General features: G+C 40.8%; 1 protein-coding gene across 1 annotated transcript; it reads left to right on the top strand.

Annotated features, from left to right (window-relative positions):
• The first annotated feature begins 67287 nt into the window (after positions 1-67287).
• LOC128115413 (melanoma antigen preferentially expressed in tumors-like) lies at positions 67288-69971 on the top strand. The gene is made up of 3 exons (XM_052746060.1): positions 67288-67577; positions 68005-68586; positions 69458-69971. Exons 1-3 carry the CDS (start codon positions 67288-67290, stop codon positions 69969-69971), a joined length of 1386 nt encoding a protein of 461 aa, XP_052602020.1.
• Positions 69972-72089: the final 2118 nt, after the last annotated feature.

The following is a 72089-nucleotide window of genomic DNA, read 5'->3' as shown; positions in this document are numbered from 1 at the left end:
AATTAATGTCAAATGGCTTTAAAGATTCAAGCCTTAGTAAGTCAGGAAAGCTGAGTGCATTATTCAGGGTTCTCTACAGAGACAGAACTTACAGAATGGATATCTATATATCTATATATAGAGATATATACAGATATTCATATATATACATACATACACACATATGGGATTTATTAGAATGACTTACAGGTTGTGGTCCAGCTACTCCAACAATGGCTGCCTATGTATGGAAGGTACAGGAATCCAGTAACTGTTTGGTTTACAAGGCTGAATGTCTCAGCTGGTCGTCTGTATATGCTGGAATCTGGTCTTAAATATATGCCAGAACCTGAAGAAGTAGACTCTAATGCCAGTGAAGGAATGAACTTGCTAATGAGTGAAAGAGAAAACAGGCAAAGAGAGAAAGCTTCCTTCTTCCATGTCTTTATATAGCAGTGGTTCTCAATCTGTAGGTCATGAACTCTTTGGGGGTCAAACCACCCTTTCACAGGGGTCATCTAAGACCATCAGAAAACATAGACATTTGCATTACAATTCATAACAGTAACAAAACTACAATTATGAAGTAACATTGAAAATAATTTTATGGTTGGTGTCACCACAGCATGAGGAACTATATTTAAAGATCACAGCATCAGGAATGTGGAGAACCACTGTTATATAGGCTTCCAGCAGAAGGTGTGGCCAAGATTACAGGGGTTTTCCCATCTCAAAATAGTTGGATTAAAGGTTTGTCTTCCCCCTCAAAGATTCAGATTAGAAGTGGACATTCCCACTTCAAATGATTTAATTAAGCAAAAAAAAAAAACCTCACAGGTCTGCCCAGCCATTTTTGGATTTTAGTTAACTCCAGGGGTAGTTAAGTTGATGACCAAGATTAGCCAGCACACACAGGTTTATTATGAAAAATGCAGTTTAATTAAACTCCTTTGATGTACATTCCTGCTATTTCATGGTCTGTTCCTCAGCTTACATGCCTTAGTTTGAATTTAGAATGTCCCCCTAAGTCTCATGTGGTAAAGGCTTAGTCCTCAGAATAACACTATTGGTGAGGGAGTGGAGCCTTCTTAGAAAGGATTCTTATAAGAGTGTAAGTCTGGTCCCATCAAGTTGTCCCTAGCTTCCTGTTTGATATATGTTCATTTGTTCCTCAACACATTCCTACCACTATCATCCACACAACAGAGAGGGCTGTGCCAATGAAGGCATCATGCTTTTGGAAGTAAACAATGAGATACTTTATTTTTTAAATTACTTTATCTTGGGTTAGCACTGTAGTGATAAAATCTGTCTAATAAATATGTAGAGTATCTCTGATATCTATTAGTGTAGCCAAGAAGTGCATAGCAAGAAGTAGGAACTGTAACAACAATCCTCCAAATCCTAGCCAAAGAGGTTCTGTCTTTTAGTAAGCAGTCATTTAGCTGCTCTACTAGCTAGAATGAGACCAGCAGAGTCCCTGATAAGGCCAAGGACAAAATATGCATAAACACACCTTTCCCTGAGTTTATCTCTGTCTTACAATGTTTAAAGCTATAGCCACCTCTATTCAACCCAGATTTACACAAATTCTTTTTTTTTTTTTTTTTTGGTTTTTCGAGACAGGGTTTCTCTGTGTAGCTTTGCGCCTTTCCTGGAACTCGCTTTGGAGACCAGGCTGGCCTCGAACTCACAAAGATCCGCCTGCCTCTGCCTCCCGAGTGCTGGGATTAAAGGCGTGCGCCACCACCGCCCGGCGCGTGCGCCACCACCGCCCGGCTACAAATTCTATTGGAGAGCTAAAACCACACAAACTGGAAGCTTTGTAGGTTTAGGGTATATTGGTTGTATAACCCCTCCTACGAGAGATAGCTGATAGCTGTCTGTCCAGGGAAACTTTCCCACATAAGGAAGGATTTATAATGAGAAAAAGAATAAGTCACAAGATGGTATATGCATAATGATTGTGGGTTATGGCATGCCAAATAAGAAAGTGTTCTGTATTCATGCTGTTATCCCCAACATTGCTTTTCTGATTGAAAGAGTGGTATAAGGTAATGGGACCTTACCATGCTGTTTTGTGTTTTTCTAATGCTTTCTTTAGCATTCCTTTACCTCCTAAAGCCCCAGAGCCAGGCCACATTCAGATGGAATAGGTATCAATAAACCTTTAGAGTACATCTCCAAGGTTACCCATACAATCCTACTATTTTCCATGGGGTAACACCACAGAAGCTTGTTTTGTTATCCTGCCCACCCACTGTAAAAATTGGTTTAAAATACAGATGATATCATGCCCACCTGCAGGTGTCTACCAGGTTTAGAAAAATATCTGGAAGATACGTAAGTACACCTAAAGATTTAAGAGTCAGACACGGGCAAAACTATTTTCATTGAATAAAACCTAAAAATATCATTGAATTCCCCAGTAACCTCTAACAATTAATGAAAGAATCTATAGCTATTTAGGACTTGCAGGGTATTTATGAATTTTATACCCCAATCTTCTCAAATTGCCCATCCCTTATATAGCTTTGTGGAGGTGGGGCATGGAGCCTTCTGAGGCAACTAAGATCCTTGTGAGGTAGGCCAAGGACTGTGTGCTCCAGTCTAGCAGTACCTGTTCATTTTAGAAGTTAGTAAGATCTCTGAGGGCCACAGCTGGGGGCTGCAGCAAAAACAACCTGAACAGACACTAAGGGAGGAGAAGCTTAGAGCAAGAATTGCTAGCCATATATAAGTCCCTGAACTTGGAGCAGGTAAAACCCATCACTGTTCAGTAAGAGTAACGACAGAATATTCAATAAAGGGATGAGCTGAAGGCCTTCTAACTAAGTCCCTTTCTGGAATGGCACAAACTCAGACCCTACAAAGGCAGCACAAGTTCTTAAAACAACAGATAATCAGATTGAAGTGACGGCACTTTGGGGGGGTTGAAGAAATGCTTGTCAAAGCCTTAAGCTGTTAAATAAAAAATATCTTGATGACAGGACAGGCTACATCCCAGTGATTTGTTGGCTACAGAGGCAACTGAGGTGACTCCCCCAGCACTGTGTAAGGCAGTGGTTCTCAACCTTCCTAATGCTTCCACCCTTTAATACAGTTCCTCATGTTGTGGGGTCCCCCCAACTATAAAATTAATTTTGTTGTTACTTCATAACTGTAATTTTGCTACTGTTAAGAATTGTAACTATCAGATATACAGGATATCTGATATGTGACCTCTGTGAAAGGGTCACTTGACCCCCCTCCCCCCTCAAGTGGGTCATGACCCACAGGTTCGAAATCACTGGTATAAGTTGTTGACACTTTAGTTAGTTTTACAGCTGAACTGTGTTATAAGTCTCTGTTACTGAAGAAATCATATGCTTTGATTGCTGAACATGAGGAAATTAATGAGAGACTGAACTGGAAATTCTCACCATAGTGGCCAGGATTTATAGTGTCAAAGGTCACTGGATACCTGACATCTTGGGGTGAATTGTTATCAATGGCTCTGTTCATCTATGGGATGATGTTTGTTACATTTGGAGTACATCCTTTGAATGTGCCACCAAGTGCAACAGTTACACAATTAGTATGCAGTTGTAAACGACACTGTGATTGGATCTTATATCTGCTACACAGAAGGGAACCCAGGTTTGATACTGTAATAAAGGGCAAAACACTTGTGGCTGGGGAAGACATTCATAGGTCCTGAAGGCCTTATCTATGCTTCTTCAGTGTCGCAATCTGTATGTGATATGGTTGGGCTGGGGAGTAGACCCCAACTTTGCCTATTTCCCTGCCCATGCTGACACTGCCCACTGACCTTCAGGAATTCTGTGTAGATCACTCCTTTTCATGTATCACTGCACTTTGGGAACAACAGAGGCAGAGAACTGCAGACAGGGCACAAGAGCAGGAGCTGAGCTCTGTGAAACTTTGTATCCGCCCTTAATTCAGGCTCTGGCTACCCAACTGTTTCCTTTGCTTCCAACCTCAGTCCCATGGACCCCAGCCTCCATTTCTTTTTCTTTTTTACTTAAAATTTGGTGAGGTTTTTTTTTTGAGAATTTCATGCATGAATACTGTATTTACATCATTTCTACCCCTTGTATCCCTCTTCCATCTCCTACTGTAACCCCTTTCCTCTCAATTTCTTGAGCTCTTCTTTATTTCCTTTTTACACACATCCGTTCCAATTTGTGCTGACCAAGTATTCTTGGATGTGTTGCCTTCCAGTGGAGTATGATAGATTTACTATGGGTCAAACCCTTAAAGAAAACGGACTCTCCCTCTCCCAGCAGCTATCAATTGCCAATAGCCTCTTGGCTAGGGGTGGGGCTTCACACCCACCCTCCTACTCCATGCTGGGATTTGGTCTGGCTTGAGCTTGCAAATCTTATGTGTGCTGTAACAACCACTTTGAGTTCGCATGTGCAGCTGCCCTGCCCTGTCTAGATGACACTGTTTCCTTGTACTCTCCATCCTTTCTGAATCTTACACTCCTCCTTCTCTTCCACAATGATCCCTGAGCGTTGAGGGGAAGGCATATAGATGTACCAGCTAGGCCTGAGCATTTTGAAGTTACTTATTTTCTGCACCTTGATCAGGTGAACCTACAGCAGTAGATAGTCATTGACTTTTTTGACAAGGTTTTTAGTGTTATTTTTACCTCCCCAAATTCTCTCCTCCACTTTGCTCCCTATCTCCAACCCCAATTTAAGCCTCCTGTTCTACTATTTCCCTTCAGGCCATTATACAACTAAATTCTGTCTCCACTCCCTGAAAGTGCTCTAACACCTTGTCCCTTTACTAATTTCTTGACCTCTACAGGTAATCCAAACAAAACATACATATCTGAAGATTCAAATATAACTCCACAAATGAGAACAAGCATGCAACGTTTGTCTTTCTGTGTCTTAGTTACCCTACTCAGAATGATTGCTTTCAGAGCCATTCATTTATTTGCAAACTTCAGAATTTCAGTTTTCTTAATAGCTGAACAGTATTCCATTGTGCAAATTTACCACATTTTTATTATCAGTTCATCAGTTGATGGGCATCTAGGTTGTTTCCAATTTCTGGCTATTGTGATTGGAGCAACAATGAACAAGGATGAGCAGGTCTCCCTATAGTAGGATATGGAGTCCTTTGAATATATGTCTAAGAGTCAAACTGCTGGATCATAAAGTAGATCTCAGCTTCCTGCAGAACAACCACACGGATTTCTATAGTGGCTGCGCCAGTTTGTACTCCCACTGGCAATGAATAAATGTTCCCCTTTCCTACATCCATGCCAACATTTGTTGTCTTTTTTTGTTTAATCTTAGCCATTCTGACTGTGGTAAGATAAAATCTCAAAGCAGTTTTAATTGGAATTTTCAGCCCCATCCACCTTCATTGCTGGCCTGGGTTCCCAGGCAGATACATGCATTGATGACTGAACTGAAGAGAACTAGGACAGGCTCACCCCTCTTTGGTCTCACAGAAGCCTATTTGTCATTTGTGACTTTCTGGTGGATGAGTGGAGCTTGTTTTGTTCCTGTGGTGAGAATCTGTCTGAAGGGTGTTCTAGCTTCATCTCTGCCTCCATAATAAAATATCTTGATCAAAAGCAACGTAGAGGAGGAAAGGGTATTTTTCAACTTACAATTCAAGGTTACCGTCCAATATTGTGGTTAAGGTAAGGCAGTAACTCAAAGCATCACATCCACAGTGAAGGGAACCTTTGCTAGTTTGCTTTCTCAATACTCAGCTTGCTTTCTCCACTTTTCTACAGTCCAGGTCCCACCCCATGAATCGGTGCCACACACAAAGGACTGGATCTTCCTACACCATTTCACAAACAAAACAATCCCCATGGGACAATCTGATCTCAACAATTTCTCTATTGAAACTCTCCTCCCAAGTGATTCTTGGGAAGAATGGTGCCTACTTTGGTTTTGAGTAGTCCATGTGAGCACTCTGTCATCAACCCCTGCCCATCCACCTCAAATCCATCTACTCTAGAGAGACCAAGAAGTTGTAGTTATGATGGGTTAGGGAGTGGAGCTCCCCAAAATGAGGAAGAGAAGGCATGCTACCCACGGATGCTTTATGGGTTGCACCTTATAGTAATACCTCAGAGAATCCTTCTTAGATACCCATTATCACCAGGTATGAAATTCTAATTAGAGTGTACCAAGCAATCACTTTTCAAAACCAGTGCTGCCTTGCTACAAAGTATGACAATCATGCCTGACAGGAATCTGAGCTGCCATTTCAATTGATGGTACTCCAAGATACTTGATCTTAGCTCCTTGATTCACATGTCTTTGTTCCTGGGTGATGTCATTAATTTTCCACTAAATGCCATTGACTGACTCATTAATTCATCCCCATACTTTTCTGCACCACCCCAGACCTTCCTTGACCCTCATCTATTGAGCATCACTACATGAGTGAGCCTTTCATACCTCAAAGAGTTAACCTGTAATTTTGAAGAAATGTAAATGACCACACTCAAGTCTTCAGCAATATGTATTATATGAAGAATGAAACGTACTAAAGTAGGCTGGTAGAGGAATATTCACTACACTATTGCATGAAGTAGGGGACAAAATTATCCAAATGACATTAATGCAAAATATATGAGCAAAGATAACAAAAAAACGCATTTCTGCTCTTCTGGGAAAACCTTGTATTGCTATTTTGCATGGTAACTAGATACAGTTAAAATATGAGCTGTGATGGAAAATGTTTCTTTGCTATTTGTTTTTGCGGAACTGGAATTGAAAAGTAGAGCCTTCTACATGCTAGGCACAGATAACATTTTTAAATCATTTATTTTTTGAGAGTATAATATAGTTACATCATTTCCTCATTTCCTTTCCTCACTTCAGACCCTCCAATATATACTTTCCTACTCTCTTTCAAACTCATGGCCTCCCCTTTTGGGTCATCCCTGAAAATATGTACACAGAAGTAATATACAAACTGAGAGAAGGGAGGGGAGGAGTGTAACAGATAACATTTCCTGTGGAAAAGTGAAGACTTCTATTATTGGACATATTCCTTACTGCTAAAACTCCTTTAAGTTACAGTAACTTGTTCATAAAATATAGTGGCTCTTTGTAGGCATAGGGCTTGTAAGTAGTTGGTTCCCATACTCTCTAAGATCTCTCTGCCTTAAAAATGAAGATTTACTTGGTGAGATAAGGGATACAAAGAAGAAATTCTGGACGACTCTTTAATAACTGATCCTTTTGAACATACAGGCATGATTAATAAAGTACTCCATTTTATCCTTTCACGTCTTTTCTTTAGTGCAGTATACAATGTTAACTTTGGCTTAAACAAAGTCAAGCAAACCCACAGCTAGGGTTTCATTATATTTTGGAGAAGGTCGCTCAGGAGAAGGGTCAGAATATCAGGACTGAAGAAAGATTGATAAACGGGATGTGGAACAGAAGAGGGGGCTTTGTAGCTCAGAAGGAATGACAAAATGGGGGAATTTTAGTAGGAGACTTTCCTTATCCCCAAATAGCAAGACCTTGAGCCAAAATGGTACTAGGTTAGTCATAGTGTCATATCAGAACAACTAACTGGGCGCTTCCTCCAATCCTTTGGGAACAATTCTAGATTCCTATTAGTGATCTGCATGGGGCAGTGGATCAAGCAGGGGAAGGTAGCCCCGGGAGTCCCTTCTCACAGATCCAGCCTGCCTCAGCTTGTAGAGACAAGCTGAAAGGAAGAGAACTCTTCAGGGAGACCTCAGCCTTAGTCTCATGATTTCATGCCAAAGCATAGCTCTTAATCCAAAAGTAAGAGAGACACTTTGTGGATAGGACCCGGGAGGCAGGGAAATAAAAGCATGAAGTGTTTAAGCTTGTGGTGGAATGAGGTGTCTGTGAGAAAGAAGATGTAGAGAAGAAAGTAGGCTGGGAGAGAACAAAGAAGGCATTCAGGGCAAACGGGATCTTATGGGAAGTGGAGAAGTCATGGCTTGAAGGCTGCAATAGAAGAGGGACAGAATGCCAGCCTAAGCTATGCCAGAAACGGTGGCAGTGGCAGACTACACCCTTCACTTGCAAAAGAAAAACTCACGTTTGCTCTCAGAACAGCCCCAGTTCCTGGGGCTGAGGGTGTGAGGAGAGCCTATGGGCTTTTGCTTCTTGGCCCTGGGATTGAAATTCCAGAACACACTGAGGGAATAGCTTAGAGAGAGGGCATCAAAGGGTGGCTTAGCACGGAAAGGGAGGCAGACACATGGTGCAGCAAGAGGCTGAGCAGACCCATGACTAGACGGGATGAATTTTCTGTGGAGGCATGAGAGAACAAAAGCAAAAGGCTTGGTAGTTTCTAAATTGAGCTCTAGAGTCAAGACATATCCGTGCTGATGCAGTTAGAGAAGAGAAGAAGGAAAACAAATGGCATTTACCATTTGTGACAGTCAGTTGTCAGTGGCATTTGCTTGGGTTTACAATAGGATTTTAATATCATGTTGCTTTTGGTCTTTAGCATGGGCTAAAAGGTTAAGAGGGAGACATGACAGATGTCATTAAAAATAACTTCACTAAGTTGGAAACCAAGAAAAATAAAATCAAACAACAACATATTTTCCCCCTTTTATCTTTAACTGGCAAAGACATTCTTTCCTTCTCCATGCAGTACATAATGTTGAGTCTGTGAGAGAAAAACCATTTTCATTGTTGTTAACGAAAATATTTTGTGGGTAATAGATACCAAAGGCTGTGAATCTTGCCTAAGTTGTGATACAGCAATCTGTTTCCTGAGTAAATAAAACTAGATGCCAATAAAGATAGAATTAAAAATTTATGGTGGAAATACAAATGTCTCACAAATACTGATACTGAATAAGTATAAATTTTCTATAATGTTATGCAACTATTGACAATAATGACAAGAAAGTATATTTAATTACAGGAAAGACGTTAACAAAACATTTAGAGCTTTGTACATGGATGATACTGGTTTTGTAATTATTATGTAGAAAACCAAAAATGTGTTGAAATATTAATTACAGTGAATTCATGTGATAGGCTTATACTTAATTTTCACATTTTTATTTTATATTATCTGTTGTTCTTATTTTTCCAGATTTCTAATGCAAAATTAGAATCTTACTTTGTTAATATATAAATGTTATAAAAATAACTGGTTTCATTACAATAAAAATATCTGTTACATTAAGAGAATCTCCTGTGTGATAAAAGATAATTCATGCAAAGTAAATGGTACCTTTCAAGGTTTTGATCAACTCACTTGCTCTAGGAGACCTAGACCAAGCCTCCTCCCATCCCTCCCTAGCTGCCCAGGGTAGATCCCTTCTTACCCTGAATGCTCCCCCAACACCTTTTGTACTCCTGACAGATCTTTATTTTACCTATCTGTTCTTAGAGCCACACCTCTCCCATAGCCCTGAAAACAGTGAGTGAGATATAGATAAAGTTACACATGTGTAATTTCCAGGACTAGATAGATGGATCCTCAGTAAATATTTGCTGGGGAAAATGAATTCATTATGAAACATACAGAAAACCTGCATTTGATGGTGGTTGGTCCTGAAGACAAGGCTGAGGTGTAGATTGGTTTAGAGCCACTTTGGGATCTCCATCTCACTTTGACAGAAAGAAATGGCTTCATTTCATAGGCAGTAGCTCTCGAGGTTCCAGGTACAAATGTCAATGCAATGTCATATGAAGTGATATACTATAGCTTGTGTTGCAGTCAAAATGGATGGAACCATTGGGACAGGTCCTGATCTGGTTTGAAAATGGCTGTGGAACACAGCCCTAGGCATGCTTCAGGAAGGAGCTGGAAAGCAGAAGAAGCCAGGCTCATGGGAGTTCCAGCAGGGAGACATTACCTTATATCTCTGCCACTGCCAACATCTTTGCTATTTAGGAAAGTATGAGTAGTTGATACTGAAAAAACTACCATTTAAGTAAAACCAAAGCAAAACAAGGAACAAGTGAAACAAATAAACCTATTCCATTAACTCTAGGTCCCTTCTTTTTTTTTTTTTTGGTTTTTTCGAGACAGGGTTTCTCTGTGTAGCTTTGCGCCTTTCCTGGGACTCACTTGGTAGCCCAGGCTGGCCTCGAACTCACAGAGATCCGCCGGCCTCTGCCTCCCGAGTGCTGGGATTAAAGGCGTGCGCCACCACCGCCCGGCCTAGGTCCCTTCTATAAGCAGAAGGCAGTCCAGTTTTCTTTTGAACCACTTCAAGTTAGGAATGTTAGATGAGGAGAAGCCAATGAGGTTGGATTCTAGAATACGTGATTGTAGGGCCTGAGGATTCAGACCATAACAATAAATCACTGGCTGGTGGTCCTGTGAAGCCACAAAAAAGGATGGTCCCTGGACCACACAACACTGAACCCCTTGTTTATATGAAGAATTCTCAGCTAGGTTTCTCAGGCATACAGGGATGAGTGACTGGAATCTAGGCCCTGTACTCATGCTCCACAGTGAGGCCTCTTGGTTCTTGTCTGAGGATCACAACATGTACAGGTGGAAGTGGTGTTTTCAACACTTCCTTGCCAAACTAACATGTGTTTTTCTGTTTTGTCCCCTTCGTCATATTATAGATAGATAGATAGATAGATAGATAGATAGATAGATAGATAGATAGATAGATATGTAATCTTTACATGCCTACCTCACCTGGGAAGGGCATTCTGAAATGTAAATACACTGGTCACAGTAATAGACATATGTGCAAATTACTCATCTACCCATCTATTGTATCTAAATTATTAAGTACAAATCAACTAAATTTCCAAGTAGCATATGTACTCTAACTACTGAATCATTGCCACCAAATATATTTGTCTTTGTCTATCAAGGAAATGGTAGTTTTGAAATGAATTTAAATTCCTAATTCAGCAACTAGAATAAGAAAATGTCATTTTCCCCATTTTGCATGAAGAGCTGTCAGGAACTTAGCCTCTAAATTCCTTGAGAAGTACCTTGAGGTTTCTCTTTTATTGAAGAAAATGAAGTCCAAAGCAGCTAAATGCCTTGTTTGACAATTCTATTGCTAGTTAGCAACATTGTGGAGTCAGGTGACTCCACATGCCACCAACCATAAACATCTAGAAAGGGAGAGTATGGATGAACTCTGTTAGACAATGGACCCTAAAGTAGTCAAGATGGGGATCCTCTTGGCCAGTTAGCTCTTCTATGGAAGCCCCTCCCATGGGTTCCTTGGAACCTCTCAAATGGACCCTCTATGTTTCAGCTGATCTAGCAAGTAAGTGTGCCATAGGAAGACATGGACAGACGTAAGGGGTCCCTTGAGCAGGACTTGATAATTTGTTGTCTCTCCAAAGCAATATTCTTTTAAGAAATGTTCCAATAGTTATTTGGAATGCAAAGCAAACACAGCCAGGAAGAGGACTGAAGAACCACGGGCATATATGTGATAGTACTCCCATGATGTGCAGGAATTCACTCTTGCCTCTAAGACACCATCTCATTGGACATACTGTCCTTTAAAGTGAGCATCAAGGAACTCATCAAATTCTCCAACCTGAACAATAATCTTCACTATGGAAGTTGGCATAAGTTTGATTTTCCCCCACCTTATCACATTCTTAGGGATATTTTTTTGGTCCATGTAAATTGTTATCCAGCTCAGCTGTCTGTTAAGGCCAGACTTTTAATCAGACTCTGCTCCTGAGATAAAGCTAGTCAAGCTATTGCGATGGCTCAGGAAAGGTACTTATCACCAAGTCTGATGATCTACATGGTGGAATCCCACAGGTTATTATTCATTGACCTCCACATAAGTTCCACAGCACATATATTCAAGGACACACACACACACACAATAAGTAAACTAATATGTAGTAAATGTTTTTAAAATTCAGTTTTTCATTATGAAATCCAGAGGCAAATCACAAAGAGATGAGTCCAAAGCCTCAGAGAAGGGCTTGAATGGGTTTTTTTTTTTTTTTTTTTTTTTTTTTTTTTTGGTTTTTCGAGACAGGGTTTCTCTGTGTAGCTTTGCGCCTCTCCTGGAACTCACTTGGTAGCCCAGGCTGGCCTCGAACTCACAGAGATCCGCCTGGCTCTGCCTCCCGAGTGCTGGGATTAAAGGCGTGCGCCACCACCGCCCGGCTTGAATGGGTTTTTATAAGAACAGAATACACACAGGAGAACCATATTCCTTGGGAGGAACTAGAAGTCACTCCACATACAAAAACCTGAGTGCCCTGACAAGAGCCAAACACTGGCATCATAGAAACCCTGAACAACATTTTTCTCTGTAGACTTAAGCTGTTAGAAGGACATGCTGTCATGTAATTAGGTTTCCTACCAGTAATGGGGGATGAGAAAAATTCTAGAACATGGAAGTTGAATGGAAGTACTGAACAGCTAGAAGCAACATTTTCATACTTATTTAATGTGTTGAAAGGTTGGACTGGAGCTAGAAGGGCCTGGCCTACAGGATGTAAGGAGGTGGCTCATTGACTATGGTATTCCTACGAACAAGTTAACAGGGGAAGTCTAAAAGAGCAACAGAAACACGAGCGAAGGAAATAGAAGTATTTAGCTAGAGTGGAGGAAAGCCAGCTCCAGCGAGAAGGTAAATCTTTGTCCCATTTACAACTCTAGGTCAAGTTTCCTTTCCTGTTCTAGAGTAGTTTGACTGAAGAAGAGGCCTGGTCCCTATGAAAAAATAAAGGACCCTGATTAATGAAGCCAATCATATATAATAACGATCACTGTATTCATATAAGTGAATGTTATATAGATGTGCACCCTGTGAACATACTAAACTTTGGATGCTGAATATGGATTGATATTGACATCTGGGGATCCAAAGTACAACAGGGCTGCTCCATTAGGAAAGGGACATATGATAAGAGAAATTATAGGAGATGCTCAACCAAGTTACAATCTAGTTTTAGGAGTGGTGCTAGATTAGATTAACATACTCTTTGTTACATGGATTACAGCCATATCTGGCAATGCATTCTTTCCCATAGCCATCAGAAAGGAGACCAGAAACAGTTTACAATCACATGAAGTAGACAACACTATACATTCATGTTTTTCTCCAGAGTTTTACTAATTTCCCTACTTTTTAACAAACTGTGCAAAAGGGGATCATCTGGATATCCTTCTAAATTTTGGATATTGTTTCACTACATGGAAAACATAATATTAATTGGATTGATGAGCTGTAAGGGACAATTTAGTGAAGACACCTCTGTAAAAATTGGATTCAAGTGGGTTAGGGGTAAATCCTACAAAGTTTTCAGTGAAATTATTAGGGTACAGTAGTTTAGGGCATGTTGAGACATTATCTCCAAAACAAACAGCAAGTTATCACACCTTCTGTCTTCTATAACTAAAGAGGAATTGTAATTTAGATGGTAGACTTCTTGGGGTTTTGAGGCTAGCCTGTTCTTCACTCTGGAATACTTCAGTGATCTACTTATCAGTTGACAATCGAGGGTGTTAGCTTTGAGTAAGAACTTGTGGCTGTTATACAAGCAGTAACAAAAAAGCCTATCAGATCCCATGGCCCTGGGGCTCTTCCTAATTCCTCCTTTTCTTTCTTTTATTTTTGAGACATCATCTCACTGTGTATACTCAGCTGGCCTGGAACTTGGTATGGGCCAGACTGGTCTCAAACTTAAAACTAAGACTCTTGCCTCTACATTCTAAGACAGTGTGTAGGCATGTGTCACTACATCCAGTTGATACTGGAGGTCTATGGATGAGAAAGATATGGAGTCCTGGCAAACCCTACTGTGAAAACTACAGGATAGATTCCCAGTAGTCTGGTGTAAGTCTGTCCCATCTGTAGAAGAGAACCACATAATCTTTGACTGACTCACTATCAAAGTATTCAAACCCATTATATTGCCTCCTGCTGAGAAAATACTCCAGTGTAGTGGAGATGTAGCACTCTGAGTCCACTCTCATCAACTAAGATCAGTCTCATACATGAGGAGTCTGTCAGAAGTTCATTTAATGAGTAACACACTGAGAGAAAGGAAGAGGCACAAGACGCCTAGAAATGGAATGAGAGCCAGCACACTGGCTTTCTCACGGTTCAGAAGACAATCAGTATATGGGCATATTTAAACAACAGCCTGATCTACCATTATGCTGTTCCTTAGTATGTATGACTGCAGATCCTAGAGAAACACTACAGTATCACTGGAACTGATGCCTGGTAGGGTAACTGGAATCACTTTGTGCTCAGAAATGAGCACAGCTACCTAGCTTTGAGGAAGGTGATGATGACACTTATATCCAGACAATAAAGTTTCTGAAATCCAAAAGAGCTAATCTATAAAACTGGTGTAGTTTCAACAAAGATAGCATAGGGTAGAGTTAAGCATTTGGGTTAAAGTCCACTGTTATCTTATTGTGTGATATCTAACAAATTATTCAATGTGATGCCTTCTCTATTACCAAATACAGAAAGGTAATACCTACCTCAGGAGACTATGGCATGTTATATTATACATCTATAAAAACTATGTAAATAAATGTAGAATATATAATGTTAAATAATATATGTAAAACGTGAAATATAGTGCCCTAGTAAGTCATATAAATGATAATACCCCTCTGCATAAGCGAGACAGTTGTGTAGCTTGATCTGCTTAAGGGGCCCCCTGGCAGTGGTACCAGGATCCATCCCTGGTGCCTGAGCTGGCTTTTTGGAGCCTATTACCTATAGTGGGACACCTTGCACAGCCTTGAGGCAGGGGGAGCAGGTTGGATCTGCCTCTACTAAATGTACCTCTTGGACTCTGGGAAAATGTTGAAAATTTGTTGTTGAGTGACAGAAGGAGCTGACAAAAGAATACATATTAACAGTAACTATCAATACAGTATCAGGATACCAATACTAAATGTACCTTATCTTCTTGTAGGAGGGAATGGGGATGGGCTGAAAGGGGTGGGCTAAAGAGGAGGCAGGAGGAGGGAAGAGGGGGGTCTTTGATTGGTATGTAAAATGAATAAAAAATTCTTAATAAAAAGTGATAATGAGGTGATGAGGATAATTGCTTTGGGAGCACAGTCATCAGAACTTGGCAGTGGCCAGCCTCAAACTGTTAACAAGCATATTTAAAAGAAACAGAGGAAAATGATGTGAATCTTTAGCAAAAGGAGGAGGGGGCTTGGTTTTTTGACACAACAATGAAAGTAGAAGAGTGGAAGGAAGATGTTGGTTCATAGGAGTCTTGTGTACACCAGGCACTGGGGACTTGCTCTGTGCTGTGTCACAGGGAAGTGTCACAACAGCCTTCCAAAAACATCTCAGTGCAAGCCACCTCCATTTGTAAAGTTCTAAGGACTGGCTCAGTTTTTGAGTGCCTCTGACAATGGTGTAAGTATTCCAAGCCCACAGATGTAGCAGCAGATTGGCTTTCTGGGAGTGCTAGATCCTGGGGTGAAGATGGATAACTGTTTGTGGGACTGCAGAGGGAGAAGATTTGAAGTTCAAGGCCATCCTGGAAAGCATTGTAGGAGACTGTCTCCAATCAAAACAAAGAAAGCAAAAAAGTAATTAAATCTAGGATGAGATGAGTGATGACTCCTTCACATTAACTTGGAAACTTGTTCCAATTTCAAAGAACTGAGATTAAAAAAAAATCCTCTCGATTCTTCATCCCCAATCAATCATATAGTCACATTTCTGCTTCTCTCTCTCTCTCTCTCTCTCTCTCTCTCTCTCTCTCTCTCTCTCTCTCTCTCTCTCGGTATGCATCTCTGTCTCTCTGTCTCTGTCTCTGTCTCTGGATTCCTTTTGAAGACCAAAAATAGATTTCTCCATTCTCTGTTAAGATTTCGAACTTCCTAGGGACTCTTCACTCCACTCCACTAGGACTTCTGTACCCAAATTGCAATGGGTGTTCTCTCGCCAAGGTCACAATCATTTTATTTTCTCTAACCTTGTACAAATTCACCAATGTATTGATAGTTACTGTTAATATGTATTCTTTTGTCAGCTCCTTCTGTCACTCAACAACAAATTTTCAACATTTTCCCAGAGTCCAGAACAGTGTACTGGATACAAATTCAAGGTCTTTCCTTTGCTGACTGTGTAGTCATGAATACAATCTTTATTGTCTCCATCTCTCAAGTTGTCATCTATAACATGGAAATTAGCCTCACACTGGTGCTGTGAGCACAGGGAGTGTGTGAAAAACACTAGCACACATTTCATTACAGTCACTTTTATCTGTTCTTCTGTATCTTGGTTAGGAATTAATAGACCTGCCACTCCCAATGTGTAGACTGATGATGATGACTATTCAATCACTTTTTTACTTGTCAGTTTTATATATATATATATATATATGTGTGTGTGTGTGTGTGTGTGTGTGTGTGTGTGTGTGTGTGATATAAATGATAAGCAGAAATGTATAGATTTAAATAATACAGAGAATTGATTTGTGTGTGTATATACAGTGAAATGATTACTTTAACAGAGCTAATGACCACATCCATCAAATCATAGAGTGACCTTTTTTTGACAGGAATACAGATCTAGTTTCTCAGCAAATTTCAAGTATAATATGCTTTACTGTTAAGTACTGACACAATCCCTGTACTATACATTAGGCTTAGAGAACCCATTGACATTATAATTGAATACATCTATCATTTAAGGAACAGCACCCCGTTTCCTTCATTCTCGGCACTGGTAACCCACACCTGCACTCTGATTTGCCCAAGCTCAACTTTGCAAGTTCTATATGCATGTTGGTGGTTCTTGATTTTTATTTATTTTTTGTGGTAGTAGAATTGTGATATGAGGCAGTTTGGACATTCACTTCTCTAATGAGGAGTGCCACTGTGTGTCTTTTCACATGTATATTGGCCATTTGTGTGTCTTAGAGGAATGTGTAACAGAGTCCTTCATCCATTTTCAAAACCCGGGTTGCTGGTCTGAGCCAACTAGGATCACAGCAGAGAGATGGCAGGTTCACCTGGTGTCACACACCATCCCATCCTCCACCACTCTTCTCTTACATCTTTTCCCAACAAGGGTGTCTGATTGCAGCATGAACCCCTGATTCCCCTCTCCACACTCAAGCCTGTGAAAACAATGGCTTTCACATTCTGGAGATTAACACTGTTAGATGTGTGATTTACAAATGTTTTCTCCCATCTTGTTTTATGTTTTTCTCTCTAGGCATTGTTATATGAAGCACTAAGTGTACTAACACATATGGACTGCAACATATGATTTGGTATACCCAAGAAGTCATATCCAAACCCAATGTGTAACTTACATTTGTGAAATGAAATTTATGTGGATGAGGTATGAGATTCTTTTAATATACAGCTATTTTTTTCTATTATTTTGAGGAGATTTTTATTAGTATATATAAGGTATAATCACTCTCTATTCTTTCAATGTTTGTCTGGTTCTTTATCATAGTGACCTTGTCTTTATAAAATAAGTTAGAACTTTGCACCGGGTGGTGGTGGTGCATGCCTTTAATCCCAGCACATGGGAGGCAGAGGCAGGTGGGTCTGTGATTTTGAGGCCAGCCTCGTCTACAGAGTGAGTTCTGGAACAGCCAGTGCTCCACAGAGAAATCCTGTCTCAAAAACAAAACAAAACAAACAAAACAAAAAAGGAGCTTTGCTCCTCTTCAGTATCTTAGAGGATCTTAAGGAGTATCTTTAAGTAGACTTTAGTTTTTTAATAGCATCAGACTCACAATAAACTAACAAATGCAACTTCCATTTACCTCCTGCTTCTTTCTGAGACTCAGAGCCTCACTAGGTGTCAAAATTCTGCACCAATGTGGGTCATCTGGGCTAACAGGTGAGACTGAAGACACACCTGTCTTCCAGATGGGGAAAAGGGCATTTTAATTTTCTCTGACCAATGAGATCAAACCATACCTGTAAGATAATGACCCATCCAAGAGTGCAGAGAACGTGGTATCCCCAAAGCTGGAAACCTGGGGCATCAGTGAGATTTAGCAGCAGTACCTACATCAGTCTTAATAGCCTGGGAAAACATTGACAAATTGTTGAGTGAAAGCAGCAGTTCCCACATCATGCATGATTGAGACAGGCATGAAGCTGTGAGGATCAAGCCAAAAATCTGCAAAGGAAAGCCTGTTACAGATAACATAGAACCCTCTGTTACGAACGTGAAAGTGGGAGAGTGGAGGGAGGACAGACAGTGGAAGAAAGGAAAGGGAAATGGAGTAAGGGATGAATCTCATTACTGCAGAGATGATGGTGCCCGAGGAGAGGTTGTGGAAAGTGTTCCATTTGTGAAACTCGAGTAAGTTTGAAAACATAATGTGGAAGAGTCAGGAAACATGTGAATCTGGAATGAGAGTAGAGGTTGGGAACTTCAGTTTAATTTAGTGGAAAATACAAGGAAATCTGTGAAGTTAAGGTTAGTATAACTTTCATGATTGAGGTAGGCAGAAGGTGGCAGAGATCCTGATATGGTGTTGGCTGGATACTGATAGATCAGAGAAGCCCTGTGCTTGTGAATGTGGGATGGGTTGAATGGTCCAGGAAAGTTACTACCAGCACCCTATGCAGTCTGGGAATAGCCATTAGGCAAAATTTGTGTTTTTCATCTCCATTGTGATCTGTTGCAGAATATACCAAACAGACTCATAGACTCATCAACTCATCTGGGGACCTCCTTGAGTTACCTCATGAGGACCTCTACTTGGATTTCTTCAAAGACATGATGACAAAGAGCCCATATCATGGACCCAAGAATGAATCCTTATTTCCAAAATCATGAGTTCAGGACATCCAAAGACATTACTTCATTGGTGTGCATGTCTGTTTCTCATTAGAAGAGGCAATAAGAGCCAGGCGGTGGTGGCACACGCCTTTAATCCCAGCACTCAGGAGGCAGAGCCAGGCGGATCTCTGTGAGTTCAAGGCCAGCATGGTCTACAGAGCGAGATCCAGGACAGGCACCAAAACTACACATAGAAACCCTGTCGCAAAAACCAAAACAATAGAAGAAGAAGAAGAAGAAGAAGAAGAAGAAGAAGAAGAAGAAGAAGAAGAAGAAGAAGAAGAAGAAGAAGAGAAGAAGAGGCAATATCTCAGTTAACCCAAGGCTCACCAAGCTAATGCTTTATCTAATGCTCTGTCTTCACATTTTAAAAAGATTTATTTTCATTTGTGTCCATGTGTGAGTGCAGGAAGTATGTATGTGCACCAAGTGCATGCAGGTGACCACAGCATCCACAAGAGGACATCAGATCCCCTGGAACTGGAGTCACAGGAAGTTGTGAGCTCCCTGACATAGCTGGTGAGAACCTAACCTTTGTCTTCTGCACAAGCAGCAAATGGTTTAAACCACTGAGCCATCTCTCCAGCCCCCATGTCCGTTAAAGATCCATCAACCTCACACCCTGTACATGGACAATAGGAAGTTTTTATTAGATGGCCTCAAGTGAGCTCTGTGAGGATGGTATCCTGAGATCACAGTTAATAAATTTCCTCACAAAGCTTATGTCACACTGGCAGAGCTGAGTGGAACTTCTTCCCCAGCCTTTCCCAGAGAGCAGCCTCTCCTTTAGAAGATGGACTTTCAAGGCTTGAGGCAGGACCATTTTGCACTCTCTTGGTGTTGTAGTCTGGTGAGTCCCCATCAGCAGCCCTCTGGGTGATGAGAAAAGAGGAAATCCCACCCAGGAGAACTGCACACAGAAGCACCATGAGATAGCGGGTCCCTAAAGGGATGAGAGAGGTTAGGGGAAGAAGAGGAAGGGGAAATCACATGTTCAGCAAGATGTCAGCCAGTATTAGTTACAACCATCATTATTCAGATATTCAGAACGAGGTGCTAATTTGGGAGTTTAAGTACATTTGAAAAACAAGATTTTGTCATCTGATTAACAACTGATTCTGGAAATATCATCTTTTGCTCTTTTAAATAGTATTTTTATTAATTTTTCAGAATTTCATGCTGTGTATTTTGAACTTACTCACACCCCCACCTCTTGTAAATCTTTTCTAGATTTCCCTTCGCTCTTTGGGGTTCAGAATGGAATTATAGCTCTAGGAACTACTATTAAATCTTTCATGAGGTACTAAGCACATTTTCAAAAATAACTGAAATATTTTATCCCGTGATATTATTGGAATCTAAAGTCACATTCTAGAGGAGAAAGCAGGTCCCTGCCCAATGCCATTAAGACTGAGAGGGTCAAAGAAACCCACTTGCCAGCCCCGGACTACCTGCCCTATGGACCTGCCCAGTGCCACAAGTTGATGTCCTGGCCTGGGCTGCTGCCAAGACCCATACCTGGGTTCCAGGCCCTACTCCAGCAGCAGTCTGTGTTGATGTCCTTGGCTCCTGTACAAACGAAAGCCAAGAGGATAGGGCTGCACAGAGTTGGTCCTGCCCCTCACTGACTGCAACACTAGGGAGAGTTGACTCTCTCTTTAACAGCTACAACACTCAGGACACTGGCCATGCACCTGGCCTGGGCAGCACAGTAGAGCTGCCCCTGCTGACAGGGGCATTGGTGAGACACCCCAAGAACATGAGCATGGGAGATCTAGCCCCACCCCTCATCTGCCATAAGATGGTATGTGAGAGGGAGAGATGCCTTCCCTCCACACTGCCCCACACCACCTATGGCAGGGGGGAGAGCTGGCCCTGGGGTCATAAGAGCAGGAGAGCTGTCCCTGTCCCTCACCAGCTGTAACACTAGGGAGGGTGCCCCTGCTCCTGCCTGGGTAATGCAGTAGAGCTGACCCTGGTGGTGTTGGTGTGGGAGAGCTGACCCTGGGGGCATGAAAGCGGGAGAACTGGTCCTGCCCCTCACTCCTTCCTGCATAGGGTGAACTAGCTGGGGCAATGCCAGAGAGCTCACCCTGGTGGTGAGGACAAGGGAGAGCTGGCAGGCTGATCAACCCGGCAACCACCAAAGTCCAGAACCAGGGCTATGAGTTGGCCCACGCCAACATCCACCTCATTTATGATCTGCTGGAGCACATGAAGGAGTCAGACCTGCAGATCCAAAGCTGCAGTGTCTCCATGCACAGGGTGAGGATGTCCAAGAGGAGTCCCATGAGAGCCCAGCATCGATAGTGTAGCAGAAGTCAGAGTCCTCGAACCAGACCAATGACTCTTTGCAATGAACTCTTGCAAGTAAAGATATATGGACACAAGTATATACTGTGTGACTCACTGGGCCACATTACAGGTTCCACCACAAGATTTTTTTTCTGCCTTTTCTCTCTCTTTTTCTTTTCTCTTAAATTTTATTTTATTTTAGTAGGGGAGGTTGCAAGGGCAGAGGGCAGATACAAAGGCATGGAGATGAATGGGATGGAGATACATGTTGTGAAATCCACAAAGAATTAAAAAAAAACTTTCTTTAAAACTACATTCTAACTGTATAAAAACACTGAGTTGTGTCAACACCAGGGAGAAACATTTGCAAGCGAATCCTAAATACTGTGTTATTATCTATTATCTGTGAGATCACTTACTAATGGGGAGGATAGGTAGTGATTTCATTTAGCAGTTCATACAGCATATTTTTAATATGTCAAAACACAAGCACTCATGAGTTACTGAGGAATTATGAGAATATTAAATGGAAAAGAATAGCTTCTTTGCTGTAGTTCTACTGGTGGAAAATCGTGTATATATGTGGGAAGGTACAACGATTGTGGAATACAGTAATATATCAGAAGATTGTACACCATTCTATGAGCAAGAGACACCTTTGATGCACGAGAAAAGAACTGGACCACCGAAAAGATGATTTCCCTCTACAACATCATTTTCTCTAGTTTTTAAATTTCTACAGTCAAGACAACTCTAATTTCATAATTAAAAAATCACAGAATATAATTGTGAGCAGATTAACACAAGTATTTTGGATATACAGATCTTTGGAAAAGCATGCATTGTATTCACTGTTATGGAGGAACAAAATGGATAAAGCGATGTTTTGTTAGTTTGAGTGTACGTGTCCAATGTGGGTGAGGATGTGATTGTGTCTCCTCTAGCATTATATATTCCCAGATGCAGTTTTTCCCTCACTGCAGAAGTGCTCGGGATTATCGGTTTAAATTAGATATCCCAGGAATGGATAAACATAAAGTGATCACATCCAGTGATTAAAATATTCATAACTCAGACTGATACCATCCCTTCAAGTTCCTAGTCTTGGTCTCACTTTCCAGACTACAGAGTGTTCAGACTCTCAGAGGGAAAATCCTGACTCTGGCCACTAGCAGGCACCACAGCTGTTTCCTTTTGAGTTGTTTCCAGTTAAATATCTTTTTTTTTTTTTTTTTTTTTTTTTTTTTTTTTTTTTTTTTTTTTTGGTTTTTCGAGACAGGGTTTCTCTGTGTAGCTTTTTGCCTTTCCTGGAACTCGCTTTGTAGCCCAGGCTGGCCTCGAACTCACAGAGATCCACCTGGCTCTGCCTCCTGAGTGCTGGGATTAAAGGTATGCGCCAAATATCTTAAATGTTCACTGTAACAGTGTTTCTGTGTGGAAATCCCCATGCACGCACATTAAGACAGTTCTGTTTGCTGTTGACCCCAAATCTGCATTCCATTCAATGGTTCATCTTTTCCTGCCACGGTGCAGATTGAGCTCTGCACACTGTAGAAATTTCTCTCCTGGAGTAGAGTGTGGGTTCTCCAACATGCCATCCCTTCACAGGCCTCTCCAAATTTGTCCAGTTCCTGGAGTCCCTTCCTCTACTGTCTGCTCTGCACACCGCTGCCAAGTCCTGAACCAGCATCTCCAACTGCTTCCACTCACCCCTGCCTTCCCTGGCACATGCTGGTGATTCCCACTGAACTCCAGAACTACCTGACATTTTGTAATATGGACACTTGGAGTATACTAGTGTGTCTGTCTCTAGCATGTGCTCTGGACTGAAGCTTGGGTATTCTCCAATGATCTATTTGTTGAATCTTTGTTGTCAAGGCAACACTATTGGGAGAAGGTAAGACTTTTAATGAGCAAGACTTTGTGGGAGACCCTATGCCATTGGGGTCGTACCTCTGAAGGGATGGATAAAGGGAATCCAGGCCTGTCTCTTTGGGCCTGTGCTTCCTAACCATGAGAGGGCTGGTTTTGCTCTACCACGCACTCAACCAAATGGTGCTGCCTTACGACAGGTCAAAAGCAACAGAGTCAAACTGTCCATGACTGGAGGTTTTAACACTACAAGCAAAACTGCTTTTTTACTTTAAGACAATAGTCTAAGATATTTGTTACTCTTAGAAACGTAAATTACATGGTCCTCCATTACACCTATCAGGATTTTCAGAATAATTAAAGTTTTTACTTAGGTGCATAAACTGAAATTTTTTAGACAGTCTCATTGTGCCCTCAATGGCCTGGAACATCTATAGACATCAAGCTGGCCTTGAAGTCACAGATATCTGTTTACTCATGTATCATGTTGCAATCAAAAGTGTGCAGGACAATGCCTGGCTAAACTGGATTTTTAAGGAATTATTATATGTTCATTATTGTTTTGTGGAAAATCTAAACCCTGTCTTTGTAAATGATAGCTGAGCAAAGTCTCTGCTAATGACTTACACTGCCATCCTAGAGTATTTCTATTGTTGTTTGCTGTATCCATGCCACATAAGAATTCTACCAGGGAGTACATTCCAGCTCCAAGATTTTTCTTTAGATCTTTGTGGACACTTAAGTTATTTTATCATAGTGCCACCTTGTGGCATAATCGTGAAGTACAACCAGAAGACAGTAGAAATACTGGAAGGCATTCAAAGGTTTAAATCTTTAAGAGAGGAACACTGGTGGCCTCTAGGGGGAAATTAGATCATTTTCCGAATCAAACAGAAAGTTCTGTGCTACCAGAAGTGGAAGGTTTTCTGTCATTTCCCTGTTCTGAGACCTCTGGATAGAGATCTGCAGAAACAAAAGTGAATTTGTGTCTTGTTTGACTTGTAAAAATCTCAGCTCCATATTAAAGGGAATAAGGGGTAGTTTATTCTGGAGCCATTATGAGTGACCATGACACAGGGACACAGATGTAGGTTACCCCAAATTCCATGTTCCAATGAAGAAGTGGATTCATGCCTTTTTTAATATGTTTACAGCACATTAAAAAAATGTTGTAAATCAAGGCAAGTTTCAACTACATTAATGGGTACTCCAGAGAAGGGGATACATTGAGAGTGGAGAAGCTCTTCTATAGGCCTGAAACATTGTCTGATGTCATTTTTAGCTCTCGGATTGGTGGAAGATAGTGCTCTACTAAGTTGATAGCTTCTAAGTGACTTTTATTTATGATCACAAGATGGAGTTCTAAGTTAACATCTCCTGAGAGGGTTTTCTTCTAAGAGGTGTAAGTTCAGATACAGAGTGGGGCAGGGAACGGTTGTTCCTAACACTAGCCCAAGATAAAGTAAATAGTCTCTGAAGCTAGGAAATTCCTGTGTCTCCAGACTACTGAAATTCCCATCGTCCCTCAGTGTCTACGGTCAAGGAGGATTCTTCCAGGAGCCATGTGTTCATGGCCAGACACAGCTTCTTAGCACGGAGTTCATTTCTCAGATGTGATGATAAGCTATGTACAGTCTTTCCATGGCCGTATTTACACGAGACTTTGTTTCTCTGACACCATTTTAAATTTTACTGAAATATCAGGTCTGAGTTTTATATCCACAGTGATCCATAACTGGGATGTGTTAAAATCTATCTCACCAGCCCTCAAGTGACGGGAATTTTCCATTCCCATACTTTCTATTGCCTACAAAGGTACATCTTGTAAACACTTGTCTATAATGGAATCTTGAAAGTGTTCTTTCAGAATCATAGATCTATATTTTATAATAATACTTTACATTGGAGGACCTGTTGAAAAATTATATTCCTGATAACACAATGTAGAAGTGCCTGCTTTCCCACATACTGGAAATCACATGAAGCAATACTACTCTGACCAGCTACAAATCATCTTCCATTGTTCTTTTTTTATAATGTACTTTCTACCCTTGCAAATAATTCTGTCCTATGGCTATAACAATAAGTTTTCATAATACCAAGTTGTTTAAAATATTCTAACAGTCCCAACTACCTAGAGCTTGAGGCTAGCACACTTTCCACGTCTGTGCACTCCTGAAGAGCTGAGTTCACCCTGTTACTGGAACCTGTGGGGACTCTTGTGATACTGGGGAAGCTGGAATGGCCTACTGTGAGTTCCTAGTCTTCTTAATAAATGGAGAAATGGAGTCAGAAGGAAGCTCAAGGACAATTTTTACTCAGTTTTGAGAGAAAAACTCCAGGGTAGGCAAGCTGTGAGTCTTTGCAGCCGCCCAGAGGAGGAAGCTAGAGAAGGAGAGATAGAACCATGTTGTTGTAAGCAGACATGTGGTAAAGGGGATGGGACAGCTACAAAGAAACAGTGAGAAAGCCCAGAGCACCAGGGAAAGCATGCAGAGGCTTAGGGAGGGACAGAAAGCAGAAAACTGAAAAGCTTCACTCGTCTGATCAGGTTCACAGTGCTGTGGGAGGAAAGCTCAGCAAGCTTCTGCCCTGCCAAAGGTGGCATTCTGAAAGGGACAAGTACATCATCATCTCGTTGTGCAGATAACTGTTCTTCTGTCTCCTTAGCATGGCTCCAGGAAAATCAGCTTGCCTGAGGGGTTGTTGCTTCACCTGATGACTGACAGACCCAGCTTAACTAACTCTTAAGGGACGATATGATAGTATGTAACATTCATTCTTCAGAGTCATTTACACTCTCATGTCTCCAGCCAGTCACAGGCAGAGATGTCCTCCATTCTTTCCATCAGAAGGAAGGAGCTTTTCCTTAAAGAGTCTCATCAGAGTTCTGGTATCCATCCTCAATGGCCTCCAAGACTACTGTCACACATACCCTGAAGAGTCCCTAAAGTCATGTAAGAAATGGGTTAACATTTGGGAATAGACATATGGCAAGTTCACCATGAAAACCCAGCTCCAATGACAAAGGTGTTTCCCAGCAGGGACTAGTGTCCAGACTGGAGTCTCACTCACAACTTCCAAAGTCTATCAAGCTGAGGCTCTAATTCAGGAGGAGGTAAGAAGCCAGAGTTCCCTTCTGGTATCCCAGTCAGAAAGCCATGGTCATTTCTACTTCAGGCTGTGAAAGAGTGGAAATTGTCCTTTTGGAGTTTCCTGCCCATCAACTGCCTGATCAATTTATGTATTGTCTACAGCAGCAGATTTCACATGCCTGTTTGCACTGGTGAACTCTGTCTTCTTTGAATCTATCACTCTTTGGGAGAATTTCCTGGTCATGATAATAGAACCTGGCTTGTGTACGAGTGTGGTAAAAGTGATTGTGTGCTGCACAGAGAAGCCTATTTCTGTCTACTTCTTTTTGACAGGTGGACACTAGGACAGGTCAAAGGTTTAGTTGGCTGGACAGTGGTGGGTCTGATGCTACAATTGATCACGTCCATATTCCTGGTGTTCTCTTCCTGTGTTATAGCTTGTAAATCATTGGTACTCAGGAACAGAATGAGGACAAGTAAGTAAAAAAGGGAGAGAAAATTAAAGACTAAACTATGATAAGTTAGAAGATGCTCACAACTAATACATAGTATAAACCCTTAATGTTTCAGAACTGTGTTTGCCTATTCTGTGCCTTGTACATTTCCCTGTTGCCTGATCCATTTGAACAAAAATAGTTGTAATATTAGTACTGATGGATAACATCTTAAAAACCTTAGAAAATCAAGCAATGCAGTGCTGTGTCTTTAACGTACTCTTGTCAAGGCTTCTGGTACTTAGCTAACGGCCTCTTCTCTCACATTTCTTGATGGCCAATAGAACTTTCGAATTAGAGCTGAGCTGCCGTGTCTCGTTTGCATCCGTTCCTAAGATTTCTTTTTTCCAGTCAAGGTTTGCTTTTACCCAACACTGTATCTCATGATTCCAGAGACAACCTTATTTTTCTTTCTCAGACAATCTCAGGGCTTGTTTAGCATCCAGCGAGTTTCCTGAAGTATGAGCCCACACTGAAATGAAGATTGTTACCAAGGAAACAGGATGCAGCATAGGGAGCTGTGATAGATGCTTCTGCAGCTTAAAGAGCAGGTCTGTCTCAACAGAGAGAACTTTCCTGAGTCATTGACTTATACAGCTACTGCAGGCATTTGGTCGCCTGCGACCCCCTATAGCAGAGGATGCATGATCCTCTTTGAAACACTCCTTACTTGTGAATCTGCTCCAATGAGGGGTGAGGCCAGTTCTCTTGCTGCAGTGTCCAGCCAGGCACAGAGTCAGCTATCCAGGGCCAGTGAAGGGCAGGGTTGGCTCAGCACACCCTCAGGTTTCAGCAGGCATGGTTCCTATGACCCCTGTGTGGTAACAGGGGCCCTAGACATCAACACCGACCCCAGCTGCAGCAGGACCACTGAACCAGACATGGCCCTCAGCAGCAGCTCACTCTGGGAGGTCACCATGGCCCTGGTGGCAGCACAGGCCACCCATATCAGTAAGGCCCCAGTGGTGGCATGTTCTACAGACACCAAAATGGACTCGGGTTGCTGAACAGACAGCAGGCATCTGCATAGCCCTCAGTGGTAACAGGAACCACAGACTTCAACTCAGACCTTGGCTCGGCAGCACCCTGGCCCCAGGTGGCAAGCAGGATACCCACATCAGCCTGTTCCTCATGCCCTTTGCTTCTTCAGTTCTGCCCCTTTCCACAGCACATGAACCTATCTGTTTCTCTTTCTCTCCCATTTCTCCACCACATATTTGCTCACCACAATGGTGCCTTCCCACCAGGCTCTGCAAAGGTGGTTCTGTGGATGTCTTCAGCAAGCCTGGACTGTGAGGACCAGGGTGACCTGTAGCTGTCTATCACCTGCCTGGGCCAAGTGGGAACTGGGCCACCAGAGGAGGGTTGGAAAAGAGATTGAGAGAGGAAGAAAGAAGAACAGGAGTCATGAGATCAGAGTGAGACAGGAGACCAAGAGACAGGTGTGGCCAGGCTGAGTTATATAGGAATCAGAGAAGCCAAGGGAAGCCAAGCCCAGCCTATGAACTAGGCTGAAGAAGTTTAGGGTAGGGGGTGGGGTATGCCACCCAGCATGACTCTGAATCAAGTAACTGAGAGAAACTGGCAGCCAGAGTCCACTTTGATGTGTTAAATAGGCACTTCAGGTATCCATTGGTCCTGAGTTTGAGACCTAACACATATATAAATGTATATTAAACAATCTCTATGCACCCATTTAAATGTTTTGTTACACAGGTATGAGACCCAAATACATCCTTTTGTTTAGTTGGATTCTATTGCTGTGAAAAAAACTATAACTTAAAGCGACTTGGAGAAGAATGGGTTTATTTTCTTTCACAATGTTCAGGTCACACTCCATCACCTATGGAAGTCAGGACAGGAACTCAAGCAGGGCAGTAACCGGATGGAAGTCAGTGCAGTACCCTGATGGAAGTCAGGACAGGAACTCAAGCAGGGTAGTAACCTGATGGAAGTCAGGACAGGAACTCAAGCAGGGTAGTAACCTGACAGAAGTCAGGACAGGAACTTTAGGAGGGCAGTAACCTGACTGAAGTTAGGACAAGAACATGAGCAGGACAGTAACCTGGAAGCAGACACTGAAACAGAGAGCATGGAGGAAGCTTTCTTATTAGACTTCTCCTGTGGCTTGCTCTGCATCAATCAGTAATCAAGAAAATGTCTCCACAGACTAGCCTATATTCAGATGGAGGAACTTTCTCAGTTGAAGTTCCACGACACAGATAAATAGAGCTCATGCTAAGATGACACACAAACACTTACACTGAACATCTCTTTACTTAATTTATTTTTTCTTACATTTTTTAGTTGTGCTTCCTCCACGTGCACACACATGCCATGGTCTGAGGACAACTAGCAGGAGTTGGCTCTGTCTTTATAACATATGGATCCAGGGGATTGTCAGGCTGGATGGCAGGTGACTTCACACACTGAACCAACTCTGGACACTTTCTGAAATGTTTTAACAAGTTAAGAGTACCTTCATTAGTAAGACAGTATAGACCTATCTGGTTTGTGAATGCATAGTAAAATCCAAATTCTGTATGGTGAATTAGATAATCAACTTCTATTCTCATTTGTTATAGATCATGTAGTCACCTGCTTTGTAAACCTGAAGTAACTCTGGATTTTCTTTCTCAGCCTAAACTTCCAGAATTAACCTTTGAAAGTGCTGAGTCCTGAGTGTACTACCAGGGGACTCAAAGTGGTCCTTTCAGTATTCACATTTCAGTTGGGCCTGACTGAGAGAAGGATCTTGGAAAGGGGGCGGGGGGATGACAGACTAGCAATAATCCTAGAATCCCACCTATCATTTATTTTGACTAAAAATGTCAGGAATACTTTAAATAGGCCAGTCAGAGTAATTTCAGAGCGACGTGAGCTTTGAAAATGTGAGCTTTAAAAAAAATTGTATTTTTATTTATTTATTTTTATTATTAAGTTTTCCCTTGCAAGGGAGGGATGCCACAAGGGTGAAGGGCAGACACAGAGGGACTGGGAAATAAGTAGGATTGTGGTGTATGTTCTGAAATTATAAAAAAAATCATTAAAAATGTTTTAAAATGCAATACAGTGGGCAATGGACACATGGCTAGCAAGCAAGAAGACTGCAAAAGGCCATACAGATAGGAAATAATATATAACCCTCTGTGTGTTTACTTGGTTTGGGTCCCAGTTGCTGCAGGACTGCAGGCGGGAGATATTAGTCTGGACTACTGGGGGCCTGGCAGGACCGGAGAAACCTTCCAACTACGCTTAGTGGTGAAGAGGGTACCAACTGTTCTCCCAGAGGACTGGGGTTTGATGCTCAGCACCCACATGGGAGCTCACACCCATCTGTAACTCTACTTGTAAGGATCTGACACCCTCTCCTGGCCTCTGAGGGCACTTGGGTCACGTGGTGCATAAACATACATGAGAGCAAACACCTACACACATATAAATAAATACATCTAGAAAATGCACTAAAATGATGAGGCTGTACATACACTAGTCATTTATTTCTAGGAATTCTAGAGACAAATGGTGTTTCAGGTTAGTGGTTCATCTTGATGGCTTAAGCAAGAATTAATACTAAGTGACAGGTTCCAAATAATCACTATGTGATGACTGATGTGGATTCCTCCCATAAAGCCACCAATGGGCAAGATCGTCCTTCTTGAGTGTCTTAGGAAGTCCACAAAGCAAGAGGTGTGGTGGATCTCATTGACTGGACTGACTAAACTTTATGTGCATCTCCCAGATAAGCTGTTGAAGACCATATCAAGCATCATGTTTGTGTAGTCTTCTGAGGTGATTCTCTGTGACATCCTGAGGCCAGACACTCCCTGCCATATTTGTTAAACCTCTGCTCCCTAGAGTCACCCAGAATGGGCTGGAAAGAGCATTTATCTCTTCTTTTTGGTATCCAGGGAATGAGCATATGGATAAATCTCTAATATGCCTATTGCTTCGGCCATTAGCTTTGCAGCCTGCATCAAGCCAGTTAACAGACACAGATTAATACACAAATGTCATGTTTAAAAAAAAAGTTAAATTCATTCTGAGTGCACTCTCAAATAGTAAAAGGAGAAGTCAACAGGAGTTCTTCCTAAGGGCCACCAAGATAGCATAGAGTTACTGTGTCTCATGCCTTCACAAATTACAACAGAATTCTCTAAACAAAATAAACTCAAGTTGAAATATAAGTAAAAATTTCATCTTTTCCCACAGCAAAACCAACATCAGAGTGTTTATTCAAACATCAGACAGCAGAAATAACATCAGCTGGCACATCAAAGTGACACAAGATGAGTACAGACAGCTTCCCTACTACAAACACAGAGTTAAAGATTAAACTACCTGCAGGCAGATGCCAAGCAAGGCTATGGAGAAGAGTAAGCAAAGGGAGCCTGCTGCCAAACAAAATCATAGCTGTCCTGTCACATAAACAGCTGTCCAACAACGGAAAAAGCCTTCAGAAGGACGGGCCCTGCACACGTGCCCTCTTTACACATTGAGATACCAAGAGCAGAAAACAAACCAGGTCCATATGGCATGTGAGTAGGGACTGGAGAGGACAGCATGAAGATTAGCAACAAAGAAGCCAATCAGTAGAAGAAGACTGAAAACACTGCCTTCCTTTACAACAAGACGAGCTTAGGTGGGAAAAGACAAAGGATACCAACAAGAGATGGGTGCTATATTCAGCACTCATAGTGTTTATGAGCATGTGACTTTCCCCCACTCCCAACAGTGTGCCTTTTCTTAACTAAATGCCCCTACTTCTGTTTCTATCCAGGAGTCCCTATGCCATTTCTTTGGCCTAGGGTGTATGAACCTGAAAGCTTCAGCAGGTGTCCTCCAAAGTGATGCAAAATTATCCCAGCTAGAACAGATTTGACCAGATCATAAATTCAAAGAATTTCATTGTGTTTCACAACTGAGCCCAAGTCAAAACCTCAAGAGTGTGATTCTATTGGCTGCTCCCCCTGTTATATCTGAGGAAGACTGTGGGAGAAGCAGAAGGGGGAAGAGGGAGAGAGTGTGGGCAGAAGGGGGAGAGGAGGAGGAAAGAAGACGAGAAAGAGGGGGGTGAAATGAAAGAAAAGGGAAACGGTAAGAAAGGTGAGTCTTGGCCTGCCGGTCAAAGCAACTCCAGAAGCCCAGGCTACATCCAGTTCACAGAGATCTTGGAAAATGAGGCCCTCCCCGGCCAGGAACTTGCCCTCTCCCTGCCAAGGTAACTCTGGAATTGGGGAAGCAGACTCTGCTTCATTTCCAGCCTTCTGACTGAGTCGGGCCACCCTGCTTATGAAATCATGTTTTTGCTTTCTGTTCCAGATGTGTAATTCTCCCTTGAGTCCCATTGATTCACTTAGCAGATCCATCCCTCAGGACCGGGACACATTCTGAATCCAAACCTTAAACAGAAAAAGGAAACTTGACCAGAGAGGCTGGTCTATTTACCTCTTTATGTAAATGGCTAACAAGTGTTCAAAATAAAAGACCCAGATATTTGTGATAAATACAATCGACCAATTTGAACTAAATGCTAAATATAACCAGTAAGTAGAAAGTAGTGATCAGGGACCTAATAAAACCCCTACTGCATTTTCAATCTGCCTTCAGATGGCTATACAACTATAGAGTCTGTCTGACATTAATGCCTCAGGAGGCAAAATCATTTACAGAACGGATTCCATATTCAATCTGCTCCTGATATCAGGGGAATATTTTCAAACTTTCACTGGGAACTCTGACTACCATTTACTAAATCTAAATCATCCTGTTTCCTAGAACATGCAGTTAGGGACAGAACAGAGGGGACAAAATTAGGTTAAAGCTTCTGGAGAGGTCTAGAAAGGAAGGGCGTGCACACCATTTTGAAGCCAGACAGAGACCCGAGATCTCCTCATGGCTTCTATCCAGAGGAAATGCACTGACAATGATTGATGTGACTCAGTGTGAGGGCAATGGAAGACAAACTGACAAATGGCAAATATCCCCCTAGGATTCTTTGCCTTGCTGTGGCAATACAGAACATTGCAGGCATTGCTGACTACAGGACTGAGGGACCTCCACATCAGAGCCAGAGACGCTGTCCCTGGAACAAGGAAGCCTTCAGCTTAGCATCCAACTTGACAATCAGCATCAATGGGACAGAGCCTGGGATGAGTCGGGAAGTCACAGGTAGGACCACTAGTTTTCTCCTATATTAAGGGCTTCCTACTCTGCTCTTAACTCTCATTCCAGGCAACCGACCTCCAACTCTTGTGAGGTAATGTGCCTAGATGGCTCTCCTCTGATCATACATTTCACTCCACCTTGATAATGTCTGTGGAGTAACTTGCTCTTTTCTTACACTTTCCTACTGATGCATCCCCTTAATTGGGTAGAGACGCCCTTCAAAAATGAGGTCCAAATTATCTGCAACCCCCTACAAAATGTCACAATAATAGCTATGATCACATTTCCTGGAAGGAAACTTGATGGTTGAGTCCTTAGAGGCCTGTACATTAGCCCCCCAGCATGGGCTTCTGAAGGGCCAGGTACAACAATCATAGCCATCCCATCCCTATGAAGATATAAAGACTCCTGCTTTGCCTTATTCTAGACTGTACTTTCTACAACCTGAAGCTCAAGTGTGACTTCATCTCCCAGCCAGCCAGGTAATTTCTTTGTTTTCTTTTTCTTTCATTTAATTAACATTTTTCATTTATTTTACATACCAAACACAATTCCTCCCCTTCCTTCCACATCTACCCGTTCCTCATCCACTCCTCCGCTGTCTCCCTTCTGAAAGGAGCAGCCCTCCCATGGGCTTGAACAAAGCATGGCACATCAAGATGAGGCAGGACCAAACTCCTCCCCTTGATTCAAGGCTGGGCAAGGTAATCCAGCACAGGGAACAGGTTCCCAAAAGCCAGCTAAAGGCCAGGGACAGGTCCTGATCTCACTGATCAGAGTCTTACAAAGAGACAAAGCTACACAACTGTCACACACATGCAGAGGGCTTAGGTAGGTCTCATGCAGGCTCCCTAGCTGTCAGTTCAGAGTTCATGAGCTCCCATGAGCCCAGGTCAGCTGTCTCTGTGAGTTCTCCCATCATGACCTCGACTCCTCCTCAGTCTGTGGCGATATTGTGTTCTCCAACATATTGTGCACCCTAATAAACTTATCTGGGGGCTCGAGAGATGGCTCAGAGGTTAAGAGCCATCTTAGCTCTTAGCTGTTCTTCCAAAGGTCCTGAGTTCAATTCCCAGCAAACACATGGTGGCTTGCAACCATCTGTAATGAGATCTGGTGCCCTCTTCTGGCCTGCAGGCATGTAGGCAGAACACTGTATACATAAATAAATAAATCTTAAAAAAAATAATAAAAGAAAAGAAAATAAACTTATCTGGAGTCAGAGAACAGAACAACCGCTAGATACAGAGGCCAGAAAATGGTGGCACTCACACCTTTAATCCTAGCATTCCTAAGGCAGAGATTCATCCAGATCTCTGAGTTTAAAGCCACCCTGGAAACAGCCAGGCATGGTGACTCACGCCTTTACTCCCAGGAATTGAGCCCTTAATCCTAGGAAGTGATGGCAGAAATCAGAAAGGTTTATAAGGCGTGAGGACCAGGAACTAGAGCTGGTTAAGCTTTCAGGCTTTCGAGAAGCAGTTCAGCTGAGATCCATTTGGATGAGGACTCAGAGGTTTCCAGTCTGAGGAAACAGGATCAGCTGAGGAACTGGCAAGGTGAGGTGGCTGTGACTTGTTCTGCTTCTCTGATCTTTCAGCGTTCACCCCAATACCTGGCTCCAGGTTTGTTTTTATTAATAAGAACTTTTAAGATTCGTGCTACATCAGCCAGGTAATTTCTTAAGGGCTTTGTTTTCCCTGCTGCTCACCTTGTAGTAGCCCAACACTGGACATTGGTTGTGTAGCAGTCCTCAGGACTGAAACATTCCATTCTGAAGGGAAGCTCGTTAAATCAGAAAGCAAACAACTCAGATGGTTTCAACAAGTCCTTGAAACTGACCAGATTCACTAGGCCCCTCCCTCCCACAGTAAACTTCTGAGAGTCACTCTGAGACAAGCCAAGCTGCCTGGGAGAAGCAGGAACCAGCCAAGGAGCCTAAAAGAATCTGAGAGTAGCTGAGCTACCTGGAGGAGGTATCGATCAACTGGGACACCTGGAAAGGACATTCTGCAACCTGTAGGCTGAGCAGTGTGCTCCAGGGTCGCAGCTTCTGTGAGCTGTTACCTGTGCTGGGGTGGGGTTTCGGTCATGTGGCTGCCTTGAGTTATCAATGCTCCTGTAAGTAATTCTTCACCCATACTCCTGTAAGTAACCCCAATAGAACTCATTGGTTCACAAGTTAGACTTTGGGAGTATCTGCACTTTGGTGCCTCATGGGCATTCTTTGTGGGGTGAATAGATGTGTATGTGTTGTGTGTCTCCTGTGGAAGAGCTTGTCACACAACACTAAAGTTATCCCTTGATTTCCCCATCAGATCTCTTCAGAGTGATCATGGCCCTTCCTTTATTTAGCAGATAACTTAGCATTTGAATCTCTAGCAATTGTCAAATCTAATTGTGGGCTCTTTCCTTGTGTTTGCTTTTGTTTCTGCTAAGACTCTGCTTCTGCTTTCTTATACCAAGACAAACTATCTGGACCACTATGACAATCTGACTGTGTTACAATATCCCTCAACTGGAGACACTTGGTATACTCTTCTAGCTTCCATTTTCATTGCATTCATAGAATATTTCTCTTTTATTTAACTTATTTTTATTGAAAATAATTTTTATACAATATATTCTGATCATGTTCCCCTTCCCACAACTCCTCCCAGATCCTCCCTATCTCCCCATTGAGACAATCCACACTTACTGTTTCTCTCTGCAAAATAAACAGGCAAACACAAAAGCAAACGAACCAGATTTTAAAACAACAAAGAGAAAGCACAAGAAACAGACAGGGACAATGCAGAAAATATTTTTTCCCTTGCAAGTGAATGCCCTCTTCAGATAGCTTCTTGGTTAGGAATGGGAGATCGTGTCCACTTCCCACTCTCAGCACTGGGACCCTGTCTTGCAGGAAACTTTGCAGGCCCTGTGCATGCTGCCCCAGCTTCTATGAGTTCATATGCGCATCAGTTCTGTTTCCTTGATGTCATCCATCTCCTGGGGCTGGTACAGTCTTTGTACCACCTCTTCCACATAGCTACAAGAGCCTTGACAGGGAGGGTTGATGACGACATCCCAATTATGACTGGCAGTTTCAAATTCCCTCACTCTCTGCACATTGACCAGTTGTGGGTCTCTGTGTATGTACTGCAAGAGGAAGCTTTTCTGATGATGAATGAGCTAGGCTCTGATCTATGGGTATAGCAGAATGTCTTTAGGACCCATATAATTGCGAATGAGGAAGCCTCTGATCTATGGGTATAGCAGAATGTCTTTGGGAGTCATATAATTGTGAATCAGGAAGGCTCTGATCTATGGATATAGCAGAATGTCTTTAGGAGTCATATAATTGCTATGTCAATTAGCAGACAGTAGCATTCGGTTTTCCCCTTGGCCCCTGTCCTATCTAGTCTCAGGTTCTTGGTCACTCAAGCAGTGTGAGCCTTGGATAATATCTTGTGGAGTGGACATTAATTCTAATCAGAGAGTGGTGGTGGCTCCCACAACGGTTGTGCCACTATTGCACCAACATATAATGCAGGCAGGTTACTGTTGTAGATTGCAGGGTTTATAGATGGGTTGGTAGTTACTTTTGTCCCCTGACAGCATGCAGAGTACCTTCCAGTACCATGAACACTGACCAGTATGGGTGAAGGCTCTAGTCAGTCACATGTTCAATACCTCTGTGTTCAATGAGATATGGAAGTATTATCTTCTTCAATGTGGGCTTACTATCAGATTGTGGAGAGCAAGCAATAACCTCGACAATAGCCTGGGTTGCTTTGCTTGCAACCTCTTTGCAACCCATGGAACCTCTTTGGCCAGCAACTTAACTAGATGTAACCCATTCCTAGCGCTGGGGGTTTTACTTGGTGTAAGATGACTAGTGGAGGCTTTACCTCTTCCATTGTTTAGTGAATCCATTTAAATGTCTTTCATATATGTATATATTTTAAGCAACTTGTAGGCTTCCATATAATCCCTCAAATGACCATTAGTGCTAGTTTTCCCTCTTATAGTCCAATTCATTCTGGTCCCCATTTAATCCTCCTGCTCCAGTCTCATCCCCTGTCTCTCCATAAATATGCAGTCTATTTCTCTTTCCTTGGAATATTGGAAAGGTATTTTGATCAAGGTTAAATGTCATTTGTATATTACTGACAATTCTGATAAACTTACATATCTCATCTCCTTTAGAAAACTAGATTCAAAGCACATGAGTCACTACTACCATTTCTTTCAGTGAAAACCTTTGGAATTTCATCTCCAGATTCTCATGGAGGAAATTAGTTATCCCCCTCATTGTGTTAGTGGTGATCATATTTTAGTCCTTGGAGCTTGCAGACTTAACTGGTGCCTTAATTTTATCTTCTTTTGTTGCAACCAGTCCATCCTCAGGTGGTCTTGCAGAAACCTAAGTCCATTGGTCTCCATACACTTGGTTGTTTTTCAAGGTCTGAAAGTGAGCAAGAGTGGAAGACCCTTCAGGCAGAAGTAGCAGATCAACTCACTGCCTAGCACCTGAATGATTGTAGAGTCTATTTTAGAGCATTATAGGGAATTGTTTGGTCCATATTCATGTATTAGAGCTAACTTGAAGCTAATTATGAACTGCTCCCACATCATCAGCACCTTACAAAGCCAGGAACTGAAATGCTAGACTTGGATTGCTCATGGGAAAAAACTGAGGATGTGACCTTAAAAATAAAATTGTATCAGGCTCAGTTGAATGTATAATTGTATGTGGCTACTGCATATTTATTTCTGGCTGGTCTTGAATGCATAAGTTTAATAGGTTGTGTGTGTCCTGTTGATAACTCAACTGCTACTGTTGCCACTAGCTGCTGGGGCTCAGAATTTACCTCTGGGCTTTCTGGCCACTGAATCAATCTGGTTTGATAACAGAGATTCATATGTCATTCGAGTGTAAATGAAACTAAGGTTGTTTTATGCTGTTCTACTTTATTAAAAACAGCTAAGGGGATTGGGTATGGTTAAAAATTTGACTGAGGTGATCACATGGTTATGAGTCAGCCAAAGAGATAACAGGTCTCAAAGGATACTTTTCAATTGGGATAAGGTTTTTAAATAATTCTTCTCCTCTCCATAAAACAAGTTTTATGAAAGATAGTATTTAATACAATGCTGGTTTAATGAGGCATTAAAACTGCTCCTCCATGCATTCATATACAAAAATGTATCTTGCTGGCCGCCAGACTTTGTAACATAGGAGTAATCCACTTGGCATTGATTTTAGTGACACTGAATTGTTTACACTGTTGAAACTTGCTTTTGCCTTCTACAAATTCTGGTTTGCTCTATGTCTTCATTCTTGAAATTAAAAAGGTACTTTAATTGGATATTACCAAAACACAGTTGAGAGATCTTAAACTTCTTTAAAAGAAAATTTTAGAGTTTTACAGAAAATTTAAGTAAACTGGATGTTTTTAAGAAACAGCTTTTAAAATGTTTAAATTTATTAGGCTATGGTACATTGTAAAATTTATAACATATTTTATTATAATGTCTTTGTTAATATATGATTCTTGATAAATAGGCAAATAAAAAGCTAAAACTTGGGACCACAGATAAACATCAGAGACTGAGATATTCATATCTTATGATGCAATAAAATGATGACCTGTGCAGTCTAGTAAAAAAAAAAACAAAATCATACAACAACAACAAAAACTAACAACGTGGAACCCCTGTCTTAGAGAATGCTCTCCTTACTTCAGGTCTAACAGCGCTAACAGAGTCTGATTTAAAGATGTATGTCTAACCTCCTTGTTGTTTGGTAACATTGGTAAGCCATTGATATGTTGGCAAACTGAGTCATACAGGGACTGTTAGGTTCTATAATGGTACATTATATAAGGATCAGGGAAGTTCCCAGCCTCTTTGCAGACTATGTTTATAAGTCTTATCTTGATACTAAAAGAGCTTCAATTCAGAAATTATTATTTTATTATAAACTGTTAAGGATGATTAAGTCCTGAAATGTTCAGAACTATAATAGATTTGTCAGAGATTTGCTAAATATGGCATTTAAGATATTTAAACTTATATGACAGACAGAGACTCCCAAATCCTGGCAGTGACCCCCAAAGTCACCAAGAAGACAGTGGACCACTGAGCAAGACTGTGCCAATCCCTCGTCTGCTGCCAGGGTTTGGCCCAAATTGTAGACAATCAGAACACTGGAGAGCGAATTGCCTTACTTTGCCTAGACAAAGTAAGGTCAGTCCCTCGCTTCCTCCTCCAGAGAAAATCCCTTCTTCTTCTGGGTGTGGAAGTCAAGGCTGTTGTCCAGGTACCCTTACACCCAACACCCTGGAGACCACAGGATCCTGGGATAACTGTCTGGGTAAAGGATTATGGATGAGTCTCTGTCATTCTGGTTGGTCCATCTCAAATCTCTGATCACAATGGCAGCTAGGCCAACTGTAGATTTGTTAGCTAGGTAACAGCAGACAATCAGCTCTGTCCCCCACCAAGGTTACAACCACCTTGGCAGTTCATTAGTTAGTTAAAGCTACTAGGTCTCTTGTTAATAAGTACAAACAGGATTGCCTTGCTCACAGGCTTTATATTAAAGGAGAAACAGACTGAGATGTAATTTTCCATAAAAGAACATGATTTGCAATGACTGTTCTCAGTAATAATTACTTGTGTCTCTAATAATTATGTGATTAGATGGAAAAAGGGGTTAAAGTCTTTGCAAGTCTTGAAGGTCTAAGAAAATATTTTTAGATACATAAAGGTCTGCGGATGTGAAAGCATAAGTAAGTTCTGAGGGTCTCCGAAAATATTTAAGATGTATAAATGCAAATTGTAAAGGTATAAGTAAGTGATTCAAGGTATGTGAAAATGGGAACTGTTTAAGATTTCTGTCCCCTTTCTACGCTATTGTTACACTAAGATTTGTCTCCTGCCCATGTGCTCCTAGACATGCAACCTGAACCTGAGGAATCTCTGACTACTGCTGCTCCAACCGCCCGACTCTGGCTCAAATCTTTACTCCTCCTATCACTTGTTCTTGACTCCAGCCATGCCAATGCAGCAACAATTCTCCCTTTGCAAGAGGTGAGTGGGGTGGATTGCCTGGTTAAGTTTCACATCCCTTTCTCCTTCGCAGAACATTCTCAGATACAAAAAACTGGGCTCTTATACCTCTAATTCTGCTTCCTTTATTAAACAATTTCAATATATTACCCAATCTTATAGCCTCACATTTTATGATATATATATATATATATATATATATATATATATATATATATATATTACTTTATAATAACCTACTTCCTGAGGAGTGCAGAAGAGTTTGTAAACAGGCTAGAATGCATGCAGATGAAGTTCATCAAACTAATGCTGCCCATTCACCGGGGCCAAGACAGTCCCCAATCAGGACCCACATTGGGATTATAATACCCCAGGTGGCTTTCTAGCTAGGGATCGGTTTACAAGGCTGCTCTCAAACCAGCAAACTATGAAAAGCCAAAATATGTAATTCAAGGTAAGGAAGAAAATCCATCTCATTTTTGAGAATGGCTTACAAAGTCTCTCTTACACTATACTAGTCTGGATCCTGGGAGCGCAGAGGGTAGACAGCTCCTTATGACCCACTTTGTCTTGTAGAGCTTCCCTGAAATCAGGGCTAAACTTAAGTGTCTGGAGGGAGGGCCTATGTCCCCACAGGCAGAATTCTTAGCAATGGCTTTTAAGGTGTTCCATAGGAGAGATGAGAAAGCCATAAACAGAACTGCCAAATGCTGCCACATGCTATCCAACCAGCTGCCCACAGGCCTCCAGGTCCCTGTATTAAGTGTGGTGGAGAAGGCCACTGGATTCGTCTCTGCCCTGTCCCAAGCTGGCCACCATCTAGGCGTTGTCCAAAGTGCCACCAAGAGAGACACTGGTCAGCTGACTGCCCCATGCACCTTGTGGCATGGGGATATCAAATGAAGACTACCCTCCAGCCAATCTCCTAGTCTTGGTGATGGATGATTGTAGGTGCTCTGTTCCCAGCCTGACCACAGTCATCTCTCACAGGGAATCGAGGATAGCCATTACAGTATCAGGGCGACCCATTTCCTTCCTTTTGGACACCAGAGCCACTTACTCAGTCCCGGGGAGTTTTGGGGTCCCATCACTCTGTCTCATTTTCCTATTGTCAGGGTAGTAAGACAGCCTTACCTACCCCACCAGACTCCACCACTTAAATATATTTTCAGGGGTACTCCTCTCACCCACACATTTTTAGTTATGCCAACCTGCCCTGTGCCCCTAAGAGATTTTCTAGCTAAGGTAGGAGCTTTAATTTTGTTTTCTCCCCCCATTTGCTTTACTCTGGACTCCTCACCAGCTCCTCTCCTCCTCCTCCTCCTAGCCAAGCAGCCTACTGGCTCTAACATTTCATTTCCCTTGCCAACCTCTCAGATAGACCCCCAAAGTCTGGGACACCCAGAACCCTTCAATTGCTAGGCACCATCCCTGTATTATTATCCATTTCCGGTACATTACCAGGTACATTATGAAAGCTCAGTACGTTCTCTCACTCCAGAGCCTTACAGGACTTAAGCCTATCATCTCTGACCTTCTCAGAACAAAGCTGCTCTGCCCAATCTCTTCACCTTTTAACACCCCCATACTTGTAGTTTAAAAAGTCTAATGGAACCTACCACCTGGATCAAGACCTCTGGCTCATTACTTCTACAGTGGTCCCTCTCCATCCTGTAGTGCCTAACCCTTATACTCTTCTCTCAACTATCCCTTCAGGAACCTCTCACTTTTCAGTCCTAGATCTCCAGGACTAATTTTTTCTATTCCTCTCAGCCCGCAGTCTCACAATATCTTTGCTTTCACCTAGACTGACCCTGACACTCATCGGTCTATGCAACTGACTTGGACTGTCCTGCCACAGGGCTTCAGGGACTGTCCACACCTATTAGGTCAGGCCCTAGCCTCTGACCTGCTCTCTTCGTCCCTCCCTGGCTCTAAACTAATACAGTAGGTAGATGACATTCTACTCTGCAGCCTGTCATTACAACTTAGGTAAACTATCACCTCTGCTTTCCTAAATTTCTTATCCAGCCAGGGTTATAGTGTCTCACCTTCCAAAGACCAGCTGTCCACTCCTCAGGTCACGTATTTGGGTCTAACCATTACCCCAAACCACAAGGCTAATAGTGTAGATAGAAAGCATCTGATCCAGTCTCTCATAGTCCCCTCTACCAATCAGGAGATTCTGTCCTTTCTGGGAACAGCTGGCTTCTTACAGTCTTGGGTTCCATCTTTTTCTCTCCTTGCTCTCCCCTTATATGAGGCAGCTCTGGGCTCCCTGCATGAACTCCTTCTTCAGGCCATTACTAAACCCTTCCAGAAGCTCTAACAGGCTCTCTGTGAGGCCCCAGCACTTCACCTCCCAGACCTAACCCATACCTTCTCCCTCTATGTAACGGAAAGAGAGGGGTATGCTCTTGGAGCCCCAGGGCACCAGCTGAGACCCTCCTTTGCACCTGTAGCATACCTGTCAAAAAAAACTAGACCTTACCACTCAGGGCTGGGCACCTTGCATTTGTGCTTTAGCAGCTGCTGAGCTCCTTATTCAGGAATCAAGAAGCTAAACTTTGGTCACCCACCACCATCTTCTCTCACCATAACCTGTGTCATCTCATATCTTATAAAGGCTTACAAACTTCACCTCCTTCCTGAGCTCTTTCTCTCCAAGTGGCGTTACTGGAAGATGCCACACTTACTTTCCAGAGTTGCCCACCTCTTAATATTTCAAACCTCCTTCCTTGACCTAATGCTGACTATTCTCCTTCTCATTCCTGCACTGAAACCTTAGAGGAACTGTTACCTCATCCTTCACACATACAGGAGGGCACATTGCCTCAGGTCACTTATACCTGGTACACAGATGGCAGCTCCTTTTTACATGAGGGGACCTGTAAGCAGGCTATGCCATAGTGTCAGATACTGAGGTGGCAGGAGCACAGGCATTACCCACACACACCACTAACCAACAGGCTGAGCTGATAGCTCTCACCCGTGCATTCCAATTGGCACAGGGGCAATCCATAAATGTTTATACAGACTCCAAATATGATTTTCATATCCTCCTGTCCCACGCTGCTATCTGGAAAGAGCATGGACTCCTTATAGCAAAGGAAGGATCCATTTCTAACTCAGACCAAATAATGGCCATGCTAAAAGCGTCCACATCTCCAAGGTTATAGGAATTATCCATTTCCAGTCTCATCAGACCGATAGCTCCATCATCTCTAAGGTAAACAACCAGGCTGTCCAGGCAGCTAGGACAGTGGCCCTCCATGACCCGGACTCACCCCACCCACCTCAGGGAATCCATACAGTACAACCCACATCCTCACAGGCAACCCCTGACACTAGGTGAATTCTGTCCTATTTACATCAGCTCTTTCACCCTAAAGTCTTACTCTGTCTCAGTTCATAAAAGCCCATCTACAGCCACTTCTTAGGACTTACAGTTCTTAAGAACTATTACTGCCTCCTGTGAAATTTGCCAAAAGTCAGATCCTAATTCCAATATCAGAGTCAACCTTTTCCCACCTACCAGGATAGAGGTTCCCTTCCAGGGACTGACTGGCAGTTTGATTTTACCCATATGCCCACTGTCAGATGAATTAAATATCTCCTCATGATGGTGGACTCATTTGCGAATTGGGTGGAGGCATATCCTGTTTCCAATAAGTGGGCTCTCACACAGTTACTGATCTCCTTCCCTTGGAAATTATTCCTTGGTTTGGGATTCCTGCTTCTCTCCAGTCTGATAATGATCTGGAGTTCACCTCCCTGATTTCCCATACATGACCAAATGCTCTTAATAGTCCTAGGCATTTTCAAATCCTTAGTCCTCAGGGAAGATGGAGGACACCAACCTGTCTTTAAAAGCATTCTTACTGAGATGCCAAGGGAACTTCAACTTGACTGGGTAAAATTATTGCCTCTAGCTCTCTTCAGGCTCTGGGCCCTTCTCAGGTAGCCCCTTTCTCTCTTACCATTTGATCTCATGTATGGGAGACCAGCTCTACCCGGGCTTCCTTTCCAAACCTTCACCTCTCCCTGATTACCAATTAAATCCCCTACTCTATCTTTGTTCTCTCCTGTGGAACTTCGCAGACCATTCCTTACCTCAGCCATGCCCAACCCCAATACACACTGGGGAATCAGGTCTTTCTTTCCCCTAAATATCAGGGACCTGTCAAGGTATTTCTTGTAACACTCACAGCTGCTAAGCTCAAGGGCTTTCTCCACTGGATTCACCTGTCTTACCTGAAGCCTTTTATCTCACTTCCATCCCAGAAAAATCTCTCTTCATACACAGTGACACAGACAGGGCCCTGCTCTCTCAAGTTACAAAGGACACCAGTATCAACTGCCTTGTCAAAAATTCCAGAAGAATGAGATTTTTACCCCACAAGTTTTTCCTACCTGGTTCTCTCTCCTGTCTCTACTAACCATATTCTGCTTCATCAGTTTCCCTCTGTATCTACAATAATATATTCAAACTTCTAATTAACTACAAAGCTAATTGTTACAGGACCACCATAGAGCCAGAGGCCAAGGACCATCAAATCTACCCAGGCAGTAAGGAACGGTAACAGTCCAAAAGTATTTACACTCCCAGACTCAAAAGGGTCTGCATTCTGCAAAAAACAGACTTTAATATAACAGTTTTTTACTGTTAAATGCCTTCAGCAATTGATCACCTGTGTCTCCTGGATGCTAAACTAATGAAGAAAACAGGTGCCTTGAGGTTTGTCTCAGATAAGGCTTAGATAATAAGGTGAAAATTAAGAACATGTAGCAGGTCTCTCCCTCTCTCCCTCTCTCCCTCCCTCCCTTCCTCTCCCTCTCTCCCCCTCCCTCCCTCCCTCCCTCTCTGATAGTAGAGTACTAAACATTATAATAAAATTCTGATGGCAGAGTACTAAACATTATAATATCATGGCTACCAGCTCAAGATTTTAAATTACCTATGGCTGCTTCTTAATGTGTTTAAAAATTCTTCTGAGCTCCCGAGCCAGCTTGAATCCACCTGAACATATCATCCACTTCAGATAAGTATAATTCAAACTTTTTTGGTCCTAGGATCCCCCTCCCTCACCCTGGGCCCTCTGGCAAAACCCCCAAGGTAATTTTTTTCTAAACTTCCTCTTCTGCCTCATCAGCAGCTTATCAAACCCAGTCTCAGAACCCAAAGCAGTGGATGGCAATGGATGATTCCCAAGGCAGCAGAGGACAATCCACTACCTCAGGATGTCTAGCTACCCCCAAAAGCCCCCTTCCTTACCCACAAAAGTTAGCCAACGCCCAGTAAGTCAGCTGGAAGTGGTTTCGGGAGACCAGATGCCCCCATTACTGCTCACCACCATTTTTATAAAACAAAGAGTCTGCAATGTTTGAATTCCTATCCACTTCCCCAGCTACATGACCATGCTTGTGCTGTCCAGTAGTCAGGCAAGATGCCTAATCATCCCAGGGCCTTACGTCCTAAGTAATCCATGAGCTGCATGTTCAGGTAATCCGTGTGCAGCATGATTACATAATCTATGCACATGTATGGTGTAGCTATGTAAGTCCATGTGTGCATGTGCAGGAGGAACCTATAAAAAGCAGGTTCCACCTATTCCCTCTTTTCTCTTCCTGCACAGTCATTCCATTGGCCTATGAATACCACCTCTATATTCCCTTAATAAACTCTTATAGTGGGTTTTGTTCTACCTCATGGCTTTTCTCAAACGCTAAACAGTGCCACTTAATAAATAACATTTTTCCACGTAATAATAACAGGAATACTCAGGAGCATGATGTGCCTTGCTTCTGATTTAGAAGCACAGCATGCAAAGCAGCCTGGCTGTCGGACTTGCCTGCATTTTCTCCCACAACTAAGACGCCAAGTATTCAAATCTATGAGCTTATGTTAATTCAAACTACCACACTATTCTTCTCAGATCTATACTTTCTTCCCTAAACCCCCAAATTGGTAGTTTTTTTTTTCACCAAACCAGTCCAATTTGTGGTGCCCATATATTCCTGGATGTGTGGCCTTCCACTGGAACATGAACATGGTGGACTTACCAGGGCCGACAGTCTTTTTGCTAATACAATATATTTTGATCATATTATTTCCCCTCCCCCAACTTCTCACAGATTCTCCCCGCCTCCATACACAGGCAACTTCATGTCCCCTCTCAATAAAAATAAAACAGGTAAACAAAAAGTGAAAAACAAAACAGATGAACAAAGAATGGAACTTTAAGTCTACCTCATCAATTCCATGCTAGGTTTTTTTCAGGATTGTGCTTGCATGGGACTTGTGCATGCTACCACAGTAACTGTAGGTTCATATGTGCAGTTGCTCTGATGTGTCTGGAAGAAATTGTTTCCTTGTATTAATCAAAGGCCTCTCACTCTTACAGTCTTTTTGTCCTCTCTCCTGCAATTATCTGTGAGCTTTGTGAGATAAAAAGTTTAAGTAAATGCCTGATGCTAAATGGAATAAATGGAGTGGTGACCTCAGAGCAAGACCCTGTCCAGCTAAACTTCCAACTTGTGGAAAGCAATTAAAGAAAAACTTAAGCAGTGAAGGAAACCAGAAACAACAGCAATCTGATGCAAATGTAGTTGGACAAGGGGGAAGGCTTCCAGCCCCATCAAGCATCAGAACATGGCAGTTTTGGCCACACGGTTCTGACTTCAGAGTCAAGGATTGAAGATAGAGGTTGTGGAATCTTCCTCTATGCCTAAGGAGAGCAGTTGAGGCCAGGCACATGACCTTGCATTCCCTGAATGGAGGCTGGGAGAGGCCATTTTGTGAAGCTGTGAAGGTGGAGCCAGAGCTCTGGGATATCTGCCAAGGAGAGCTACAGACTAGGTGTAGAATCAGCCCAAGAGAGACAAGTATGTTACAGTCAACAAAAGTGGAAGGAGTTGGAGTTCTGCAGAGAGCTTTGACATCAGTCATGGAGATACAGAATCTGAAATTTGTGCTGCTGGCTTTTGAACTTACTTTGGTCCAGTATTTTCTCACCAAGCTCCCTTTCTTCCCATTTGGAATGGAGATATATAGCCGGTGCCACTGTATGTTGGAAGTACATGATGTGCTTAATGATTTTGATTTTACAGAGAATTACAGTTAATAGATTACCAGGAGTCTCAGAAGATAATTTGAAATTGCAAGCAGTGTTGAGACTGTTATAGACTATGGGGACTTTTGAAGTTGGACTGAATGAATATTTGCATTATGATATGGCTATGAGCCTGTGGGGGCCAAGGGTGGAATGTGATGCTTTGAGTAAGAATGATTCCAATAGGCTCATAACTTTGAATACTTAATCAATAGTGTTAGGTATTCATGCCAACTTGGGTAGTGGGGGAAGCTTTATACACATAGAGATGGCCCTGGAGACCTCTGGTCACCAGTCTCTACCCCCAGACTACTCTAGTGGCAGGCCTGACCCCCCCAAGGCATGTGAGTGGCCATCTCACCATGCTATGAGCCTATGGGGGCCAGGGATGGAATGTGATGGTTTGAGTAAGAATGGTTCCAATAGGTTCATAAATTTGAATACTTAGTCATCAGTGTTAGGTATTCATGCCAAATTTGGTGGTGGGGTAAGCTTTCACTGCTGCACATAGTGATGCCCCTGGAGACATCTGGCCACCAGTTTACATCCCCAAACTACTATAGTAGCAGGCCTGACCCCCCAAGGCTTGTGAGTGACCATCCCACCATGCCCAACCCCACCCCACCCGCACCTTGAGAAGCTCCAAAAGCCAGGCCAAGCCTCCCCCATCCTAAGGGATATGATGATCCCTCTCAAGGAGGAGAGTGACCAGGCCATGCTCTAAAAAAAAATCCTACCAATCCCTGAATTTGCCCCAAGAACTGGCCACATAATCCCTCCAATCCCAGGTGGTGGCCCTTGAAATCAAAATGTATATAAACACTTACTTCTGCTCAGTTGATGCTTCTTGCCTGAGCAGAGCTGAGGTGGCCATCCTCCTGGGTTTTTCCCTCCCAATGAATCTCTTGTGTGAGGTTTGTTGTGTGATATGACTTTGTGGTATTCTTTGTCCCCCAACTGCCAGAATACCTTTCACATCTGAGTTGTGACATGATCAAGGAGTACCATTATTTAAGAAGGATTAGAAGGTGTGTCCCTGATGTTCCTAGGGGTGGGAGTTGAAGTTTCAAAAAGCCAATGATAAGCCCGGGCTCTCTGCCTCTCTACCTGCAGATCAGGATGTAGCTCTCAGCTACTTCTCCAGCACCATGCCTGCTTTGCTTACTGCCATGCTCTCCATCATGATGGTAATAGATGAAACCTCTGAAACTGTGAGCAAGTCCCCAGGTAAATAATTTCCTTTTTAGTTGCTTTGGTCATGGTTTCACTTCAGAGAAATAGAACAGTGACTAAAACATATATATATATAAACATTATATTATAGGGCTGGGAGGATAGTTCAGTCAATAATTCACTTGCCACAAAAGCATGAAGACCCAAGTTAGAGTACACACAAAAAAAATTAAAAAAATAAAAAAATAAGTGCCCACTGGGCATGGCAGCCCATCTGTAATCCCAGGGCTTGGGAGGCAGAGATAGAGAACCTCCAGAGCTAACTGGCTAGGTAAGCTATGGGTTGAAGTGAGGGATCGTGTTTTGATGAAATAATGAGGAGACCAATCTAGGAAGACATTTGGCATCAATCTCCAGCACACACACACACACAAAAAAAAAATTCGAGCATGATACACAATATACACACACATATACAATTCAAAAGGCACCATATTGTGTGACAAATACACACATTAAAACTTCTTAGAAATGAAAGTAAGGTTTTATTACAGAACTAATAAACAATATATTATAGTAAGAAAACACTAAACATGATGTAAATAATTTGAATATTAGGTAAATCATAGCAATTTTTTAAAGATACAAGCATACCCAGGAAAGAACAGAAATTTCGATTAGGCTTGAAGCAATTAAAATATTAAATTAATAGTTGAAAATTTTTTCAAATGCAATAATGATAATCTCCAGGTACACAGTAATAAATTTGTAAATTCCAACAAAACTTAAAGGTGAAGTAAATCTAGTCTACAGAACATTTTCAAAATATAAATATGACCAGCTTCCTGTTTTATGATCCTAAACTCTCTGTGACAACCTAACCAAAACTGTCAAAAGAAAATAAACCAGTATTCTTGTACATAGTTGTAAAAATCCTGAGGAAAACATTAGTAAATCGGATCTATCAACACACAAAGTATTATAGAGCATCACAAAGAGGTTGTTATCCAGTAACTCAACTTCTGAATATGAGATCAATATAATAATGATTTCACTATCTTAAGAAATTTAAGAAGAAAAATAAAATGACTGTGTCACCAGCCAGAAAAAAACAATTGATGAAAATAAGAACCATTTGCCAAAATTTCAGAATTAAGAGTAACTTTTATTTTTTGTGTTTTAAATTTTTTTAGATTTATGTTATATATATGAGTGTTTTGCCTGGTGATCATGGAGGTCAGAAGAAGGCACAGGATTCCCTGGAACTAGAGTTATGTATGATTGTGTGACACGATATGACCACTGCAAAATGAACCAGAGGTCCTTCGCAAGAACAGGAAGTGGTCTTAACCAGTAAGCCATCTCTCTAGCCCATTTTCTGTTTTTATTTGTTTGTTTGTTTGTTTGTTTGTTTATTTATTTATTTATTTATTTATTTATTTATTTATTTATTTATGGTTTTTCCAGACAGGGTTTCTCTGTAGCTTTGGCTGTCCTGGTACTCACTCTATAGATCAGTCTGACCTCAAATTCAGCGAGATCTGCCTGCCCCTGCCTCTGCCTCCCGAGTGCTGGGATCAAAGGCATGTGCCACCACCACCTAGCCTGTTCTCTGGGTTTAGTTTGTTTGTTTGTTTGGTTTTGGTTTTTTGAGACAGGGTTTCTCTGTGTAGCTTTGCGCCTTTCCTGGAACTCACTTGGTAGCCCAGCCTGGCCTCGAACTCACAGAGATCCGCCGGCCTCTGCCTTCCGAGTGCTGGGATTAAAGGCGTGCGCCACCACTGCCTGGCTATGTTTTCTGTTTTTAAAGGCTGGGTTTTGCTACTCTGTTCAGACTCATCTCTGGCAGTCTTCTGCTTCTGCCTCCCAAATGCCACAACTATAGCTATGTATCAGGGATAGTTCCATACGAGAACTAGGGACCTGAATATACGAGAGTGTTTTCTAACAAATGCATTTTTGATGACAATATGGGGTTGCGCATGTATGTTTTATGCAACCATGTGCATGCAGTGCCCACAAAAGCCAGAAGAGGGCATCAGTTCTTGATGGAGGCCTAAAGAGTGTGGTAGATTCGAGGAAACTCAAGGTACCTAATGTAGTAAGCTATTTTGTGCATCCTTCTGACCTGGGTCCTTTGGGCGAACAGCCAGGGCTGTGGACCACTGAACCTTGTCTCCAGCAAGGGCCTGATTTTTTTTTTTTTTTTAGGTTTCTCGAGACAGGGTTTCTCTGTGTAGCTTTGCGCCTTTCCTGGAACTCACTTTGTAGACCAGGCTGGCCTCGAACTCACAGAGATCCGCCTGCCTCTGCCTCCCAAGTGCTGGGAGTAAAGGCATGCGCCACAAGCTTCTGTTCTATTGTCCACTCTATCTGACTTTTGGTCCCTGAGCTTGAGACCTGGCTTGGGAGAATCCTCCAGTCAGGCAGTGCTGAAGTCACACTCATAAGGTCCACACATAACTTTTAACCAAAAAAGACGCAGGCAAGTGCATAGACACCTAAACATGACTTGAGGCCCAGAGCCTCGTGAACGGAAGTGCGCAGAGGGAGTTGGGGGTAAGTCAGCTGACCCCAGCTAAGCCAATCGGAGTCCAGCTGACCCAGCTAAGCCAATCGGAGTCCAACTGACCCCAGCTAAGCCAATCGGAGTCCAGCTGACCCAGCTAAGCCAAATCGGAGTCCAGCTGACCCAGCTAAGCCAATCGGAGTCCAGCTGAACCCAGCTAAGCCAATCGGAGTCCAGCTGACCCCGCTAAGCCAATCGGAGTCCCCCAGTTGCGGCACTAAATTTGGAAAGGAGCTGTTGGGGACCTCACACAGCTTTTGGAAGACCTCGCAGTCTGGTTTGAAGGTGGTGAAAAAGTTGGAAGATTCATCCCCCTCTCCCACTCAGGTAAATAAATGGCAGAAATTTCTTTTTTTTTAATTGAACCTATTACAGGATTAACCAACAGTTTCACTGGATTTCTTAACAGTGTGGCACTGTTCTCTCGAGACTTGGGTTCCATTACTTTCACTGGAGGAATCCGCCTTGTTCGTTCATTGCATTAGTTCCTGAGGTGTGAGTCACTTCAATTGTGTGACCAATTGCCTAGCATTCTCTATATAAATTCCTTCCCACGTCCTTTAACCTCTTATTTAAAGATTGCATTTCTGAGCTGGATGTGGTAGCATATTGGAGGCTGAAGCAAGCGGTTTTAAGTTCTGCTTCAACCGTGATACACGGTGGGGTCTTAGAAAAAAAAGACAAAAAAAAACACCTCAAAAATAGAAAAACACAAGTAACCAACAATAACCAAAAAAAAATGATTATTTGCATCAGCCTGGGTAACTGGTGTGTCCTTGTTTAAAAAAAATTACGTTACTCCCCCACCCCCCTTTGCATCAGCCTCGGTACGTGGTAAGGCCTTGTCTTAAAAACACAAACAAAAAACATTTTTTACTTCCTTTGCATCTTAGTCTTATTAGTTTTCATATGTCAGACTTTTAAAATGGTAGGAAAATGAGCTGTGAAGATACTTATTTCCCTTTCAGTTTATTTAATATGTATTTTTAAATGAATTTTCATTTGAAATACATATACATACTGAAGACGAGTGTGATTTCATTTCCAAGGCATTTAGAACTTTTTTCAGTTTTCCGCTGAGTCTTGTCAGAAACCTTATGATTTTCCTGTTCTTGCAGTCTGAAAGTGAGAGTTACAAGGGTTTGCCTCCATGCCTGACTTTTATCTTTAAAACATTTAGAAAATAATTTACAATTCTAAAATGTGTTGTCCCTGATACCTCTGAGAGACATCATATAATGCCATAAAATGTCAAAACTAGGGGATTAGCATTGAATGAGTTATTACAGATTTTATTTCCATTTTTCAGTGTCATCCTTTACTTTTTATTATAAATTTTCTTTTTTGACAATTTCCTACATGTATACAATGAAATATGAACATATCCACCCCCATTTCCCCTTTCCAACTCCTCCCATATCCCCTCCCCAACATGTTCCCCTCCCAGCTTCATCTTGGTGTCTTTTTGTTTTTGATAACCTACTGAGTCCAATTAATGCCACATATATGTTATTTCAGAAGTATTCCCTTTGTATTACAGGATCCTATTCAGGGTACCTCATTGAATGTAGTTGTCATATTTCTCCATAGTCCTATCCAAGGGTATAAGCCTGAAATTTTAAGAGTCCTGGTCAGGAACTGTTTTTATTCAAGTTTTGTGGGTTCGTCTGTAGTCAGAGTTTTCCTGTCCAGCAGCCATTCTCAAATAATCAATCAGAGGCTTAATATTAATTACAAATGTTCTGCCAGTAGTTCAGGCTTATTGCTAACTAGCTCTTACATTTTAAGTTAACCCATATTCTTTATCTATGCTCTGCAACATGATGGTACCTTTATTAGCATGGCATGTTCATCTCCTGCTCCCTGGATGCTGACTCCAGACTCTGCCCTCCTTCCTCTCAGCATTCTCAGTTTGGCTCTCTCACCTAAACTTATCCTGTTCAGCTACTGGCCATCTTTATTAACTAATGAGAGTAATATATATTCACAGTGTACAGAAGGATTATTCCCAAGCATTTCCCCCCTTTTTGTCTAATTAAAAAGAAAGGTTTTAACTTTAACATAGTAAACTTCTATTCAACAAAAACAGTTATTAAGAATTATGTATATCCAGTCCATTTATTTGTATTTGACAAAATTAGAGAAAATACTCTATTATCTATCTTATCTTGGTGAGTCTAAAGTTTTATGCCTAATTTGCTTTCTATCATAACGAAGGAAAAATTTAAGTTTAACTGTCTAGGATTCAACTCCATCAGAGACCACAGAGGGATGAATGTTACCTAATGACAGGGACATCAGGCTGCCTGGAGAGTCATCCAAAGTTCCTCTATATTGTTGGGACATCTAACTCTGGCCTACAGGCCTAGCATATCTGACAGAATTTCCTGTGAAGCAGGAATTTTTGAAGGACTGTCCTACCTTGTCTTGGCAAAGTCTGGATGTCACTTTCTTTTGCATCCTGTTGGTCCAGTTTGGACAGTAACTGTTAGCAGTTGAGGCAAGGTGAGTTTCTTTGCCCAAATGGCTAGTTTTTGCCATAAGGAAAGCAAAGATTCTTTGATGCCCATCATCTTCCTTTGAAGTAAATTGGTGCTGCCAGGAGCAGACATATCTCACTGTCATTAAAAGCCTTAGGTTATTAAACATATTAAATGCCATATTCTGTAGGTCTGTGAAGTGTTTGAAGACCATCTGTCTATCTAAGTATGTCTGTGTATGGCTTTGAAAACATACCTCTCATGACTATAAGTTTGACTATCACAGATGACTATTAATCTGTATTTTTTTAATTATATATTACATTTTTAAATGAGCTGCATAAACACAGTATCTTAAAAAAGAGTAGAAATATACATACAGTATAACAAAATTAACTTTAAATTTGTATCAATAAACCAGAATCCATACCAATGTAAAATATATAAGGTTAATACTTGCTTTTTGGATTAAAATAGATTCAATAATCTATCCTTTTATCCTATCATTTCTATACTCTCCACCCTTTTTTTAGAATGAGATCCCTGACTCTAATCTTTTTGTTCATCTTTTTTTTCTGACTGTTACCAATAATAACTTGAACCAGTATCCCTTAAATGATAATAAATATCCATAACTCATCTTTTGGTAATGTCGGCATAGTTCTCTAGACTGCTTCTTGTAGTTTGTCAGTGTTTGTGGGGACCCTGAGAAATTTAGGATTATGATCAAGTCCTGACTGGAGTATTCTGTGAGGCTGTATCATCTCAGCCAGCAACCTTGAAGCTGTTCTGGATGCAGACTTCTGAGGAGATTGTAACAAAGGCATTTTGAAATGCTGAATCACCTGGCTCATCCGTTTTGTTGTTTAGTCCCCTTGCTCTGAAAATACATAAATTTTTAAAGGTAATATACATATCTGCACTAATATAAGTATAGAATATGCATTGTACATAAATCAGCCAAAGATGATTTTTTTGTTTTATTTTTGAGCAGGTAAAATATACATCACATCTTGTACTTTTTCTAGGTTTACTTCTTTACATTTGTAGTTAGATTTTCAGGGGGTCTTCCTCAATCAAACCTGATTTTCCTTAACCCAGAAAGAGTCCATAGCCTCTCATTTCCTTTGGAAATATAAGCATAACCTTTCCCCCAAAGTTAACATATCTTTTGACTTAAATTTTGAGGTCAAGATATTTTTAAAATGTCGAGATTGGTTAAATCTAGCAGTTTTTATAATCCACTGTCTCTTAGCAGCCAGAAATCTCAAAGATAACACAATAGAATACAAGATCCAGACTCTATGTATTTCCCATCTTTATGTGTCTTATATTTTTTATTACTCTGTTCTATTTAAAAACATTCTCTACCATTTTAATTTTCTCTCTCAAAGCTATGTATATATTTAAACACACTGCAACCTGTTTAGAGGTTTGTTTTTTTTTCCAATTGCATCTGTCTTTACTGCATATCTGTAACCTTTTCTATCTGCATGATCAGACTGCATTCTGGCAGAATTTGCACTGGTAGCTTAAGCCCACAGGTCATGGCTAGCAGAAGCCTCTCTGTACTATGGCCTGTGTGAGAGACTGCAGGAACCTGCCACCCCGCTTAGTTCACTGCAGTTGGCTGCTCAGTCTGGCAGGCAACTGTAGGGAGATGTGTCTCTGCACTTCTGCTGGCATGAGACTGTGAGACAGGGAAGCTGTTTTTGTCTCTATGTCTGTGCATTTGGAACCCTTTTAAAAGCTTTCTCAGGCTTTATGTGGATGTATTCCACCCTTCTTCCTCCCAGCTTTCTCAGTTTGGCTCTCTCAACTAACCCCATCCTGTTCAGTAATTGGACAGTCAGCTTCTTCTTTAATCAATGAGAATAATCCATATTCACAGTGTAAAGAAGGATTATTCCACAGCACATCCCTTAAAAACAGGTTATCATACAAAATGTGAATTATGACATTTTCAGTATGTATTTCATGTTCCTTTGCTCCTGTCCCTCTCAGTGCCCTCTCTTGTCCCTTGAGTCTCTTAATATAGTTCTCCTTCCTTCACTCAAACAGACCCTTTTCTACTATCATTGCAAATCTTTGTGTATATATGAATATATATTTACATATTTAAATCTAGGTTCTTCCTGTGAGAGCAAGTATGTGATATTTGTCTTCCTGAGACTGGATGATTTTGAGTAAACTGATGATTTTCAGTGCTATATATTTATCGACAGATGGCATCATTTTGTTTCACTTTATCATATTGTAATAACTTAATTTCATATGTACACCTTATTTCTTGGATCCATTCATCTGTTGATGGAATTCTAGGCTGATTCCATTCCAAGGTAATTGTGAAAAGTAACATAAGAAACTTGAATGTGCAGGTATCTCTATGGTGTGTTTATTTAGATTGCTTTGGGTGATAAGTGTGAAAAGTAAGAGAGTTCTAGTTTTCATTTTTTCAGAATCTTCCCTAAAGATTTTCATATTTTCACCAGTGTTTTATAAGAGTTCCTTTCCCTCACATCCTCACCAGCATTTGTTTTCATTTAGCATATCAAAGTACTTTTGATTGTTTTTTTTCTTATGGCTAAGGAAGTTGATCCTTTAAGATTCCTGCTACAGGAAGTTAAACATTTATATTTATTAGCCATTTGCATTTCTTCTTTTGAGAATTGTCCAGTTGATTAGTCATTTATCAGTGTGTTGGCTTCTCTATTTGGTATTTATGTTTTAAGTTCTTTAAAGATTCTAAATGTGAATTCTCTGTAAAATATAAAGCTAGAAAAAATATTACCATTCTGTCGATTATCACTATATTGTTTCTACTGCTCTGCAGAAGCTTTTTAATTTCAAGCAATTTAATTTACCAGTATTTGCTATTGTTTCCTGAATGTGTTTTAAAGAGGCTTTTCTGTGCCTGTATCTTAAATTGTTTCTTATATCTTCTTATAGAAGTTTCAGTATGTTGCATCTTACATTTTGAATTGATTTTTTTAAAGAGAGACAGGCATGTCCTTTAATCTCTCTACATTAAAGCTACCTTTTAAAAAGGGTTGTTAAAAACAGTTTTCTTAGCCAGGCAGTGGTGACGCATGCCTTTAATCCCAGCACTTGGGAGGCAGAGCCAGGCCGATCTCTGTGAATTCGAGGCTAGCTTGGGCTACAGAGTGAGTTCCAGGAAAGGCAAAAAAACTACACAGAGAAACCTTGTCTCAAAAAACCAAAAACCAAACAAACAAACAAAACAGTTTTCTTTTCTCAAGTGGATGTTTGTTGGGCACTTTTTTTTCCTCCAAAAAAGAGGTGATTGTAGGTATATGGTCTTATTTCAGGGTTGTCTGTTTCGTTCCAGTGACTTACACATCTCTTTTTGTTGCAATAGCATGCTGTTTTTGTTTCTTTTGCTCTGTGATACATTTTGAAAGCAGCTAATATTTACTTGCTGGTTCCTGTATGTAGGAGGTCTTTTCCTCTTTTACTGTCTTCTTCAATTTCTTTCTTCACTGTTATTAAATCAGATTGTTCCAGTCTTTCACTTCCTCATTTAGGTATATTCCTTGATATTTAATTTTTGAGCTATTGTACATGGATTTGTTTTTCTGATTTATTTGTCAATGTCATGGTTATTGGCATATGGAAAAGCCACCAATGTTTTCACTTATTTTGTAATACTGATTTTTGTTGTTGCTTTTATCAAATCTAAGTATTTTCTATTGGAGTGTTTGGAGTCTTTTAATTATAGGATTATAGCAAATGTTCTTAGGAATAATTAGACACCTTCCTTTACTGTTTGTGTATCATTTACCATTTTCTCTTGTCCTACTACAGTGGGCTAAGACTTCAATTCAGTATATTGCATAAGATTGGAGAGGGTGGTCCATGTTTTCTTTTTCATAATTTGAAAAAAAATGCTTTCAGGTTTTCCAAGTTTAATATGATTTTGACTATAGATTTATTGTGTAGATAAATTTTATGGAAAGATATATTCCTTTTAGTGTCTTACATTCTTCAGGGCTTTTCTGATAAAGGCCTGTTTTACACCTGCAAGATCATCATGTGATCTCTGACTCCAAACCTATTTATATGTGAATAATCCTTGCATAACTAATATAAACCAAATTGATCATGATGTTAAAATATATCATTAAATTCACTTTATAAAGACTTTATTGGAATAAAGTAATCTATTAATAATGTTCATCACAGAACCTTCATTTTCAAAAAAACTTTAGTCTGAACTAGCTTACAGAACAAGATATATTGTCCACACAGGAGAAGTTTGGCATTTCCTTTATGTTTTATCAAGTAGTCTGGGGAGCATTTTTCAGGTCTGATAAAATGTTTATTTCATCCATGTGTTTCTAGAATTTTCTTTGTTGGGAGGTACCTTAATCTTACTGATTTTTATAGATCTTTAAAGTTGTTTATGTCTTTTGTATCTAGGGAATTATCCATTTCACCTAGATATTCTGTGAATATAAGTTTTCAAATGTTCGTTAAACATTTTCAGAATTTCATCGGTGTTTTTTTGTAATGTCCCCCTTTTAACTCTGTTTTTACTAATTTATATATTCATTCTCTCATTTAGTTCAACTAAGGTTTTTGTCACTCTTATCTTTGGAAAGAAACCATCTTTTTTTTTTCACAGATTATTTGTATTGTTGTTCCTCTTACTGTTTTATTGCTATGAATAGATATGACCAAGACACTTAATTGGGGGCTTGCTTATAGTTTCAAAGTGTGAGTCCATGGCCATCATGACGGGAGTGTGGCAGGCAAGTGCTGGAGTGTTAGTTTACAGCTCTCATCTTATCTGAAAGTTGCAGGCAGAGAGAGGTTGGGTCTGGCATGGGTTTTTGACACATCAAAACTCCATTGATAGACTTCCTCCAACAAAGCCACCTTCTAACAGTTCAGCTAACTGGCAGCCAGCATTAAAACAGGAGTTTATTGAGCCATTCTCCTTTTTTGAGACAGGGCTTATCTGTAGCCCTGGCTGTACTGGAACTTGAGAAACACCTGTACTGCTCACAAAGGCAGAAGCCACAAAGACCAGTGGGTCTCAGATTGCAGCTAGTATCTGTTTAGCCTATATAATGAGTTCAGAGGGTATCTGTGTTCCCCAAGTCCCAAGTCCCAAGAGTAGTCAAGATAGGAAAGAAAGACAAGAAGGTCCTAGAAGCCACCAGAGGGCAGGGATCCTAGAAGCCCTCCTGGGCTTCCACACCAAAATTTTAGGACAGTAAAGGATCAAAAGGCATGAAAGAGACCCAAGTCTGCTCTCAATAGGTGAAACTGTGTTTATTAGCACAGCAGCAGGGGGCAGAGACTTCCCCATGGGAATGGAACTCCTGTGAAGGGGAAGGAGCTGGTCAGGGCTCTTATAGGAGTGGGCAGGGGGCCTAAATATAGGGAAGTTGATAGAACTGCAGAGGATATATATGACCTCCGTCTTTTGAATCTTCTTGTTCAAGCAAAGCAGGCTGTAGGTGGAGATTTCCTATCCCACAGCCACTCTCAAACACACTGTGGATTATATTAATTAAAAATGCCCATTCAATAGCTCAGGCTTATTACTAACTATCTCTCACTACTTAAATTAACCCATTTCTATTAATCTACATTCTGCCACGTGGCTCTTACTTTATCCCATTTTGTGTGCCCGACTCGTTCTGCATCTGACTGGCAAATCTTCCTAGTCTGGTTTTCCCTCCTAACGTCTTCCTGCCCAGCTATGGGCTAGGGAGCTCTTTATTGGCCAGTGAGATCAGTGCATATTCATAGTAAACAAAAAGATTTACTTGTTCCGAAGAAAGCTATCTTGAGAACTGTCTCAACAAATAGTTCTCCCTGAGATATGAATTTGCCTGACTGATAACAGTTGAGCAATGACATCAAGACAGTCTCAGCAGGACTTTTGGTTTTCTGCTGCCAGGGCATTCCATCAGAAACCATTGTAAAGGTAAAGCTTATATAAATGTAGGTCATGGATGAGGCCAGGTTTTAACCCAGGTAAGCAGAAGAACTTGGTAGCTTAAGCCACATGGTTCTGTTTTTTTCAAGGAAGATGCAGGTATAAAGGGGTTGTGGAATCTTGCTCCATTGTTAAGCAAATCCAATGATGTAGTCAATAACACCAAGAGGAGTGGGAGATGTGAAGAGCCATCTAATAAGTGTGGTGATATATTGTGTACCCTGATAAATTTGCCTGAAGATCAGAGAACAGAACAAGCCACTAGATTAAACATAGAAGCCAGGCACACACCTTTAATCCCAATACTTGGGAGTCACATGCCTTTAGTCCCAGCACTAGGAAAGTTGAGACAGGACATGATATGGGTGGGCAGAGAAAGGTATATAAGGCTTGAGGAGACAGGAACTAAAGTCTTTTGGCTGAGGAAAGCTTTTCAGGCTGAGGAGTCCTAGAGGTAAGAGGTGGCTTGTTCCTTTGTCTCTCTGATCTTTCAGCATTCACCACAATATCAGGCTCCGGGTTTTTTATAAAAAGACCATTTACCAATTCGAGCAACAATTAAGCCCTTTAACATCAGTCATAGAGATACAGAATTTGCCCTGCTGGGTTTCAGTCTTGCTTTGGTCCAGTATTTCCTCACCATGGCCCCTTTCCTCCTCTCTTTTGGAGTGGTAATGTATATTTTGTGCCATTAAATGCTAGAACTATGTAATGATTTTTTGTTTTGATTTTACAGAGCTTACAGTTAAGAGATCACCTTGAGTCTCAGAAGAAAGTGGGCTCTGGACTTGCAAACAGTCTTGAGACTGAAAGACTGTGGGGACATTTGAAGTTGGACTGAGTGCGTTTTGCATGATGATATGGCTACAGACCTGTGGGGGCCAGGGAGTAGACTGTAGTAGTTTGAATGAGAATGGCCCCCATAGGCTCAAGTGTTAGAATGTCTCATTCCTAGTTGGTGAACGATTTAGGAAGGATTAGGAGTTGTGGCCTTGTTGGAGAAAGTGTGTTACTGGGATGTGGGTTTTATGGTTTCAAAAGCCATTTCCAGACCCATTCTCACTTTCTGTCCTCCTCCTGCCTGCAGATCAGGAAGTAAGCTCTCAGATACTGCTCCAATACCATGCCTGCCTGCCTGTCACCATACTCCTCATATTGATAGTCATGGACTAAGCCTCCGAAACTGTTAAGCAAACCTCTAAATGTTTTCTCCTACATTTTTCCTTGGTCATGGTTTCTATTCACAGAAGTAAAAAATAACAAAGACAATGGGCTTAAAGCTACATATGACTATTGATTGCTTTTCTCTGTTGGCAGCTGGCATAGCACCATTGAATACTGTAAGAACTAGTCCTTAGGGATGAGACTTGGAGGCTATTTCCAGCTCAGTTCTTCCAAGTCCTGTGCCTGAAGTGTATGGTGTCTTCCACAGTAGGGTCATACCTTCAAGTCCTCGTAGGCAACTGAGGGCAATGGCAGTGGCCTATATTCCTTGGGAGAGTGTCTTAGACTCCCCTAAACTGATTTCAGGAATTTTTAACATCCTTCCAGATTGCTTCAATTAGCTACTGATCATTAGGATGTAATCTTTAATTTTATTTGGATTGTTTCATTTCTGTTATTTCTCATTGATAGCGATTTATAATTTTATTGCTTCATGATCTGATAAGATAGAAAATATCTACATCACAGAATGTTCCATAGGCTGCTGAAAAGATCTGTATCCTATAGCTATTGAATGTAATATTCTATAGATACTTGCCCTAGTTTGCTTTCTTGTGGCTGTGAGAAACACCAAAACCAAAAGCAACTTGAGGTGGTAAGATTTTATTTCACCTTCCAGCTTAAAAGGCCATCATCCAGGGAAGTCAGGTCAAGAATTCAAGGTAGGAACCTGGAGGCAAAAATCATGAAGAAATGATGTTACTACCTTGCTTCCCCTGATTTGCTCAGCTGACTTTTTTTTTTTTTTTTTTTTTTTTTTTTTTTTTTTTTTTTTTTTTTTTTTTGGTTTTTCGAGACAGGGTTTCTCTGTGTAGCTTTGCGCCTTTCCTGGAACTCTCTTTGGAGACCAGGCTGGCCTCGAACTCACAGAGATCCGCCTGGCTCTGCCTCCCGAGTGCTGGGATTAAAGGCGTGCGCCACCACCACCCGGCTCAGCTGACTTTTTATACAGCCCAGGACTACCTTCCCAGGAGTGGCATCTCCATCAGAGAGCTGGGCCCTCCCACATTAATTAAAAATATGCCCCACAAACTTGCCTATAGGCTAATATGATAGAGGCAATTTTTGAGTTAAAGTTCCTTCTTCCCATATGAATCTAGCTTATGTTAATTTGACAAAAATTAACCAGCACAATGTCTAAGTCTATTTGATCTATAGTGCATTATGTCTGTGTTAACTGTCAGTTTTTATGTTTGGATTAATTATCTACTGACAAGGGTTGAGTATTGTCATTACTGAGTAGCTACAGTATTGGTTTATGATATTGGGTATACCAATATTCAGTGCTTATTTATAATAATGATAGCATATTGATGGGTTATTCCAAATATTTATTGGTTGTCTATGTATTCTGAATAATTTTTTGGCTTGAAATCTTCTTTATCAGATCTGAGCATATAGCTAGACCTGTTTTTTTTTTCTACTTCCAAGAGCTTGGTATATTGACTTCAGCCCTTTCGTTTTCAGAGATTACTTATATTTGACAAATAGATTCATTCCCCTCAGGCACCAAACATCTAGGCTTCTCTGTAATGCAGTCAGTTAGTTTGTATCTTTAGATTCAATAGTTAGGACCATTATAATTAAGATTAATATTAAGAGAATTTTTTCATACAGGGAATTTTTTGGTTGATTTCATGGTTTGTTCAAATATTAACTGGCCTTGTTATTCTCCCTTCATTGTACTAGGCACATGATTGTTTACTGAATTGTAGGGTTTTTCTATAATCTTCTGTATCTTTTACTGTCATGAAATCAATTATTTTCTGTGTTCTCACAGTTAACACTCTATTTAATCCTCCTCTCTGTGTAGGATTCCTTTAAATATATTTCTGATATGCTGACTTGGTAGCAACTGATTATGGAGTTTTTGGAAAATCTTTATTCACTGACTTTAGGGGATAACTGCTGGATATAATAATCTCACTTGACATTTATTTACTGCAATGCTTAAAGCACATTATTTGCTATTTTTGTAGCTTTTCAGGTTTCTGTCAAGAAGTTTGATGTTACTCTGATTGGTTGTTTTCTTACATTGCCTTCTAACATGAGAGCATAGTGTGCACATTTCTGTTTTTCATTTAAGAGCATTTCTTTCTTTACTGAAAATAGATTTTTTTCATATAATATATTCTGATTATAGTTTCACTTCCCCCAGCTCCTTTCACCTCCCCTTTCACCCAAATCTGTACCTTTTCGATCTCTCTCTCATTAGAAAACAAATAAGATTAACAAAATAATATAAACTAAGATACAATAAAATCAAACCAGAATAGGACAATACAAACAGACAAACAGGAAAAAGAAAAGCAGAGAAAGCACAAAAGACACACACATTCACACGCAGAGAAAACTTATAAAAACTTTATCTGAAGTGTAGTCAGAATTTCCTTGGACCAACCACCAGCTCCCAAATAATGACATGGAGAGTTCCTATTAATTATGAGAACTTGGCCTTAGCTTAGGCTTGTTCCCAACTAGCTCTCAAAACTTAAATTAACCCATTTATATTAATCTGCATTCTGCCCCATGAACTGTCACCTCTCCTCCACACTGTCTGACTTCCCTGTCTCGCTGGCAAATTCTGACTCTCTTCTTCCCAGAGTTCCTATCTCTGCCAGGAAGTCCTGCCTATCCTCTCCTGCCTAGCTATTGACTATTCAGTTCTTTGTTAAACCAAACAGAAGGTGCCTTGGAAAAGACACATCTTCAAAGTGTACAAAAAGATTATCCCATAACACTGAAACCATGATATATAAGCAACAGACCTGTGAAGTTTTTTTTAAAAAAATACCCAGATGATGCATTATTAGACAAAACAAAAACAAAACCTCCAAAAATACCATTGAGTTCATTTTGTGTTAACCATCTACTGTTAGGCATAGAATCTACTCTTAAATCTGGTTTGTATATCCAGTGAGACTCTTGGAGAAAACTATTTTTTTCTTTTCGAGAAATTTAGAAATAGCTTCTGAGTTAGGAATGGGGGCTTGTGTCCACTTCTGCAGACCCTGCACATATTGCCACAGTCTCTGTGAGTTCATAAGCGCATCATTCCTGTTGTATCTAGAAGGCCTTGTTTCCTTGGAGTCTTCCATCCCCAGTGGCTCATAATCTTTCTGCCTCCTCTTTTGGAGAGTTCCCTACCCCCTGAACAAAGGGAGTTGAAGGAGATAACCCATTTAGGACTGAGTGTTCCAAGCTAATAGCATTTCTTGAAATGCCTCCCTAACATTTCTTAAGAGATTTTCATTGTTCTTTTTTACACTGGCATCAGACACATTTGTATGGCTATTCCATACCATTTTTAATCTACCTCTGTGTGAGGTTTTTAATTGTTTATATCTTGAAATTATACATAATCTTCACTGAATTCCTTGGGTATGTATGTGTGTGTGTATACATATATATATATATATATACATATATATTTGTATTTGTAGAAGTAGATCTTCATAAGATATTTAAATTTTTGTTTCTCACAGTTTCACTAATAATAGAACACAATCACTTTATAATTTTGCCTATATGTTACCAGAGACTAAGCTATAACTCAGTGTTATTTTAATATACCTCATACATCTAATTGTCATTAAATTTGGGCATTTATTATTTGTTTGGTCTGTTAGCTCATATCTTTTCTTCATTTTCATACCCTTTTGTGCCTTTGTTCCTCAGTTTTTGAGTTCTTTATATAGGAAGCAGAGTTTCCACTTGTCTGGGATGTTTTACTACTACATCATTTTACTCTGTAAGTTCTCTTTTGAAATGCTTGCATTTGATATTTTTAAATTCTTTGATTTTCATTTGGTCAGATCACTTATTGATTCCTTTAATTACCTCTAGAATAGAGTGACATTTAGAAATCCCTTTCCTATAGTAAGCTTCAAAAAAGCTGTCATGTTTTCTTCAAGAAGCGGTGTGATTCCACTTTTTGCTTAAATCTTTAACTCAATTTTTAGTTACTCTATACATGGCATGTTTCATGGATCTACTTTAAGTGATTTTTTTGTTTTAAATCAAGTCTCACTCTGTACATTGCATGTCTGTCTTTCCTTTAGTGACTTGTCCACGTCACCTTTGGATTTTTTATTTATTTTAATTATGATTTATGTGTATGGGTTTTTTGCCTGCCTATATATCTGTGTAGCACGTTTGTACAGCGCCCATAGTAGCCAAAAGAGAGCATCAGATCCTCTGGAACTGGAGTTATGGATGGTTTCCAGGACTAGGAATTGAATCCATGCCCTCTGGAAGCAGCCAGTGCTCTTAACTGCTACGCCATCTTTTCAGCCCTTCATTAAACACTGATGTCCATCCATGTTGGCTTCTATTTCTAAGCTTTCTAACCTGTTTCATTCAGCTATTTGTCTGTTCTTATAGAAGTGATAAGACACTGTAATTACAGAAATTCTCTAGAAAGTTTTCATTTTCTTGGTATGGTGTCAGGAGTCTTTTCTCAAGTGTCTTCCTTCTCTCTTCTTAGCTAATCTTGTGTACTCTTTCACTTATGTACTTTACCATCAGGCTGTCTAACTCAGTAAAACGTAGGTATTTTTGAATTAAATTTATACATCACCTAAGGGAGAACTTTTTTTAAAGGCTGAGTTTGTCAGGGAATAGTCAAATTTAAACAGCATTGCTCCACAACTCTTATAATGGAGTCTGGAGTCCTTATTCAATCATATCAGGCACATCCACATCTGAATTTTGAACCAAAATACTGGAATATTCACAGATATTCCTAGGAACAGAACATGGTGACCTTGTAATAGAGCACAAACAGCAACTTCTTGAGTACATTTCACTAACATTTGAAACAATGTGTGAAATCAGCTGCTTTGTTTCATGAGACGGCCCAGTCCCTTTCTTTCAAGACTGTTTGAGTTTTTCTTCACACAAAAGAAAGTTCTTCACAGATAGGATGTACTTAAACTCTCTTACACCTTGAGCTATAACAGAAGACCATCATTTGAAGAACCTGGGACACGTTTTTAGGACTGAATGAAGGATGTGTCCCTGAGGTTGAAATTCTGGAAGCCTCAAGAAAATGTTCCACTTCTTTGTTCTTAAGTATGATAATTTTATCTTAGTCATCAAGTCATTTTTCCAAGGACAATGCCATAATGTGTGTGAGATGCTGTAGCAAAGTACCGTATTAGGTAGGTGATGAGCAACATTAATTTTCTTTTCTTATGGTTTTAATGTTTCTGCCTGGAATTTTTCTTTATTTGGCTTTTTCATATTGTTTTAGAAGCTTTCTAATTTAATCATGCTATTTTCTGTTTATCAGTGTTGTGAAGGTTTTTAGAGGGTTTGATGTTGTTCCCGAAGTAGAAGAAAAACTTAGGAGCTTTCTGACTCTTTCATGAGTTACAAGATTCTTAACCCCCCTCATTTTGTTTCTTTTCCCACCATTAACAAATTTTCTTGAATGTTTCTCCTAACCACATCAATGTATTCTTTCCACAGTCTGTGTCTTTTAAGATTGCAGTTTTAAACTAACCTCCATATCACTTATTTGATACGCCTTTGATATTCATTGTTTATAACACATATTCATAATACGTCTTTTTTATATAATTTTTTATTTTATAATTTAATTTAATTTTATATATCAGCCACGGATTCCCTTGTCCTCTCCCCTCCCGTCCCCTCCCCCACCTTCCCCCCAGCACACCCCCCATTCCCATCTCCTCCAGGGCAAAGACTCCCCTGGGGATTGAGTTCAACCTGGTAGATTCAGTCCAGGCAGGTCCATTCCCCTCCTCACAGGCTGAGCAAAGTGTCCCTGCATAAGCTCCAGGTTCCAAATAGTCAGCTCATGCACTGAGGACAGGTCCCGGTCCCACTGCCTGGATGCCTCCCAAACAGTTCAAGCTAATCAACTGTCTCACTTATCCAGAGGGCCTGATCCAGTTGGGGGCTCCTCAGCTATTGGTTCGAAGGCCCCAGGTGGAGCTCCAGGAGTCCTCTTGTCGAGAAAGAGGAGGGTTTGTATGAGCGAGAATTGTTGAGACCAAGATTGAAAAAAGCACAGGGACAAATAGCCAAACGAATGGAAACTCATAATACATCTTGATGAGACTCATTGTGATGTGTCCATACCATCCTCTGGCTTACATGAATCGAATCCAACTGTGCTTTGCCACCCCAATCCCAGACCAGTTTGACTGTTTCTTACTTTCCACATGTGAGACAACATACAGCTTTGAGTGGAACAGTTTTGAAGTCTTTGTCGTAAACTGTACCACATTCTTTTGATTTTATGTTTTCTTTTTCATCTTTAGGCTTAATTCATGACTAGTTTTTCCGAATATGCTTAAGGTCAACTTTAAGTTCTTGTAACCATCTTCATGTCTGTCTTGTGTAGTTTTGGTGTCTTCGTCTGCCACAAATACAGTGAGAGGAGTGAGACAAATCAAGGGCTGGAATGTCATTCTTTTTCTCTTTAATCACAATTAATTTGATCTTTTAATAATTACTATTGTACCAATTTTTTGTAGATTTATCTTTTTTTTTCTTCATCATAGCTTATATACTATTGAGGGAAAATACTAAAGTCACGTAGCTAAGTGACCAAAATTGTTTTCTGCTTACTTGCTTCTTTTTTAAGACAGAGGTCCATTGTGTAGCTTTGGAGCCTATCCTGGAACTTGCTCTGTAGAACAGTCTGGCCTTTAACTCACAGAGATCCACCTGCCTCTGCCTCCCGAGTGTTGGGATTAAAAGCATATGCCACCACCACCCGGCTTACTATCCATTTCTAATGGTGTTTTATCACATACATACTTTATATACATGGTAAGGGTAATAGTAATACACACACACACACACACACACACACACACACACACACACCTTTATACACTCACAAGTCAATTTCTAATCTGTGTCTATAGTAGATGTATCTAGTGTTGGCTATCTGGTTCATTTATTCTTTAAATTTCTACTTTGTTAGCGCTGGTTGCAAAGAAGAGACTGTGTATGTTTTCCCAGAACTTCTAAATATTTCTCCTTCTGATTCAACTTCACAAAGATGGATACAAAGAACCCAAAGTCACTGTTGGATCTCGCTATACAGAGTCTGCTGAGAAATGAGTCTGCAGCATTCCAGGCTCTGGAGGATATGCCAAGAGTCCTTTTTGTTCCACTGTTCATTGCTGCCTTCGAGGGTGGGCATAAGAATATATTGATTGAGATGGTGAAAGTGTGGCCCTATTACTGTCTCCACATTGGATCATTAACTGTACAGGAGCCTCAACATGAACTCCTGAAAGCCATGATTGAGAATCTTCCAGTGCGTCCTTCAAGGAACTCTGCTTCTAGGTAAGACTGTATTATAGAAACATGGAAAGACAGAGGCGGTTATACCACAGCCTGCTACTCTCCCATAAGGAGTAATAAGTAAATGCTGAAGATTTATGTGTGAGGCTGTTGGCTCCAAATTTGGTAACACTTTAAAGACTGATTGTATTCAATGTTCATTTTGAAATCTATTACTGAGGTTTCTATTGATGGGTTTACATAACAGGGATTAACATAAGAGAAAGACAGGAGCTTTAAGACTGGCGGGGATTTAAGGTGTATAAAGGATTGGGGGGGAGGCTGAATTTTTATGGGAAAGATTTGTTGATAGTACAAGGAGTGTCAGCTATGGATAAAAGAATTAGTTCCTAGATGTCATCATTGATTCTACTCAGTTTCATTATCGTTGGCTATTTCTCAACTATTCTATTTCCTCTTACCCCTACAGGAGACCTAAACTGAGGATCCTAGATTTAAGGCAAGACAACGACTGTAGGACCACATGCCATGAAGTCAGCATCAACGAACCTTTCTGTTTTCATTCTTGTGCTTATTCTGACAGCTCTATCCTGAAAATAGAAGGGCAGCATCGTTTTGTAAATCCAGAGTCCATGGTTCAGTTCCCCAGGCCTGTAGAGTTACTAGTGGATCTTTCCCTAGATGGCTCCTTATTGGAAAAGGAATTTATGGTTTTGCTTACAAGAAAAATTAGGGAGAGTTCAGGGTCTTTGCACATATGTTGTCGAGATTTGCAAGTTGATAAACTGTGTGACAGCAAATGCACACTGAAACTTCTTGATCTCAACTGTGTTGGTCAGTTGTCAATTGATATGGGTTCCCTGAGTGATATCACCAATGTCCTGTCTCAGATAGACCACCTAGAGAGCCTCAGTCTGTCTAAAGTCACTTTTAGATCTCTGAGTGGGAAACTCTTTAAAAATTTCCTCGGTCACTTGCAACGTATGAACAACCTTAAGGAAGTCAGCTTGTCTTCATTCTGTCTCACAGGACATCTGGACAGAGTCCTCAGGTAAGAGTTTGGGCCAGGGCCCTGGGTTTCCTGGAGAGCCTGTTGAGACAGGAAAGAAAACATTCTTGGGTATTCCTAAACTCCTGAACAGCTTTTATGCTTTCCTCCTTTTTGCTTCTGGGAATTTGAAACTGGAGAAAGAATTACAAAAATTAAGCAGCCAGCAATGTACAAACAAGTGCAGAAATAAAAGGTGAAAAACACACTAGCCTTCTAGATATGAAGAGGAACAGGGATTGAGATGGGGGAAGACTTTTTGTTATATCATTGATGCACCTAATCATAGATGCCCATAGTTCACAATGTCAGATCACTTTACTGATATGTAATCCCCAAGGCATAGGCCATGAAAGTAGAGGTTGGTATTTAGGGACTGACCAAAGGGAATTTTCAGTTGCCTGCTCTTTCTGATCCCTCCCCCACCACAAATGTGAATTGAAATATACAATGGATAATGTTGTAAGTATTAAGTGCTTTCAGTTTTTTCTGTTAATATTTCTTAAAACCATCTATTATAATGTGCTGTACACATTCTTAAAATATCTCAGTGTTGAAAACAAAACTTTCAGCCAGATGTGGTGGCACAGGATTTTAATCTCAGCACTCAGGAGGCAAAGACAGGCAGATTCTTTGAGTTCAAGGCCAGTATACTCTCCATAGTGAGTTCCAGGACAGCCAGGACTACATAGTATGATCCTGTCTAAAAAAAATTCTCAGAGTCACAAAACTATTTAGTGAACTAAAGCACACATTAACACATTAATATCCAATTATAATGCATGTGAAAAGTAGTTTATTCTAGGTATAAAGGTATAGTTTTCTTCATTCAATCTTCATTCTTCAGAAGTTTTTTGTTGTTTTCTCCCTACAGAGTCCTGCCACCTGGTCTGGATTTCTTGTATCTGACATTCTGTGATCTTTCGTACAGAGATTTCAGATTTCTGGCCCAGAGCCCTCAGGCCACCCACCTGCAGCTGTTGAATCTTAGCAACAACTCAATGTATTGGGATGATTTTGAGCCTTTTCAAACTCTTCTGGCAAATCTCTCTGGTACTCTTCGGCATCTAGAGATAAATCATTGCCTTATAAATGATACTGCAATCTCTGTTCTTATCCCTGCCCTGATTCGTTGTACTCAACTCCGTGTTCTGTGCTTTGCTTCTAACCCCATCACAATGCCTATGCTTGTGACTATCATGAATAATTTAACACCCTTGAAGAATCTAAAATATGTGATTTATCCTATCCCTGTACATTGCTATGAACTATGGCCTTTTCAGTGCAGTATAGACCGAAGGAAGCTTGCTATTGTACAACTACAGTTGAAGGTGATGCTAGAGCTTGCAGAGAGGGCTGACATGAACTGGATCACTTACTTAGAATAAATTTCACAGTCCAACACAGTTTCAACCCGATATGTACTATTTAAGTACTAAATGTTATTTCCTGGACCCACACACACAATATATATATATGGTTCTTGACATTGCAGAAAATTACACTTAGGGAATATAGGTATGCAACTGATTCCTATAGAGAATAATTTAGAAAAGATGGAAGACTTTGAGAGTTCCTGTGTATCACTGGTCTGCTATTGATATATTTCATTTTACTGACCAGAGTGATGTGTATTGCATATAATACAGGATGATCAAGTCCTAGTTTGCTCTGTCTCTGTCCATACTATTTGGTTTGCTTGTTGGTACATCACACAAATCAGAACAATGACAGACTTTCCTGCCTGTATTTGTGGAAGTGGCAGTGGTTCTTGAAGACAATATTTACTTCCCCTAAGTTACTTTAGGCTGGTTTTGGTTACTTTTGGAAATCCATCAGGATTTAATAGTAGGGCCAGGAAAGAAAGATAGCAGAGGCTTTGAGGTTTCAATAGAACCTTCAAGAACATAAATATAATATTTCCTTGATGTAGGCCTGCTCTAAAGTTTCCACTACTTCCAATGAAGTCCTCAGCTGGCTATCCAGCCTTTGTCACATGAATTTTTAGGTGGGATTTAGGTTCCTTCCCATAATATTCCTCCTACTTCCTTTAGTTCTCTCACTCTACTCCCAATTCCTTTAATCCTGTCATTTCCTTAGCTGTATAAATAATTCCCTATATATTTTGATTCTTTTTCCATTAGCTGTGCTCCATTTGGTATGATACATACTAGCCATGTGTGAGTACTGAGTCCAACTTATTTTATACTCCAGAACATAACGTAAGTATAAATTCAGTTTGCATATCCTAGACTTTCTTAGAAATGATGTGTGTAAAGTCTATAGTTAATAATTTACACAGGGCTAAGGAAATGCCTCAGTCGTCCAGTTGCTTACCACACAAGCCCACTTGTGCTCAGTCTGAACCTAGCATTTGTGTAAAAAGCTGAGCATCCAAGTGCACACTTGTCACTCCAGTGTGAAAAGGTGGAGGAAGGAAGGGCCTTGGGGCCGTGTGGCTGGACATTCTAGCAAATTAGGGATTCGAGGTTCAGTGAGAGATCCTGCCTCAGAAAATATGTGTAGAAGAAAAACACACATACTGACTTTTGGCCTGCAAGTGTGCATGTGCACACACAGAGACAAGGAAGTGCACGCACCTCTCACACATCAACATGGACACATAAAAAATTCTTAGCCGGGAGGTGGTGGCGCACGCCTTTAATCCCAGCACTCGGGAGGCAGAGCCAGGCGGATCTCTGTGAGTTCGAGGCCAGCCTGGTCTCCAAAGCGAGTTCCAGGAAAGGCGCAAAGCTACACAGAGAAACCCTGTCTCGAAAAACCAAAAAAAAAAAAAAAAAATTCTTACTCATATTGTTAATTTCTTGAGACAACATACTGCATCGCAAAGACATGGTAAAGATACAAAATTAGGATTTGTTCCTTCCACCTGTTGAAATGCCAAAATGACTACATTTCACTGACTAACAAAAAGAATAGACTATAAGTAATCATTTACACATAATGTTTTTGTACTGAAATAAATTAGTAAAAGCAATGGCTTAGAAATTTATATTGTTTTCTTTTTTAATTGAGGTCATAGTTGGTTTTAGTCTGACCACAGATAAAAGTGTTTTAATTTTGATTTTAGTAATGATACTGGTAAATATATCAAACTACCTTTTACAGGCATTATTACAATAGGAAAACTAACAAGACAGCTAACATTTGTTTTTTATTAATTTTTTGGTCATAACGTTGTATTTCCAAATAAGTAAGAAAAGGCATGTTAAAATATACTGAAATTAACGTGTCATATTTCTTTTGTGATACATTTCAAATTTGTTCATATTTTCCATAATGCTTATATCATCATATAATGTAGAAAATTTCAAAGACCTACTAATACGCCAGTGTAATGAACAATTTACTTACATTGTTTCCAAGTTAAAAATTGTGGAGTTTTTGGCACTTTTTATTAAATAAAATATTAAAATTAGGTCTACCTGTTTCTTTGAACTTTCTCTTCGTTTTTTTCCATATGGCTCTTACTATATATTCTCTGA

Source organism: Peromyscus californicus, unplaced genomic scaffold (assembly GCF_007827085.1).
Source record: "Peromyscus californicus insignis strain IS unplaced genomic scaffold, ASM782708v3 Scaffold_10__1_contigs__length_136768540, whole genome shotgun sequence".
In the NCBI taxonomy this organism is placed as follows: domain Eukaryota; kingdom Metazoa; phylum Chordata; class Mammalia; order Rodentia; family Cricetidae; genus Peromyscus; species Peromyscus californicus.
Note: the sequence above shows the minus strand (reverse complement) of the source record. Positions and strands in the feature narration are given on the sequence as shown.

Bases quoted from the DNA above. Each gene is read 5' to 3' on its own strand.
- LOC128115413 (XM_052746060.1), top strand. From the start codon at position 67,288: ATGGATACAAAGAACCCAAAGTCACTGTTGGATCTCGCTATACAGAGT. The intron at 67,578-68,004 runs GTAAGACTGTAT...TTACCCCTACAG, and splicing joins TCAAGGAACTCTGCTTCTAG to GAGACCTAAACTGAGGATCC. The intron at 68,587-69,457 runs GTAAGAGTTTGG...TTCTCCCTACAG, and splicing joins CATCTGGACAGAGTCCTCAG to AGTCCTGCCACCTGGTCTGG.